Here is a 63,643-nt window from a genome sequence, read left to right as displayed (position 1 = left end):
GTCATAGTTTGAGTAATATTTACAACAGATACTTTTACTCTATTTGCACTACATTTTGGGGCAAGTAATGTTACTTTTGAGTATGATTTTTCAGTACTCTTTCCACCACTAAGTGCAAAACGATTAACCATTCAGAGACTGATTTTTTTCAGGTTACTAATTACCAAGCGGCAACCTCCCGCTCTCCCTCAGGAAGCCAATACGGAAGTAAACTGCAATTCATCCGATATTCCGCTAGTCCTGGCCGCTCATGGCTTCAAAATAGAGCAAATTTCAATTGAGCCCACTGTTAGAATGGCCAACTTTACAGCAGAAAAAAAGGTGTTTACAGCCTGGTACAAAGAACGATTTTGGTTAATACAGCTAATATTACCCTTCATGACAACTGTGAGGGGGGCGAATTCTTTAATAACTCATCCATTTCTTTTATATTAAGTTATATTAAGTTTGCATAATTAAGGGCGTGGCCACTTGAGTGACAGCTAGGTCTCATTGGTCGCCGTCACGTCACCTCAGCTGAATCCTGCAGATTAGCAACTGATCTCGGTATATTTATCATATTTCTGTGTTGTTTTATGTGGCTTTACACAGTCAACTGCCTTTTGAACTTGTTTCCTACAATTATTAGATGGCATGGCATGCTGAGTGCACTTAATTGTGCTCACAAACCATTCACGTGGCCTACGTTTCCCATGTGAGTAAAGTTATATACTTATATACCATCTCTATACATGAATTTGTTTTATTTAGGATCATTTATCGTTTATATTTATATTTAGAGCTGTAATTCACTGCTGAATCTGACGAATTGATTAGCTGTAGGCTCTAGAACAGTCATCTGAAGCGTTGTCATACAGTGTTATGCTGGAATTCATCAATAGTCTTTCATTAACTAACACAGACTATATCTGAAGTGTTTGGAAGTAATTCGCGTTTCCTCCTGTTGAAAAACGTCATAAGAACAATGTTTAGTGGCTCAATGTATTACAGCAGTGTTTTTAAAAGTCTAAACACTTTATTGATATAGTATACAACCAAGCACAAGTGGTCAGAATACAAACGAGTCACAGGTGATAAAGTATTAAGAGTTCTCCCAAAGTAAAGTGTGTCTGAACCAGGTCCAAGCAAACTGCCAGCAGGTGTCTGTAGCTCCGCCCACTCTCCGCCTCTTTGCCCTTGTTTGGTATCCCGCCGTGGGTGTGATGATGCGCGAACAAAATGGCGACGGTTGGCCGCGCCTACTTGTGGCTTCTTTTGCGCTCTTTAGAAACCTATGGGTGACGTCACGGATACTACGTCCATATATTTTACAGTCTAGGCTAATTACTCAAAAGGTGAAAAAAACAAACAAGCACAAAGACATTTTTGGACAATCTTGGTGTTTATTTTAAGTATTGCATTTTAACTCACAGCTAGAATCAGAGTGCATGTTTACAAAGAATGGCCACAAGTTCATCAGGACCTCTGTTTCTTCGCGGTTGGAAAAAAGCTTTGCTTTTAACAGACCCATTTCCCCGAGTCTCATCACAAAAACACAGATGCTTTTCTTCAGGATCCGTTCAGCATTTTTCCTTTTCCTCCGGAGCGATATTCAAATCAGAGAGCTGATCCCAGACCAGCGCACCATTTTTCTCTGGGAAGCCTCGCTGATTTTAGGCCCGAAACTGTAGGGTGGCCTCAAAACGACAGTCCATTTCTCTTCAAAACAATCTTAAATAAAACAAAACAAAAAGCACTGGCGTCTTAGAATTGGCCCTGGCTTTAAATAGTGCAGATTCTTTAACCAATAAAACAAGATGAATAAAAAGGAGAGACAATAAAAGAAGAAAGCAACATGACGACGATAGAGGTTCTCGTCTGTGGTTTGGCCAGATGTTGATAAAGCACCGCTTTTTTTTTATAGTTCGGTTCTGACGAACGTGCAAAAACTTCTCCTCCGCAGCACAAGCAAAACAGTTTGTTCTAAACACAATGGATTAACAACAGTCAATACTAAAACTCTTTTAACAGGGGTGAGTACAGCTAACTCCACACATATGGGGCCGTTCAGCAGCCAAAAAAGCATTTGGTTGATGCTGGATCGCGACACCCAGCAGATGCAGGCAGAACGATTGCAAATGAGAATTGGCTTTAATGCGCAGACAAAAAAAAGCAGCTCTGCGTTTGGGAAAGATTAGCTATTAAAAGTCACAGACGGAGTAAGTTTTACGCTTTAGAACTGAACTGAGGGGAATCGATGAACAGGGGAGGGGGAATGCCATCATCAACAGTCTGACGAATGAAATAAGTTAACCCTTTTCAGAGCAAGGGGAGAAAATAAATACGACTTGAGGAAAGTCAGTCAAGTCTGAATGCTTCTCATCACACAAAATAAAGAAAGAAATTAACATACAGTACAGCGGGAAGCTGGAGATTGAACTCCACATCCACAGCACACGATACTAGTAGTGGAATGCCTTTCAGCCTTGAAACAAAAACAAATAAACAAAAAATATCGAATAAATAAAAGAGTGCCACTCAGAGATTTAACAGAAGCCCACGCTAGCTCCATTTCATGTGTGTCGTCATTTCGTTTGAAAGAAAGTCGTAAAAATTCCTCAGAATTGAAACTACTTGGGGTTTCATCCAGCATATTGAACAAATAACACTGTCCATGCCACCGCAAAAGACTCTCACAGGAGGAAGATAGTCAATCTTTGCAAAAATATAATTTAAAATGCACAAAACACAAGACGTACAGCAACAGAGGCAATTTCTACCCATGGGTAACTACCTTTTTTTAGTTTTTCGTCCACCAACTTTTAACTTTAATTTATTAAACTATCGTATTTATGTACAAAACGAAACTAAACGAGCACGTTGGCGTTGCTCTTTTGGACGGACACAAGCCTTGTGTGTCTCAGGAGGAGGAGTGCTAATGTGTTGATCTGACTACAAGAGTTTATTGCTTATTTCTGCCAGGAGAGACATCTAGCTAAACACGGGAGGGTGGATAATTTCTCTGGCGTGGTGCCAGTTCTACTGAGGGCTCTATGCGGTCGAGTGCAAGATCGCTGGGTTTTTAGCTGCTGTGTGGACAGTACTTCCACTGTTTAAATGCACCAAAAATATCCCACAGCCATGGGATTGTTGTTTGTTTTCCGCCGTCTTTGATGGACGCAGCAGATGTTCTTCTGCATTATTGGTTTTGTCACGTAGCACCAATGACAGTCCTCATCGCCGATGTGCAGCGACGTTAGAACCATTAAACCAGATGAAAAGGTAAGTTTGGGGCTTTCCTGTGTGTTATGCATGTCAGATGATCCACGATTTGGTTGGGATTAGTTCACTAGTGACCAGTTCACGACCCGTTCATGTAGAGAATTAACATTCAGGGGTTTCGATTAAAAATTAACATCTATGTTTATACATCTACGCTTTCCGTTCGGAAAAAAGGGGGATTTAGATACTGACAATAATCAGAAAAGAATCTCTTATTCAAGAATAAAACCATCTAATATGCCAATTCATTAAATCACAATCACAGATTGTTTCCATCTCAGTCGATCATATTCTTTCAGATACATTCACAAATTAAAAACAACAAATCAGGCATTCTATAGGGTGGGCGGTGTTCTGGTCACCTGACTTAAATAAGAGTCTCTGATTGGTCAAGGAGGGCAGGACTCATTTCCAGGGCTGGGATAGTATGTGTGTGTGTGTGTAAAGAAGAGCTCATCTTATGAGCTGAAGGCCAGTTTGATGCTGCAGGAGGAGTAGCCCTCGTCGCTGGCAGTGCTCTGTAGACTGCTGTGGTCATCCAGATCGCTGGTGCTGGCTGTGCTCACGCTGTCCAGCTCTCCATGAGAAAACTCTGTGCTCTCCACGTCCACCTCCATCTCTTCTGTAACACCAGAGAGAAAAACCAAGTCAGAGTCAGAGATTTTCAATGCATCGCCTATAAAGATAATGTCACATGAATGGGTAGATGATAAACAGAAGTAAAATCAGATAGAATGATAGATCTACAGAACTATAGACAGAATGATGGAACTGTAGACAGAACAACGGAATTAGAACTGTAGATAGAATGAAGATACTGTAGATAGAACTACAGAACTATAGATAGAATGACTAAACTGTAGAAAAAATGACGGTACTGTAGACAGAACCATAGACCTATAGATAGAACGACAGAACTGTAAATAGAACAACAGAACGAAAACTTTAGATAGAACTATGATACTGTAGATAGAACTACAGAACTATAGATAGAACAACAGAACTGTAAATAGAACAACAGAACGAAAACTGTAGATAGAACTATGATACTGTAGATAGAACGACAGAACTGTAGATAGAGTGACGGAACTAGAACTGTAGATAGAACGACGATACTGTAGGTGGAACTATAAATAGAATGACAGAACTGTAGATGAAATGACCAAACTAAAATTGTAGATAGAATGATAGAATGATGATACAGTTGGTAGAAATACAGAACTATATATATATATATATATATATATATATATATATATATATATATATATATATATATATAGAATGGCAGAAATGTAGATATAACAACAGAACTATAGATAGAACAAAAAAAAACTGTAGATAGAACAACGAATCTATAGGTAGAACAGCCACAGAACTATAGATAGAACGATGAAACTGTAAATAGAACAACGATGTTGTAGATAAAACTACAGAACTATAAATAGAATGACGGAACTGTAGATATAACGATGTTACTGTAGATAGAACTACAGAACTATAGATAGAACGACAGAACTGTAGATAGAACGACAGAACTATATATAGAATGACGGAACTATAGATAGAACGATGGAACTATAGATAGAACTAAGGATCTATTGATAGAACGACTAAACTATAGATAGAACGACAGAAATAAAGATAGAACGACTGAAGTATAGATAAAACGACAGAACTATGGATAGAACGACAAAACTATGGATGGAATGACAGAACTATATATAGAATGACAGAACTATGGATAGAACGGCAGGATTATGGATAGAACGACAGAACTATAGATAAAACGACAGAACTAAGGAAAGTACGACAGAACTATGGATAGAACGACAGAACTATGAAAAGAACGACAGAACTACGGATAGAACGACAGAACTTTGGATAAAATGACAGAACTATGGAAAGAACGACAGAACTATGGATAGAACGACAGAACTATAGAAAGAACGGCAGAACTATAAATAAAACGACAGAACTATGGATTGAACAGCAGAAATATAGATAAAACGACAGAACTATGGATACAACGATAGAACTATAGGTAGAACAAAAAAAACTGTAGATAGAAAAACTTATCAATAGGTAGAACGGCAACAAAACTATTGATAGGATGATGATGGAACTATAGCTAGAACTACAGAACTATGAACGATGAAACTGTAGATAGGACAACGGATCTATAGGTAGAACCATGACAGAACTATAGATATAATGATGATGGAACTATAGATAGAAAGATGAATCTATATATAGAACGGCAACAGAACTATAGATAGAATGATGACAGAATGACGTAACAATAGACAGAACGACAGAGCTATAGATAGAACGATGAAACTGTAAATAGAACAACGATGTTGTAGGTAAAACTACAGAACTATAAATAGAATGACGGAACTTAGAACTGTAGATATAACGATGTTACTGTAGATAGAACTACAGAACTATAGATAGAACGACAGAACTGTAGATAGAACGACAGAACTATATATAGAATGACGGAACTATAGATAGAACGACGGAACTATAGATAGAACTAAGGATCTATTGATAGAACGACTGAACTATAGATAGAACGACAGAAATAAAGATAGAACGACTGAACTATAGATAAAACGACAGAACTATGGATAGAACGACAAAACTATGGATGGAATGACAGAACTATATATAGAATGACAGAACTATGGATAGAACGGCAGGATTATGGATAGAACGACAGAACTATAGATAGAATGACAGAACTAAGGAAAGTACGACAGAACTATGGATAGAACGACAGAACTATGAAAAGAACGACAGAACTACGGATAGAACGACAGAACTTTGGATAAAATGACAGAACTATGGAAAGAACGACAGAACTATGGATAGAACGACAGAACTATAGAAAGAACGGCAGAACTATAGATAAAACGACAGAACTATGGATAGAACGACAGAACTATAGGTAGAACAAAAAAAACTGTAGATAGAAAAACGTATCTATAGGTAGAACGGCAACAGAACTATAGATAGGATGATGATAGCTAGAACTACAGAACTATGAACGATGAAACTGTAGATAGGACAACGGATCTACAGGTAGAACCATGACAGAACTATAGATATAATGATGATGGAACTATAGATAGAAAGATGAATCTATATATAGAACGGCAACAGAACTATAGATAGAATGATGACAGAATGACGTAACAATAGACAGAACGACAGAGCTATAGATAGAACGACAGAACTCTAAATAGAACAACAGAACTATAGAAAGAACGACAGAACTATAGATAGAACGACAGAAATAAAGATAGAACGACTGAAGTATAGATAAAACGACAGAACTATGGATAGAACGACAAAACTATGGATGGAATGACAGAACTATATATAGAATGACAGAACTATGGATAGAACGGCAGGATTATGGATAGAACGACAGAACTATAGATAAAACAACAGAACTAAGGAAAGTACGACAGAACTATGGATAGAACGACAGAACTATGAAAAGAACGACAGAACTACGGATAGAACGACAGAACTTTGGATAAAATGACAGAACTATGGAAAGACCGACAGAACTATGGATAGAACGACAGAACTATAGAAAGAACGGCAGAACTATAGATAAAACGACAGAACTATGGATTGAACAGCAGAAATATAGATAAAACGACAGAACTATGGATACAACGACAGAACTATAGGTAGAACAAAAAAAACTGTAGATAGAAAAACGTATCAATAGGTAGAACAGCAACAGAACTATAGATAGGATGATGATGGAACTATAGCTAGAACTACAGAACTATGAACGATGAAACTGTAGATAGGACAACGGATCTATAGGTAGAACCATGACAGAACTATAGATATAATGATGATGGAACTATAGATAGAAAGATGAATCTATATATAGAACGGCAACAGAACTATAGATAGAATGATGACAGAATGACGTAACAATAGACAGAACGACAGAGCTATAGATAGAACGATGAAACTGTAAATAGAACAACGATGTTGTAGGTAAAACTACAGAACTATAAATAGAATGACGGAACTGTAGAACTGTAGATATAACGATGTTACTGTAGATAGAACTACAGAACTATAGATAGAACGACAGAACTATATATAGAATGACGGAACTATAGATAGAACGACGGAACTATAGATAGAACTAAGGATCTATTGATAGAACGATTGAACTATAGATAGAACAACAGAAATAAAGATAGAACGACTGAAGTATAGATAAAACGACAGAACTATGGATAGAACGTCAAAACTATGGATGGAATGACAGAACTATATATAGAATGACAGAACTATGGATAGAACGGCGGGATTATGGATAGAACGACAGAACCATAGATAGAATGACAGAACTAAGAAAAGTACGACAGAACAATGGATAGAACGACAGAACTATGGATAGAACGACAGAACTTTGGATAAAATGACAGAACTATGGAAAGAACGACAGAACTATGGATAGAACGACAGAACTATAGAAAGAACGGCAGAACTATAGATAAAACGACAGAACTATGGATAGAACGACAGAACTATAGGTAGAACAAAAAAAACTGTAGATAGAAAAACGTATCTATAGGTGGAACGGCAACAGAACTATAGATAGGATGATGATGGAACTATAGCTAGAACTACAGAACTATGAACGATGAAACTGTAGATAGGACAACGGATCTATAGGTAGAGCCATGACAGAACCATAGATATAATGATGATGGAACTATAGATAGAAAGATAAATCTATATATAGAACGGCAACAGAACTATAGATAGAATGATGACAGAATGACGTAACAATAGACAGAACGACAGAGCTATAGACAGAACGACAGAGCTATAGATAGAACGACAGAACTCTAAATAGAACAACAGAACTATAGAAAGAACGACAGAACTATAGATAGAACGACAGAAATAAAGATAGAACGACTGAAGTATAGATAAAACGACAGAACTATGGATAGAACGACAAAACTATGGATGGAATGACAGAACTATATATAGAATGACAGAACTATGGATAGAACGGCAGGATTATGGATAGAACGACAGAACTATAGATAAAACAACAGAACTAAGGAAAGTACGACAGAACTATGGATAGAACGACAGAACTATGAAAAGAACGACAGAACTACGGATAGAACGACAGAACTACGGATAAAATGACCGAACTATGGATAAAACGACAGAACTATGGATAGAACGACAGAACTATAGGTAGAACAAAAAAAACTGTAGATAGAAAAACGTATATATAGGTAGAACGGCAACAGAACTATAGATAGGATGATGATGGAACTATAGCTAGAACTACAGAACTATGAACGATGAAACTGTAGATAGGACAACGGATCTATAGGTAGAACCATGACAGAACTATAGATATAATGATGATGGAACTATAGATAGAAAGATGAATCTATATATAGAACGGCAACAGAACTATAGATAGAATCATGACAGAATGATGTAACAATAGACAGAACGACAGAGCTATAGATAGAACGACAGAACTATAAATAGAACAACAGAACTATAGAAAGAACAACAGAACTATACATAGGACGACGGATCTATAGATAGAATGAGAGAACTATAGATAGAATGATAAAATGATAGATAGAATGATACATTTAGATAGATACAATGGATAGACTAAATTAAAGAACAATGGATAGACTAAAAACAGATAAATGAATAGATTGACAGATAAATCTACAGACAGCAGCTGAATGCCTTACCCTGGTCTGAGTCGGAGCGGTCGGATCTCTCAGAGCATGGGGTCGAGCCCACGCTATCAGTGCGTATCCTCTCGGCCTCCAGCGAGCCCCCGCCGTCCCGCAGCAGGTCCAGTCGCCTTCTCAGGTGCCGTTGCTCTCGCTCCAAACTCTCCAGCTGATACCGAGACTTGCGGTCCGCTTCCTCCAGTTTCTGTGGGAAGACAGAGAACAGTGACTCACGGATAATTACGGAAAATCACTAACGGCACAAAACAAAAGACTTCACGCTCTAATCAGTGGTTATCACTGCTAACAACACATAAGCAGAGACACATGCAGCACTTCAAGATTATTTATTTGTTTATTTATTTATTTATTTTCCCGCTTTTACCACTTCAGGATTGAAATGTGCACCTACCAATAAAGGAGGTGTGTGTTTTGTCAAGCTTGTGTGACTGATAGATTTGTTTACTACAGTTTTGAGCACAGTTGGGATCAATAATCCATCCGCACGTGACCCTTGTGACCTTATAATACATTAAGCTTGAACAATACTGCATGACCCCCAGCTAAAACCACCAACGCGCACACACACACACGCACACACACATACATAACTGGTCGGGACAGCTCAACCTGTTATTTAGGGGAAAACCAGTGGCTCTCTAAACCGAAAATAAAGGGTTATCATGACTACATATTTTCAACAATGCAAAGTATCTGTGTGTGGGGCTTGTCGTGTGCTTAACAAAAAAGGCTTTTGAGGGATAGAAACTTATTCGTTACATTAAGGGATGTGGCTCCATTTACAGGAATGTGTGTGTGTTTTGTTAAGGTGTGAATCTTTGACATGCTGCGAGCATATTTGGAATTGTGGGTGAGGATACATTTTCAGATCAGATTTAAATACGAGCCATTATAAACAATATAAGGCAGCACAGTGGCTCAGAGGTTAGCACTGTCGCTTAACAGCAAGAAGGTCAATGGTTTAAGTCCCGGATATTGTTGGCATTTCTGTGTGGCGTTTGCATGTTCTCCCCGTGTTTGCGTGGATTTCCTCCGGGTGCTCCGTTTTCCCTAAAGTATAAAGACATGCATTATAGGTAAATAAACTAAATTGGCCATAGTGTATATGTGTGAATGTAAGAGTGTATGGGTGTTTCCCAGTACAAGGTTGCAGCTGGAATGGCATTCGCTGTGTTAAACATATTCCAGAATAGTTGGCAGTTCATTCCACTGTGGTGACCCCTGATGAATAAAAGGACTAAGCCAAATAAAAATGAACGAATGAATGAATTTATTTATTAGTATACTATTATTATTAACAGATATAAGCTTGTTTGTTTTGAAAATAATGCTGTTGTTGATAATGAATCATATAAACTAAGCAAAGGTTACTAATAACATGGAATAACAGAGGGTAAACGTGTCGCATAAATGTGGTTAGCCAAATTCGAAGTCATTTTTCCCATATGAGCACCACTGCTCAACACACTAGGCCACAGCACTGCTTCATTCAGGAGCTCAGTTCAGTGCATTTACCTTTATGTGTGCTTTGGCCTTGTTGAGCAGCCCCAGTGTGGTGTGACGGCTGCATTCTGGTCCCAGCGGGATGAGCGTCTTCAATCGCTCCAGACACAAACGAAGGTGGGCTCGCCTGAAACATGACAAGAGACAAACGTCAACTTTGCACACATGTATGCAGACGCCTACAAAATACTCAATGAACTTGTTGTGCCTGCGTGGTTTGGTCAACAGCTTTCTAGACAACACCTCATACTCTACCTTCAACACAAACCACGCAAACACGCCCACATATTTACATACAAATACCAGTGAGAGCTCGGAGACTGTTTTCAAGGAAATCAAAGTGCTTGAGGGTTTCGTTTTTCTGGCACAGAGGTTACCTGCAGAGTTTGTTCTGTACTCACAACAGCTTAGTGAACTAAAAGTGAAACTATAAAACAGCATTATGAAATAAAGGGAATTTAAAACAGCTGTAAAGGAAATTTTACAAAAGACAGTGCGGTATCACTTTAGTTTAAGTAACAATTCACACTATTAACTGCTTATTTCTAGGCCCACACGGAATATCTGCACACAAAGATCTGCAGATTTCTAGCTCATCATTGCTTGGGTAAATGTGTGTAAATTTCAACATTATCGTTAAAAGTATTCATATGATTTATTTACAATACAGTTTGTAAAAAAAATATTTGTATATCTTATTAGATGTCTTTTGTTAGAAATATTATATATTAGACTTGGTTTGTTTACCAAATAAGTGGATCTAAATGGATTTGCATTGTAAACATTAAGTAAAAGTTCAAAAGATATTCTTTTTTATTTCATATAGGTATAACAAAAGTTTTTAGTCATGATACGCTGAAAATTATTTCGCACAAATCCGTAGATTTTTTTTTTTTACTTAATATTTAAAAAAAAAAACTGCACAGAAATAGCAGATAAAAAAATGTCTGAGCCTACATATTACCTATTATTAGGGTATGATCCTCTATATTCATACAGAAAGTATGATCTTCTATATTCTATATTCATACAAAGTATGATCTTCTATATACCTAATCCTACTCGATACCTAAACCTCTTTGCATTAACTTAGCATGTAAATGACTCTCGCTTGATGCTTTTTCCACATCTGGTGTGAACGCAGCACAAGAGAACTAACTTATATTAGCACTTGAACTAAAAATTTTGCTTTAGAAGCTAAATGAAATATAAGTAAAAACCTCATTAATATGAGCGCATTGATCTTAGTCAAACCATTGTTAACCTTTATAAGTGTTTGCAGCACAAAATGCTAACAGATACAACTCATGATCTTAAAATTGTACTAGTAAATGTTGTAAAATATTAATATTAGCCCCTTTCACACAGTGCTGGCGGTAAATATCTGGAAAATTGGCAGAACGAATTTACCAGTATTTTCAAAAAGTGCCCATTCACACATAATTCCTTTCTGGAAAATAGCTGGTAATTGTTATTATTTTGTACTGTTTGTTTACTAATGTCAACAAATTAAACTTGGAAAGTTACTGGAAAGTCGGACCAAATAAACTAAATAAAATGATAAAATGGAAACCTAAAAAATAAAGTTTGGTTTAGGGTCAGTGCATGTATTAACACTTACTATTAATACAATTGCAAATATGTATGTGTAAAAATAAATAAAATAAAACATCACCATAGGTATTAACATGTCAAAATCACAAACCTAACAAAAACATAAAAACAAAATGAAACTCAAAATATTAGTGAAAACAATATTATAATATTATTGAACCCAAAATAACTCTAAATGTCCAGCGCCAGCTTTAACATACAAGCAGACGCTCTGTCTGCATTTTATGAGTCCCACACAGGCATGAGCGTGCCTGTATAGGGCTGATAGATATCAGCGAGTGTCTCTAATTGTGTTATTGAGGCTTTTCAACTCTAATTCCGTTTGCATTCCTCCTTATCGGCAATGAAGATGGCTGCTCTCTTTCTTTCACACACACAGAGTCTGTCTGGCCTGCGACAATGGCGGTAGATTTATCACAAGCTTTATCGCTATGTCTGAGCACCACCGAGAGGGCACTGTTATCAGGACACCCCTCTCAAACTGTCTGCCGTCAGTGTGTGTGTGTGTGTGTGTGTGTGTGTGTGTGTATGTGTAGACGTTGATTGATCAGCCTGCTGCATTAATGGCTGTAGGGGCAGACTGCTGTTTTAGACTTACTTGTAGCTCATACAAATGACTGCGTCAAGGTCTGTAGTTCATCTACACTGAATTTTACATCAGAGTGTCTACGGTATGTAATGCAAATATCTTTAAAACTCTTCTCACGCTATCCCCAATATCAACCGTCTGCAGACATGAAGGGAGTCACGTCGTACTCTGGAGCGGCGCTTGCTGGGAAGGCTGTATGTACAGTATATGTGCGTGTGTTTGCTTTAGTCTGCGTGTGGCATGATAAATAGCTTTGTATCAGTCACCAGAGACCGTGCCAAACAACAATCACTAAGCCCGCCGTCTCGCAGACGAAGTGAAAAACAGCATCTTTCAAAGAGCAATTATGATGTCACGCATAGGACCCATTGCAAAACAAAAAGAAAAACACACACAAGGTGTGTTGCTAATGCGTTTCAGTTTCTACAAATAACTTGTGGTGTGAATGACAATCAGTGCGCAGAAGGTTATGTAATACAGTGAACTTTATCATAGTTACTCTGTTCCAGAACCTTGTGCTTCCTTACATCACACACACTTCAAAATAAGAGTTCTGGCATTAATGTTCTATGAAGAATCTTTACCACCCATGGAAAGTTTGCATTCTATTAAAGCAGGGGTTCTCTAACTTGGTCCTCAAGGTCCAGTATCCTATATCCTTAGCTCTAACTTGCCTCAACACACTCAGATGTGTCTGACTGGGGTTGGAGGTAAAATCTGAAGAACACCGGACCTCCAGGACAGAGATTGAGAACAACTGTACTAAAATTTATTTTAGATTTAATAAATAATAATAATAATTCCGTACATTTATATAGCGCCTTTTTTGGACAGTCAAAGTGCTTTACACATTTTTAGGGGGAATCTGCTCATCCACTATTAGTGTGCAGCTTTCACCTGGATAACACAACAGCAGCCATATTGCGATAGACCACACAACTGCTGATTGGTGGAGAGGAGACAGAGCGATGAAGCTAATTATGATATGGGGATGGAGGCCAGTGAAAGGGACCAGTGGGCAAAATTGGCTAGGATGCCGGGGTTAAACCCCTACTCGTTTTCGAAGGACATCCTCGGATTTTAAACAACCAAAGAGAGTCTTGTATGTTAACATCTCATCCGAAAGACAGCGCTCACTAAGCAGTATAGAGTCCCCATCAATATACTGGGGCATTAGGACCCACACAGACCGCAGGTTAAGCACGCCCTGCTGGCCTCACTAACACCACTTCTGGCAGCAACCTACCTTTCCCATGTGGTCTCCCATCTAGGTACTGACCAGGCGCAGCCCTGCTTAGTTTCAGTGGGCGACCAGAGAAGCTAGCTGCCAGCCACTTACTTTAGAAACGGTTTACTAATTTCCTCTTAAACAGAAGATATTTTTTGCAGTTATGCAAAAGGCATATTTGGCTCCCCAAAAGAACCTGGTTTTAAACTGCTCAGAAACACCCATGTTTAATAATAACCACAATAAGTATTTGGAATGTAAATATTCCATTGGAGATCTGTATGATGAAAAAAGGAACCTTTATTTTTAGAAGTAGGGCTGCACGATACAGGAAAAAAAAATTGAACACTGTAATTTTCCTGCAATATATATTGCAATATTAATACAATTTCAGCAGATGACTTAAATAGCTCTACTAGGAATGAAATCATTAACTTTTATTGGAATAATAGTGTAGAGGAGTGAAACAGAAATTTCAAGTATAAATAAATTATATAGGCGATGCAGTAGGTAGTGCTGTCGCCTCGCAGCAAGAAGGGTGCTGGTTCGAGCCTTGGCTGGGTCAGTTGGCGTTTCTGTGTGGAGTTTGCATGTTCTCCCTGCATTCGCATGGATTTCCTCCGGGTGCTCCGGTTTCCCCCACAGTCCAAAGACATGCGGTACAGGTGAATTGGGTAGGCTAAATTGTCCATAGTGTTTGAGTGTGAATAAGTGTGTGTGGATGTTTCCCAGGGATAGATTGCGGCTGGAAGGGCATCCGCTGTGTAAAAACGTGCTGAATAAGTTGGCGATTCATTCCGCTGTGGCGACCCCAGATTAATAAAGGGACTAAGCCGACAAGAAAATGAATGAATAAATTAGAGCAAAGATAAAAGTGAAAGTAGTCAGATATTCAGGTACAGTAATACTATACAATTTATTATCATTATATTTTGACCCCGATTATGATAGATTTCAATATCAGCAATATATCACAAGAAAACCAACAAAAATATATCATGATATTTGTAAATGAATGGGGAAAAATGCCACAGAAATGTATAAGATGTATTTTATTAACAGCCCATATATTTAGAACTGCAGCATTAATATGTGTTCCAACACTACGAGTAAAATGGTAGTGAATTGGTAGAAAAGTGGTAAATGGTAGCAGTGCAAGGCTGATGAATTAGCTCAGATCTTTTTGTCCTTTTAAATAAATATCAATACTTGGCTACTTGAATAATTTATTGCGGGTGGAATGATCACAATAAGCCAGCATTAACATTATGTTCTAGCCCTATTATTGAATAATCAAATGTGATGTAAAATAACTGTATCTATTCTTTATTGCTGATGAACTATGATAATCTCAAATCCACATTGCAGATATCTATGCTGTAAATTGTGCAGCCCTGTTTGAGTGAAGGTTCTTTGAAGGTTCTTCTGTGGCATCACTGTAAAACCCCTCTTTATCCACTTTGGAGCCAGAAGCTAGTTCCAAACCACAGGGCTCTGAATCAAAAAAGTAGCTCTTAAGTAGCACCAAAACATTGCTGATCTAAAAGAAAGAACCATTAGTGTCAGGGGCTGAAGACGGTCTTACTGTGACCATCGAGACAAAGAAACCATATTTGAAATAGCAGCGGAACGCAATGCTGAACATGTTAGCGCTGTTAATACCCGTCTATTCAAATTATGGCTGCGTGAATAAGTTATTCTTCTTTGTATTTAGCATCTATACAATCTATAGTGTGCTTCATGAACATATTGAATTTGCTGTCTTTGCATATCGATGTAAGTTTACAGAGTGTTTGGCACTTCCGCATTTGCATTGCTGGGAAAGATAAGACCTGTAGGGACATCAGACTTGGGTCTACAGTGGTTTTTGACCAGTGTTATTCAACCACTTTCCTGGAGGACCAACAACACTGCATGTTTTGGATGTCTCCTTTGTCGGTCACAACCATTATAGATCTTTCAGTCTTGGCTATTGAGCTCATGATCCGAATCAGGTGTGTTTGGTTAAAGAGACTTGGAAAATGTGTAGAGCTGGTGGTCCTCCAGGAACTTGGTTGAGAAACACTGTTTTGGATGATGGAAAAGCAAAGAAGTTCTTAGAGGGCTAGCCAGATGAACCAGCTCTATGATAGAGAAGAAGGGGTAGATGTGGGATGATAACCGGTTTCAAGCTTTACAGCGGTTTGGAAAATTCAAGGTTTTAAATCTGCAAAAATGTTCTGTTAGACCGTTCCTAAGGTATGTGTACACTTTTGTTTTATTATGACTATTTAATTTAGTTTTTTTAGGGCAACAGTTTCTCCAGCAAAAGGATCCTTCAAGTCTAAAGCTACTTGTTAGCCCATGATTCAGCAAACATCTGAAAAACAAGTTGCTTATACACTTACATCCAGCATGCTATAGGCGTGAACAAAGCAGTGGCTTGATTAACATACAAAGAAAAGAAAGATTTCCAAAGATGCCTTCTCAGGTTGTAAAGAAATGTGTTTTTGATACTAATGAAGATTAGAAGTCAATGATTTATTTGAATTATTTAGCCTGACATGTTTAAAATTTAAAAAGGCAAAAATAAATATTTTAAATATTTCTTAAATAAAATATATTGTGTTTAATGGAGAAACAAAAGTTGTTGTTTTTTAAGTAATTTAAAAAGACTTATTTTATATATTTTTATCTAAGGTTATCATACCGTCAGAATCTTGTACTGACTCATAAATTCCAAACACTTACAAATAACTGTGTTAGATTTAAGCATGCTTCTGACCTAAAGGTTACTGTAATATAGATTAAAAACAAACCGCCTTACAACACAGCCTCTGTAGACAGTTCATTTGGTTTATGGAAGAGAGAAAATGAATGACCCCCTGATAATCGTGGGTGTGCACAATCTGTGCTTTAAAGCTGCAAGCTGAGTGTATCCTTCTGGTCAAAATCTGGCTCTGGTAGATGTGCTGTTTTACACTCCTCTGCATTAGTCATACAGAGAACGCTCTACAACTAGGTTTAATAATATCTCGCATCAAAAGTGCATCTTGCGTTTGAGCATGTTCAGACATGCCCCTTCTTACAACCGAAGCAAGAAATTTTATTGTGGCAAAACATCTTCGCATACCCTTTAAGTGACTCAGAAGAAAACAAAACATAAACACTCATTGTCAAGGTTGTCATGAACATGTTGACTCACATTGAATTATCACACAAACAATTGTAATATATAAATAGTTTTATAGATGGATTGATGCAATGAAGACTAAACATGATAGATGAAATCTTGTCTGTTCATTCCTCTGATGTGGTGAGGGCTTATTAAGGGTTAACAACACATGCTTGTCCCAGATTCTGCTTGGTTTATTGGTAAATAATGAATGGAGGCATCATTTCATGGGCCTGACGTGGAAGTAACTAATGTCAAGGTCAAAGGGGGGCTAACCTATTCTCAGACTGTAATCAGCATTAAAATTGCAGATTGGGTATAAACCTGGGATTTGCTAACTACACATATTTGCACCAAGAATTCTCACGTTTTCCCCATGCAGAATCAGCACCTCAGCCCTGCATTGGTAAGAAATGCACATAAGCTTGTTTTACATTGTTTTTGGATCTTGTTTATATCTTTTAAATATTTAAGCGAGCGCGCAGACTGCATCTCCCTTCAACCGAGGATATATTTATAGCAGCATGTGCATGTAATATAGATGAAACCTGGAGCCATATGATGCCAGGGAGATAACATGCAGCGATTCATGCACACTAGAAAGGCAGGGGATTTTTTGTCCAGCGGATTCCCCCTTTTGTATGTTTTCCTCCATTGCCTCACATGATGCCTTTGAAGCATCAGGTCATGTGGCTGGGTTATTGCACACCAGTGCACAGATTACAGAATGAGAACAGGCTCTGGGTTCTCAAGCTCTAATTTGGATCGGATCAATACAGTGGGACTGACAGCTTCATCTAGGTTACCAGCTTGCTTAAGCCTTGTTTTATTTAAAGGCTGGCCCTGTGATTCTATTATGAAGTCACAACGAGCGAGCGTGCAAACATGTCCCTATCATATCAGTAACAGTGCCGAGTTCACGAATAGCTCTCAGATTAAACGAGCAGTATCCTCCCCCATCACATAAACACACACAGATGGGAGGCCATTATTGGTGCTAGTCCTCTGCTCTCATGTAATCTGCCTGAAAACTGGACGAAACGCATCGTGAAGCTGACATTAAAGGGATGTACCGTCCTAAAAGCAACATACACTCGCTGGGAATTAAAGCAACCACCAAATGTGGGCAGGGAGAACGAGAGAGGGAGAAGGAAGAGATGGTCACAGATGTAAAGTTAGAAGGTGGGGGTTGTCAGTGTGGAGAGAATGAAAGGGAGTCGAATAAAAGACGTAGGAGGAAGAGAGATTGTGGTGAATATACAGTACAGATAGACACTGTGACGGCACACTATGTAAACATGCTCTCAAACAAAGGAGCCTCTGAGCCATTCATGAGGTGAACCAATGACAGCTTACTGTACAACACGAGGAGGGGGGTTAATCAACTAGAGAGTGGGTTGCCTAAATGGCTAGTCGACTGACTAGTGTTATTCAACATATGCGTAAGGGTGCTTTCACACTTGGTCTAAATGTCTGGTCCGAACCCAAGTAAGATTGTCCCCCCTCAGCTGGTTGGTCTTTTTTCCTTCTGAACCTTGGTACGCTTGCATCATCAAGCTGCGGTTTTTGTGTGTACAAATGTTGCAAGATGACAGCCGCGAAAACAAAGTGCCAAAATGGAGATGTCCGCATATCACGATCATTCTGTTTTGACAGAATCTTTTGTTACTAAGGGTGTCACGATCCTCCAAATCCTCGATTCGATTACATTTTCGATTCTAAAGGCACGATTCGATTTTCGATTATGAATAATTAATTAATTAATGACCAATTAATTATTTGTAGCCTACCTTTTAAACTACCTGACCTGCATGGTCTTTGTTTTACCCATAAACAAATCATTTAGTAAATGAATAAAGGCAAGATACACATATAATTACCACCTGTCAATCACTTTTTCTGCGGGACTCGTGAATAGGCAGTGATCTGTGTGGTTATAATGGCGTCGGTAAAAAAGATGCAGAACCAACAGGAACCAGCCAACAGTATCTGAGGTGTTCGCTAAAATGACTAAGTAGAAGTGAGTGAAAGATTGAAGCAGTCCTCTGACTGCCTGGACCTGCTGTCTCAAGCTCATATGGCTGTGTGGGCGTCTGTGTCTGTGTGGTCACGTGATGTGCATTTTCAGAGGTAGAGAGGAAGGAGGGCTGCTCAGAAACGCTACACGCCACTGTGGATGTCAAATCGTTGTCGTTCTAAAATGCCATTTAAAAACAAAGACAGTGTAAACAGGGCCTGAGTGTCTACTTTTTCGCGAGCGGATTTGCAACGGGGGCGGGCGGAGGATCGCGATGCCGGTGTTGTCTATTGGACGAACCGTACGTAATACGTACATAGCAGAGCTTTCAATACTGTGTTTTTTTTTTGTCGACAACACGAACGTTGTCAACATAACTCACTGGAAATCCAAAATGCTTACACACCGGCGACTTCATTGAAAGAGGAGAGGGTTTAAGCTCTGTCGACGGGTCTCCTGCTTCTGCAGTTTAACAAGCACTTCAACGAGCCTGTTTTTTTTCCGCTTGGCAAGCCAAGCTGACATGACATGGGGGCGTGGAGGCATCGACAATTCTATTTTTTGATTCGATAATCGAAATTGAGCATAGATTTCAATCGATTTCAATTAAAAATCGAAATCGTGACACCCCTATTTGTTACCAAAACCGAAATACAGAAAGCCATTTGCATCTATCTGCCGCAAAAACATTAACGTTCAAAACATTAAAGGACGTCTTCAGAAGTCGTTTTCGGAGGAAACAAGCAGACATTATCACTGTTTGCACTGGGTCAGTCCAGCTTGTCACCAAAGTAGGTGATACACAAACATACACACATGAATATACGTTATGAAAGCTAAAGTTTGTTGTACAGTTGGCGGTTCAATTCCACTATTTGGTACGATTGCATTCACATGAGAAAGTGAACCTTACTAGAGTTAGGTACAAGGTACGGTTCACAGGTGTATGCTCGAGTTCAGAGGACAGCGTTCAAGCTAGCTAAACATACTGTTCTTTTACGTCAAATGAACCCGGGTGTGGACCAAAGGTGCCAGTGTGAAAGCACCCTAAGATGTGACACAATGACCAAAAAAACAGCTTTGAATGTCACCTCTTGTTCAATAGATCCAAGACAAAACCTGCTATTTAAAGAGCAAAGCTAAAATCAAAATACAAAAACAAAAAAATGTTGATAGACTAGTCACACCTCCAAACATCTAGTTGGGCAACTAGTCGAGTAGACCCAACAAGAACGAGGATATACCTCGGTGGCATCCCTGGACAAACGCCTGTACATAAACACTCAACTACTACAGAGTGATGGCTCCAGTCCACTGGGAAATAAAAAAGCACGTACATACTCAGACAGTAACAGCTGTGGTACAGCAAGGCCCGCTCTTGCCCATCAGTAACACATGGATTAGTTCACACGTGCTGAGCTGTAATCTGCTCCAAACAGGCCAGACCAGCAGACCCCACTCACATGCCCACAGAGTTTCTGTGTGTGGTCACGTGATTGCTGCCCCCATCCCTAAAGCTCCCGCAGATGGCCATGTGCATGGAAAACACTAATTCTCTATTGTGAGGCTCTCTATGAGCATTTCAGTTGGTTGTGGACATGTTTGTGGTTGTAATCTAATAAATGTGAGGTGATCCCAAAAACAAATGGAACAAAACCAGAAACGTCACCAGATGTTTGGATCACATTGGTCTCTCGCTCTCAGAAAATCTAGTCAATCCACTTTACTTCCCCGGAAGGGCACCTAATCCTAGCACATAAAAAAAAACACACACAGCGGTGGTAGAAGGGCAAACAGCCACAGGACTTCCGTAATCAGATCAAAGGCCATGACACACAAAGCAAAGGGCCATTGGTGCAGATCAATCTGGTTGGTTATGATTGGACGACCTTCTGGAGCTCTTCCGATTGGATGACTGGATAGCTTTGTCCAGCTTGTAATGATAATTCCCTAGGCCAATATATGGCAATCTGTGGTAGGCCCCAGGACCGTAATCACAGAATGCATTTGCAAGGATGCTGTCACAATGTTTCAATTAGTGGCTGCCCAATAAAGGGTTTTTCCAGTGGTCAACTGTTAAGCAATTACACAATGAGAAAACAAACCACAAAAACTTTACTCTCGGGTTTTAAGGGTGTTGCTGATGACATCCAACTGATTATGCCACTTCGGAATGTCACCTGCTTCCTTGATTTTAGCCTGTAAATCAAGAATTTGCTAGCAATCGCCTAAAAATGTTGGGTGTGGTTGTACAGCAAGGTTCAAAGTGCCATCAGGGATGTGGGACTGTTTCGTTTTTGTAACCTTACCCACCAGTAACCATGCACGTTGCATTTAAAGGGAGATTGTGTCTCTAAAGGCAATGAAACATGGTGTTCTTTTACAGAACACAGTAAATGTGGGGCAAGGCAGAACACTAGTGTCCTCTGAATCTCAAATGTTCATTGCTGTACTCTTCTGACAAAACCCGAAGCCTGCCACAGGGTGTGTGTCCTTCCTTTCTGACTCACCCAAAACACCCTGAGCTTTGTTAAACTTCCATAGCATGACTGTGCATTTACGCATGCGTTGCAAACATGCCCTGGCACGTGTACAGGTCTGCATTGCTTAATTGAGCAAAGATCACGCTTCCTAAGCTGCTTTTGCTCACCAAGAAAAGCTTATAAGGCATCAGGTCAGAGAGAACTGCCAGTTCTGGCTTCCCTTTCAGGGGTTTCCGGAATTCCCAGGGGAAGCGGAATGTTCTGATTCCAGCTTCCTCTGAACCGCCTCTCAACACTAGGACAACAAGTAAGGTCATCCACAGGAAAGTTCTTGAAGAGAATGGTTATGGATGAGGTCCTAATTTCAACACGTACAATATACCTTTAGTAGCTTACAATCGAGGATAAAAGAAGGACTTCAAATTATCAGAACAGCATTATATAAATGCTATGACAAGCCTAGCTTAGTTTTAAAATGTTTGTAAGCTAGCCGTAGGATAGTTTTAGTTAGTTACTAGTTTTCTTTCTCCAAGCATACAGAGTGGAGAGAGTGTGTCCTACAGGTGGTTTGTCAACCCACTCACCTGTGTGTAGCACACTCAAAATTGCACCATTTTTCCCCAAGATGTATGGGGTACTTATGACAAGTAGTCTGGTGTAAATGGACGGGAAAACATTGTGCATTCTACAAGTGGTTTCCCAAAGCACACTAAAACCTGCAAGCTTACCAGAAACATGGAGTGTTAATATCAAAGTGGTCAGGTGCATACGGACAGGATAGATCATTATACCTTGTGATTCTCTTTGTGGGTGGAAATATATCACAGCCAATCAGCGCAAGCTCTCCTGCGCTCTGAAAAGTTCTTTTCTTAGGGCCGTTGGTCTATTTTCAGTAAGCCTGCTTGGCAGCTTTATTCTTGAGCCTTTGCATATTCACTGTCAGACACACTACGGCCCACACAACCACTACAACGTGCTTAACACAGAACCAAACACCCTCACATGCATGTACCTACCAATTAACAACCACATAACACCCATAATTGAAAACGAACTCAGTGATTTGAGCGCAATTCGACATCCTCCTTTGCTCAATACATCACGAGGAAGTGAAGGAAGTTGAGGCTCACCACATTTGTTCTACGACTTCATAAGATCAAACGGCGGATTGCCTGTATGAACACACGTGTGTTATCGGTGTATGTGTCGTGGCTTAAAGAGGCGAATGTGGTCACAGGGCTTTCATCTTCTTCCTCTTCCTTTCCGATGTGCAACAATACTTAACTATTTAACATGTTCATCAAGCAGAGTGTATGTGATGCATCAGCAGGGAGAGAAAACTTGAGCAGGAAACAGTCACTTTGTTTGCTACTAGTTGGGCGGTTCGTGATGCTAGACTATTTTAAAGTGCTGTGGTTTATCACATCAGATAAATGGGAGGGATGCATCTGAGTGTTATATTCATAAAAAAGAAATAATGGGTGTACAGTCTTTGAGAAATAATAGTAATGTGGAGTCAGGGGTAATGTGCTGGGTGTGGCTGCTGACTCAGTGTTTGTCATATGTTGTGTAATATTTGTTTGTGCTGACACTAAGGCTGTCCGACTAGGCCTGTCGCCTTTATCTGCATCAGACCCATGCAAACCAACATTGGCACACTGACAACCCTATGCACAGACATTATCTGAGAAAAGCAGACCGTCTGGGAGGAGACACTTGCAGGGCCTACAAACTATTTGAACTGAAACTGCGCAGCTTAGTTCACTAATGAATCTGCAGGAAGACTTGCAGGCAAACAAACTTGAAACTCAGTGAGTAGGTTGTGCTTAAGAAAACTTAATGTAGCTTCAGGTATTCAGATCATGATCACAAAGGAGTTCCTTCTCGTCTAGACAACATCTATTTTAAGTCTTTGAAGTGGAGCCTTCAGTATTTGCATGCACAGAGTCTAAGCAGCAGGCCCGCACCGTCGGTGTCTAACGCCAATCAGATAAGTGTTTGTGAGACCAGAACATACAGTCCGACATCCGTATTCACTCACACACTATGCTCACTCTGCACGTAGGTGGCATTTTCAAAGAAAAACACCACCCATGGGTTTGGGCCATTTCAAAGAAGTCACACTTCTATCCTTTTATTATTGTACCCTTTTGTGAATTAATTTTCATATTATGCAATTTGCATTGTGAAATAAGGGACATTCAAGTAGATCTGGTTTCTGTCGTCTCCCTGCACTCTGGGCAGTAATCTGAAACTGAGGCTGCAGTAGTTGCGTGGGGCCGAGTGGTGGGTGAGGGTATGCCCTTAGATTAGCAGAATTGGGTCACCTCTTACTTTAACTTTTAGGTACCTATTGGTCAAGGACAAGGAGAGGATACTGTAGGAGTTTTCTTCAGCTTCCTTTTATAAAATGTAAACATTTTTTTATCTAAACTTACATACTAGGTCTGCACAATATATTGTTTTAGCATCAATAACACTGTGTAGTCATTTGCAACATCTAGGCATGGGCCAGTATAAGTTTTAGACAGTATGATAACCTTGAATAAAAACACCATGGTTTCATGATATTGTGATTACTGCTCTAAAATATGTTCTCTTTAAATGTCAGAGTAAAAAACATTTTTTTACCTTATTGAACACAATACATTTCATTTTGGGAAACTTTTATAATGTTTTGAAGCAGTAAACATGTCAGGTTAAATAATGAAAATAAATCATTGACCTTTGCTCTCTTCGCTGGATTCAAAACACAAATTTATTAACAAGACATTAAAAAATCATTTACATATATATATTAGAAACAGTATAACAGAAAATGTTAGTTGTTTTAGAACCCTGACTTTTCCAAACCATGGTAAACCTTGAAAACGGTTTTCAGCATATCGCAGGATGGCCAATGTTGAGTTTATATGTTAGTATTATATTTTAGCAAGAGCAATTATTCCAAAAACGTGAGATTTGTGGATTTTAACCATAATAGAGTGAAGGCCTGTGACTGTGCATACAGGCAAACGAAATTGTAACAATTGTAATAAATATTTTCTTTAGTTACCCATTTATATAATAAAGACTAAGTGTTATCTTACATATGATTGTTACATTTTTGTACCTAAATACTGTTTGACTCGCCAAAAAAACAAAGCACTGCAGCATTCACTTTTTTCTTTGCTCTACTGTATTCATCTATACCAGGGGTGTCCACACTCGGTCCTGGAGAGCCAGTGTCTTGCATAGCTTAGCTCCAACTTCCTTCAACAACACACCTGTCTGGAAGTTTCTAGAATACCCAAGTGATTAATTAGCTGGTTCAGGTGTGTTTAATTGGGGTTGGAACTGAAATATGCAGAAAACCTACCCCCCAGGACCGAGTTTGGACACCCCTGATCTATACTTTTAAATTGTTTTTTATAGTTTATACACAATTCACAGCCAGAATAATTCATGATCAGTCTAAAGAAATGAACACTTTCCAAATATAGATATTCAAGCTATCTAGAGAAATAGTATTTATATTGCAATATATATTTTATTGTGGCAAAACAAAATTATTGCAATGTCATATTTTTTCCATTAGGGCTCCATTTCCAATATCGTGGAGCCCTATTACATACATTTTTGAGGTAGCTTTAACAGTTGAGATGAGAAAAATAATACATTAGAGAATTGTGATGTTTCACCTCCTGACCTTATACATTCTCACAATCAAAAATCAATGATTTACTTTAAATTCCTGCACTAATATTTTTGAGAAAATTCCACTACCTTATAATCTTGCTGTAGACTAAAAGTCTTAAGTCTACAAATCTACCATACACTATTCCCTAGCATACATTTTTCATTAATGTCACTGGCATGCCTATGCTCTAAAATAAAGCAAAACAGGAAATTGAGCACAAACCACAAAGCTCCAACAAGCAAATTAGTTTGCAACTAAAAGACACTGTTTTGAACGACTAAAAGAATGTCAAAGAATCTAAAGAAATTAGGCTGGTCAAAATAAGCACAAATAGCAACAGATGCCAAAAATAAATGAACAAAATAAAATGTCTGTTGGTGCTTTCCAGCATTTAGTGTAGTGTGATTTACAAACTTCAATTGTACTTACCGATTTTTTTCTAGCTCATTGTGCGTGGACCTATAAACAAAACAGAAGTCAAGAATTAGCAAAAATTTACTTATTTGCAAGTCAGTGAGGAATAATGTGCACTAAAAGATTTTTCATAACCTTAACATGAACACAAGCTCATTCAACATGAGCTTAGCTCCTGAAATATACATCAGCACTCATCATAAGATCACGTGCACAAAAAAATAGCCCAGCCGCTCATCAAGAACAAGGCTATGCATCATTAAATGTTCCAATGGATTTACTAATTTATCCTTATTGGGGGGTTGAACCAGCTCACCATCGCAACCAATCCAGTTGCTCCAGAGGGAGTTATAAAGGCTCCTCTAAATGACCCACATGTCACTGCAAGTCTTTGTTTGCAGCGAAAAGACAGAGAAATTAAGTGTGCAGAGCAGAAAAGGCGAGCACAATGACCAGCCTATATGCGAGCACGTGAGAGAGCTCTCCTCTCCGTACAATGAGTGAGTGCCAGTGGACGCTTTCTCTCTCGGCCTCTCTGAGAGCACGAGTCAGTGTTATGTTAATAATGTAAAGTGAATCAGCCGTCCCCCTAAGAGGCTCTTTGTATAGCAACACGCTGAAAGCTTTTCCAAAGCTCCAAATGGACGGCCGAACCGGTGCACGGCAATGCCATTGCAGGGGCTGCAGCAAAGGCCTGCGTCTCCGTGCATCATGTGACCACTTCCTTTATTGGCGACTATTAATACCAAGAGCATGTTTTCAGGCATCCTGTAGCTGACCTTATGGTATTGCCGCTTGTGCTCAGGAGGATGCTTGTGAGCTCAGGAGGGAGAAAAACAGGTGAAATAAACAAAAGAAAAAAACGGTAAGGCTGTTTTCACAGCTCTTAATGCTGTGACAGGATGTTTGTGTGTGTCAAGAGACATGCACACTGTAAAATAAGGCTCAGTGATTACACAATGTTTTATCCCAATAGTCCCAAGTGTTATGTTCATACATTTTTTTACAGTTGCATTCTGTAAATATCGTGCAACTCAGAAATGTGGGTTGCACATTGCAGACAAAACAAAACCCACAGTTGTTTTTGCAACATATGGAAAACCATTTTCCACAGAATCTTTCCGTCTCTGATTAAACCAAAGCGGCTTGTATGAACCCTCCTCAGGTCAATCTTCTGGATCCCCTACACGCAAGCATGTCAGATCATCAGATAGTGTTTCCTTTACATTTCCTCCATCAGTGCAGGTATTGTGAACGGCAACACAAACCCAAAATCAGTCACCGAGTTCACTGATACTTAGAAATGCAGTGAAACGAAGCAGACGGAAACAAACACAACCTCAAACACACTAACACGCAAGTTGTCTCTCAAAATATTGGGAGTTGCTTCCATATATGGCATTTTAAGGGCATCTCGAAGTGTGCAGCATTTTGAGCACCACAATGAGGTTTTGTTCATCTCAAAACCTCTATTTGGATATCACACTTGGTCCAAGATTGCATTTTTAGTCTTTGTAAAACCTGTATTTCAATAGCTTTTTTGAGTGCATAAAACATTAGTAAGCCACCTACCGAAACAGTTTTGAGCAAAACAAAACCAAAGCGAAGATGAGGAGCAATTCCATGCAAATGTCAACTTTGCCATAAAAAAAGTAAGTGTTCGCAAAAATTGCAAAACCGTTTTTGCATTTTTCGTGCAAGCAAGTATTTTACAGTGCTTTAAATATACTAAAAAATGTCTCTTTAAACAATGTTTTTAAAAAATGTTTTTAAACAATTATTTTTGATTTACCAAGTGCCAATTTCGATTTACCAAGTGCCAATTTCACATCTATTACATCCATAACGAACTTTTCCCTTATAAATGCGAAAATGTCGAATAAAGTCAATCATTTTTGCTCTTACAGTTAGACAAATTTTATCCTTTTGATTAGCATTATTTATTTTGGATTGTGCAGTTTAATTTACAGACTTTCTACAAAGTATATTGTATACGGAATACTCGCATAATTTTCCGGTTTCATCCATACACATGTTTATATCCCTCATTTAAAATCTAAAAAATGTTTACAGATTCATATTTTTCGGCTCCCATAACTCTATGGTGAGTTGTTTTGGAAAATATAAATATGTTATTATAATGTAAACATACTTTCTATATCTAATTTAGGTTTTGAGATTTTACGGCAAAGTCATATTTATAATGCTGGAATTGCTCTAGGATTTGTGATCATCTCAAAACATATACCCTATAGGTCGCATTTTAAAACAAATCTAAAAACGCATTTTGGGCTTCTACAATTTGTATATAGAGCAATAATGTGCATTTCAAAGCCTAGAAACACTTTACCTCAGAATTTTCAGTATGAGAAAACAGCCTACCTAAGATTGCTTGTTAGTCATAAATATTGCAAACTGTCTGCCTAGATAAAAACCTGGAATAGGTAGACAGCTCAAATGCTAGTAACTGTCTACCGAGACAACATTAGTTAGCATCATAGCAGCGTGCACCATTTTCCTGATTCACAAAACAACTATTATTTTAATATGCACATTAAAATGCTTATTACTGCATTTTCGATTTGTTTCTTTCATTAAATCGACTTTTAGTCGACCTTGGGTCAATGATAATTCAGCAAAACATGCATTAAAGGAGGAATACCGTGTAAAGATAATTTAATAAATTCGCCTCAGGCTGTTCACCTTGGCAGCCTGAAAACAACAGTTGCTGTAAATAAGAGCCGTGTGTTCAAGGGCTCTGGATAAAAATCCAAATACTCTGCAAGTCATTAAAACGAAAGCACATTAAATATATCCCACTGAGTTTTTTGCGGATGTATAAAACCTCTAGAGTGGCCAAAATAAAGCGAAAACACCGTCACTGCAGACTTTCGGTTCAAACAAAACCGAAAGCCAATGGCGCCCGACTGCGAAAACAGGACGTGAGTTTTCGCACGGTCCCTAACCTCAGCGCTGCAGCAGTCCCGTTTGACAATCAGCTGATGAGAGCTCCCCTCCCCCAGAACAAAACAAACTAAATAAAACAGCTTCATTTGCATGCTGCGGCGTCTATTTAACAGCACATGTACGACAGGCACATATATAAATATATACATAAGTAAAGTTTATATATCATAACAAAGCTAAAACGTAAACAAACAGAAAATGCAGCAGCAATAATTCAAGTCCCGACAGATGTCATAGCAGTCTGCTCTTGTCACACGTCTCTCTTTCTCTGGATTTTCTCCAGCACTTTTTTTCTTCCTCTTATGGAAGTGAAGAGTCAAATCACGTGCTTACCTGTAGTGGTTGTTGTTGCACTTTTTATTTCGGAATTTCCTTTGTCTCTGGTAGCTGGAGTGCTGAATAGACGGAAAGGTCGAGGCATATCCGTGTTCACACTCTGAAAAACACAGCGGAGAAACCTGTCACAGCTCCGATCACATATTAGAAACGGATCAAGTCCTTTTAAACACCTCTACATACAATAAAACGTGCTGAATTGTGGATGGTAATGCAGTTGTCATACAAGTGAATATAGCTAAACGTCGTGTACCTCGTTCTCTCCTTTCTATATAGTCGGCTGCTTCCAATAACGTCTGGATATTCAGCACAGAAGTCATCCTTTGAATAAATCTACTGCTGTATTTGATGTTTCTCTCTGATTTGTGATCACGATGACAGCTGTCGCGTTACAAAACGTAGCATTGAATATTCCAGTTGTTTTGGTGCTTTTGTTTCTATTTGCTGAACCCGTCGACTCGAGGTATTTCCTACACTGTTACTGTTACCACGCTAGTTACAGGAAATGAAGCACAAATAAAACATCCGATGTCTGAATATCAAAGTAGTAAAAGTGCTTTAAGAAAACAGGCGGATATAAAGTGTATAAAATGAATAGAAACAGGTACAAAAGAGTCCCGAGAGCCCAGCCTGCGAAGTCCCTGGTGCTTGCGCTCTTTTCTCCTCCCCAGTTTGTTTACCTACTGTTTTAACAGCTGAGCGGATAGAGACTTCGCGCGGAGGGTTGTGGGAAATGTAGTTCTTCATCCAACAGGCCCTTTAACTCGAACTGGGCTACTGCCAACATGTTTTTAAAATGTGTATATATCATTTTGAAAATTAATATTTTGATCCAATTCTCAGTGAATATAGGCAATGTATTGTGGTGCATTTAAACAAAACAGATTTATTAGACAAATATATTTTTGAAAATAATATTTTAGTCACCAAACATTTAGAAATTGAAACATAATACAATTAAATTCAAGCTAAATATCGCCAAAATCATTACAACCTACAAAATTTCAACAAAATAGTAATATTTTTTTTGCATCAGTTGATTTTTTTCCTCTTTTTTAAATATGTATTTAAATTTTTCTATAACATATACATTTGGCTGTACTAGTTTTTGGACGGTTAAGGCAAGTTGCTCTAGGTTTGGCTTCAGTACTGACTAGTCTAATGTCTAGAGACTTGTGAGAGGTGTACTTATATGTGCTGAGCCCTTTATATAATTGTTATATTTATGTTATATTAAGTAATGTACTATAAAATATATTTTAAACAGTATGCATTTAACTCTAAAAATGTAAATTCTCTGTATATAGGTAAATATTATACTTTATATTTGGTTATTGATTATTAATAATACTGGATACATTTATATACACATTAACTAAAGTACTCAGTGAATATCTGGCATCTCTAGCAAGTGAGACTAAAACATGCCAGAAAAAAACATGCTAATTTTACATGCTGTCATAAGTATTACTATTATATTGTTATAAAACGTGGTATTTTATTTAAATCATAATCCTGCAATCTACTTTATACAAAACAATGTTGTAATGAGTTTAAAAAATGTCATGTCTTTTACTTAATTATAAACTTAACGTATCAGAATCAGAAAGAGCTTTATTGCCAGCAGGGGTCTAGCAAGCACGGGGACAGGGACTTTTCAGTCTCTCATACTTTTAGAGTCGGACCATTTAGAAACAGGTGAGTAAGATAAACGTAAACTTTTAAATCTCATTTAGCTGCCCCCCTCACTTTTAAAATGTCCGCTATGCCCCTGATTGCGAGGTATGATCACAAATACAAAGGTACACATCACACATACAACAGTGCAACACAATCAGAGACAAAACAAAAAACAGATAATGAATATATTTTAAAAACAGAAGTAAAAAGTGAATACAAATATAGAAATTGAATAGTGTATGTATGGGTATAAACCTACATATAACATATGCAGGTGTTATGTGCAAATTGGCATGTAAAGTATGTTGTAAATAAATACATGTGTATAAAAAGTAGTGATGTTTGTTTCACAATACTATCGTAACATTTTCACCTGTTCATCTGTGTAATATGTGTGTAATAAAAGTTTATTGTTGCTCTTTTTTTATTTGAATAATATTTTCAGATTTGGCTACAACGCACTTCAACTCCCACAACCCCTCACTGCCAGCGCTGTTTAAGCCAGGCCCAGCAACATATGACATCACAGCCCAACAGCTCTGCGATTGGACAGGAGCCCTGGTAAGCCTCCACCAACGCAACTGGCACTGAGCAATCAGAGCAGTGAAAACTGCGCCATGTGGATGTCATGTGAACACACCCCCCTAGGAAACAGGAAGGCAATTTTGGAGAACTCTTTTGAAGTAGATTATGCTGTCTGCATGAACAATTTTTAGATCCACACGATATGATTATGCGTTTATTTAAATACGAAGCGAATAATACAGCGAATATATCTGACAGAAAAAAACATGAATATAATCTGCTGATCCCTAATATTAATATGCACTTTATATTATTAGTATTATCATTTTAATATTTATTATATTCAGAGGAGGCAAAATGTATATCGTGTAAATTTTCCAAAACAAATGTTCACACAAAACAACTTCATATATTAACAAATGAGTTTATTAGTACCATAAGCGCTTTATTGTACTCAGTCTTCATGTTTTGGTGCGTGATGAAAAGTTAAAGGGGAAAAAGCTGCGAGGTGACGTCATCCTGTGCGTTGTGCCAGCAAATGTTGCTTATTTAATTATTTATTTTCTTGTTTATGTTCCTCGAGAGAAAGAGGTGGCAAACGAGCTGGCATGCTCCACTGGCGAACAATGCCAGACTCTGAAATGCCCCATACGACAGTACATGCCAGCTTGGGACAGTCCGCCAGCGAATTGGGACGTTAAGTGCGCTGCAGAGGGAATTATTCATCTGTTTTTGACACACGAAGTGGAAAACAGCCACGCAGATTTGACATTAAATCAGTTTTTTGCAGTTATAAAACAGATCTGAAATAAATCCAATGAGTATGCACTGGATGATTGTGTGCGGCTATCTATATTAAATAAAAATATATAAAATATTAAATAAATTCAATTTAGCTATAATAAACTTCTTCATTTAAAAGCATTGAGGCTGTGAATCTCAAATTGAGGCACATTGCACATGCTCCTTGTCTACTTGGCTGATTGTTCGTTGAACTCAATCCTTTGTTGTCTGAGTCTATTGACAATGAAACAGTTTCTCTGCATTACGCAAATGAGTCAGAACAATCCCTCACAAGTGCACTATAATTTCACTTACTTCCATCCTTCCTCTCGGCGCTCTCAATGTAACTGGCAGCCTCCAGTAAAACTTGTACGTTTTTCAGGAAAGTGTTTATCATGGAAGAGTCTGTGGAGTTGAAGACGTCATTGAAAGGACAAGTAGACATCTCAAAATCTTGCTGATCTAAAGAGGTCTCGGACTCCAGGAACAAGTCTTCGGCCTTCACTTCTGTCTGCTGCCTCTCGCTCCTCACCATTTCGTCCCCGTGCAGTGAATATGGTTGGAAATGAAACTGTTGTGTGAGTTATTGTGCTGTGCTGCGCTCAGTGGATCTACTGAATAAATGAGGGGAATGTAATGGATGAGGAGATAAAAACACTTCGGCGTCCCCGGGTCCTAGTGTCCGCCCTCCGCGCACTCCTGTCACGTCTACAATGCTCCCCCAGAGGGTGACGTCATTAAACCCCCGGCCCGCGCGCACCCCAATACGATATAACAGCGAACAACAAAAACAAAGCTGAAATAGAAACCATCGATGTCTTTACATGAAGTAATGCAGGAACTTACTTGTAAACAACTTATTATACATGTTGTGAATTGGCCTACTAGGCTACTTGCCTAAATATTTAAACAGTTTAATTAATAAAAACTTTCACACAACAAACGACAAGCAACAGCCGGAAGTCATTCATTTCAAATGGAGAGCAGTCCACAGTCCGGGAGCTGCGTTGAGTTCCGATCATCTCCGTATGTGGAAAATTCCGATCCGAATTGAGTCGCAGATCCGTTGAAAAATTTGAACTCCTGCGACTAGACCGTATGCGACCTGCCGACCGGATATGATGTATTCCAGTGTTGTCCAAGCAGATCCGTGTATGCGAGATGAGAAAAGGAGTTTATTTGGTTATTTTTTGAATTATAAAAAGTCTATATTAAAAAAACTTTTCTGTTCATAAATGTAAGTTAGAAAGTAATAAAAATAAATATTTTTAATGTTCTCTCCACATTCCCTTCATATTTTAGCGGTCTATGAGTTTCTAGTATTCATTCATCCATTAAACTATCTAAACGCACAGAGAATAAAGGCTCTTGCTTTTGCCCTCCTTTATTTCGGACACCGTGAGAATCAGTTTCTCCCCCGCGGTGCACGACAACACTGAAAATACTGTGCGGCTGCCACAAGGGGGCGTATTCCAACAGTCGTGTCCAAATGTCGTGTGCAGTGGAAAGGCGGCTTTACAGGACAGTTCTTGAGCATGACAGTAGTTATGTTTCCATCCAAAAATGCGAATTAACATTATGCGCAAAACTGTATTATCGAATAAACGACAGACGAATAAAGCTGAGTTTCCATCCAACGAGTCAAAGCAAACAAAATTATCACTTCCTGGTTAACTGTCAGCAATTATTAACAGTAAAAACTGAATTTGCTGCAGTAGGAGAAGCTGCATGAATCTTTTCTTTATTTAATAAATGACTTGCACTTCAGAAGGCAATCCATGCAGTGAACGCGCGGTGGTGTTTGAAGGCGTGAAGCACAGACACTCTTGATTCTGGTGGTCATTAATAAAATAATAACAATAATACTTGAATGCTAAGGCATTTTAGAATGACCATAACAACATTTCAGATGTTTTACAATGTGCTCAGTCTGCTGGTTTGTCCATTTATACACATTTTCATCATCACATGATCTCTTATCACAAAATTACATGACCTTTATAATGCGCATACTGAAATTCGTGCGGTAACAGTGTTTCCATCGTAGTTAATGCGCATCTTTTCTTATTGAATAAAAAGTTTATCCTACTCAGTTATTTTCAAAATTAATGCCATTTCCATCAGCCATTTTTTTATACGCATATGCAAAATGCGCATACAAATAGGTGGATGAGTTCACTGTACTCAAATGGCCTCCACAGTCACCAGAGCTCAATCCAATAGAGCACATTTACTTGCTAAACATGTTTTAAGACTTTTTTTGGTTTATTAACTTTGCTTTAAGCTTTACAAAGTTTAAATAGTGTGATCAGTGTGCTAGTTTATGTCATTTAAAAGCCGATCACAATACACTTATTTGAAAGAATTAATTTTTATATTATGTGATGATTTTGGCAAGTACGACGCAATCTTGGATTAACATCTATTGATCCTGGAACATCATTTTTGTTTGAAAATTAAAACATACTAACTAGGGCCAGACATAATCTGTGAACATTTTTTTCTACTTCTGCAGAGAATTTTGTAAAAAATCTGCAGACTCAAGCAAAATTATTTTGGGAGTATCGCAAGTAAAAACTTAAATTTATGAAATGAAAAAATAATAGCTGTTTAAACTTTTATTTAATGTTTACAAAGCAAATCCATCTTGATCTACTTATTTGGTAAACAAAGCAAGTCTCTCTACTAAAAGTTAGAAAATATTACTTTACACACTATATACATTTTAATATTAGTCAATATTATTACTGAAATTAATTTAAAAACTGAATAAATAAAAGTTTATACACATTTACACAAGTAAATAAATAGACTCAATGATGGGCCAAAAATCTGTGTAAATCTGACGTATTCTGAGTTTACATCTCACAATTTTGAATTTTTCCTTTAGAACTGTAACAATTTTATGCTAATTGTAATTTATTTATGTTTTCTTTGATTTTCCATCATTTCTGGCATTCAGTTGCAAGGTTAATAGGACACCTCTGAATTCCAAGTTTACATTTTGTTATTCTGAGTGTATCTTGCCATTCCAAGTTCACATCTTGCAAATCAAGCTTGTATTACGCAATTCTGAGTTTACGTTTCGTTATTCCAAATATTCATCTAGCAATTTCGAGTTTCAATCTCACAATTTTCAAATTTCACAAGTTTCAAAGTAATTCTGGATTTACACATCTCAATTATAAATCTAAAGCTCCACAAGTATGATTTTTATGCTTGGTTTTGTACTTTCTCACAATTCCAAGTTTATATACTTTTTTACATTAATTTCCCTTTTTTATTTGACAGAATTGCAAGTTTATAAAACACCTCTTAGGCCAATTCGTAATGTTTTCATTTACAAGCTAATTTTTATGAATTTCTACGATATCATTCCTACATTTTAGTAGGATTTACTCATCCACCAATGAAAGTTGGGTTTAGGGGTGGGGTTTGGTGCCACGCCTGCTTTAAAAAATCTTACATTTTCATACGATTTGTATGAATTTGTATGAATTAGCAAGTAAACTGAAGAAAAAAAAAGCATGAAATAGTTACATTTCCAGGCGGTATGGTGGCTCAGTGGTTAGCACTGTCACCACACAGTAAGAAGGCCCCTGGTTCGAGTCCCTGCTGGACCAGTAAGCATTTCTGTGTGGAGTTTGCATGTTCTCCTCGTGTTTGCGTGGGTTTCCTCCGGGTGCTCCAGTTTCCCCCACAGTCTAAAGGCATATAGGTGAATTGGATGTACTAAATTGGCCATAATCTATGTTTGTGTGTGTGTGTGTGAATGTGAGTGTGTGTGGGTGTTTCCCAGTACTGGGTTGCGGCTAGAAGGGCATCCGCTGTGCAAAACACATGCTGGAATAGTTGGCGGTTCATTCTGCTGTGGCAACCCCTGATAATCAGGAACTAAGCCGAACGAAAATGAATGAATGAGTTACATTTCCTTGTGAGATCAGGTTGTTTTATAATTCTGAATTGCAAACTACTGAGCACAATCGCAGGAAAGAAAGTTAGAATAGTGTGAAAAAGGGGGCCACCATTACCTTTTCATAAGATATATTTTCCATTCCCAGGCATGAACAAGCCTCCACGCTCTTTTCTACGGTTATGCGTGATTCTGGCTAAGCGAAACCTTGAAAGGCTCAAATCCCGACACCTCCACTCAGGGCTGACAGCAGCACTGAAACATCATTATCAAGAGTGGAGTGTGTTTCAAAGACTCGCAGGCTCCATTCTGCGCGCAGGGAGGGTGGAGTGGGTTGAGTTCACTGTCCGTTCCCTGCGGTCTTTGACTTTTTTAGCATTGCAGCTTTTTTACCAGCACCAGCGCAAGGGGATCGCAGGGCTCAGCTCTCGCCAGCACTTCAAAGCCAGAGCACAGGGCTTCGGCCGTTTGATGTGAAGTTCACAGGAAACTTGAAAGTGGAAAGCACAAGAAAGCCGGCGTCTGAAAAGAGAGAAATTGGTAACGTGGCCTTCAACCTGATGTGGATGCGTGCTAGACGCACACCTGACGACGATGCAAAGCATCGTTTTGCTTTGCATTTTTGCAAAGCAATTTGCATTGTGGGAGGGTTTTTCTCGTTGAACTGGTACATCAGTGAGGTTATTATGTCCTTGATGTGGAGGAGTTGGGAGTTTCACCTTGGGTGAAAAGGTATAATACAAAAAAATACTAGATGGTTTCAACTCAATTTTGGGTAAAATTGTAAACAAACTAAACCACTGGGTTAATATTTTAAACAAAACTTTGGTTACATTTTATTTTAATGTACAATTTTAAGAGTTTTAGATGAATAAACTACTAAATTGCTGCTTATTAATAGTCATTAAGGTAGCTGTTGGGTTTAGTATTAGGTAAGTTTATTAATGTAGAATAGAAACGTGCTTGTGCTGATAAACAGTTTATATCTTAATAACAGGTTGTATATTAAGCCAGTAGTAAATGGTGTGAATTGTTATTTAAACTAAAGTGTTACCTAAATTTTTAACCCATTAGTTGGGTTTGTTCACATTTTACCCAAATTTTTAGCTTCAAACAACCCATTAATATTTAGAGTGTAGTCTAGGGCCCGGTTTCCACTAACATGAGGTCAAACATGACTATTTGTGTTTAGGTTTTGTCAAGATTATTCCGTTTCATTAAACTCTTCATCCACACATTAAAAATACTGTAATAAATTCTAGTAATTTATAACATAAAAAAAGTGTTTTTTTTTAATTCTATAGTAAAGATCATGAATTAATCTTGTGCTAATTTAATGCAACATATAATAATATAATTTTTTTTGCTATATTGTGTTTTTATAATGTAATTTAGTTTTGTATAGCTATATTACACTACAATACACCATGATTAACTTTAGTAGAAACTAAAGTATACAGTACAGTTAAGTTGACTATATTTAATACTACAATATGCCATAACATTCATTAACAGACTGCAAATACTATATTATATACAGTAAAACACATTGCTGTATGTTTCAAAAATACCAAAGTTTTTACTATAAATTACAGTTTTTTTTTTTCATCATTTGATGAATAATATAGAATAGAATGAACCCATGCTACAGAACTTATGAGCAAGAGGGAAAGAAATTTCTTGGTGAATTTTGACCCAAACCGATCACACATGGTAAGTAGGCAGTGAGTTGGTCAGTTATGGTTGTCTGAATACATTCAATGGCATTAAACTGTACAATTTAAAAGCAATCCGAATAAATGTGTTATCAACTACCTTTAGATGTGGTGAAAACTGGACAAACTCAAAAGAGTTTAGACTCTGTTTACAATCTCAGAAATAAAGGTAAGCAAGTTGTCACTGGGGTGGTACCTTTTCAAAAGGTACAAATTTGTACCTAAAAGGTCCATATTAACACCTCATAGGTATGTACCAAAAAAGAACAAAAGTGTTCCTCTCAAAATTTGTAGGTTCTAATATATACTTTGAGGTACCAATATGGACTCTTTAAGTACAAATGTGTACCTTTTAAAAAGGTACCACCCCAGTGACAGCTCGCGTACCTTTATTTCTGAGTGTACATATTTACTTGATGATCCACTAGGCCAGTGGTCACCAAACTTGTTCCTGGAGGGCCGGTGCCCTACAGATTTTAGCTCCAACTCTAATCAAACACACCTGAACAAGCTAATCAAGGTCTTAGGTATACTTGAAACATCCAGGCAGGTGTGTTGAGGCAGGTTGGAGCTAAACCCCGCAGGGACACCGGCCCTCCAGCACTAAGATTGGTGACCCCTGCACTAGGCTAAATGCACAGCTAATATTTTTCAGCAAACAGTAAAGTTCAGAAAGGAATCTATTTTTAAATTTAATAAGGTTCCTTTATCAGCATCGACATCGTAATGTAATCAAAATCAGTTAAATAAACTTTAGCATTCATTTAGTGGTTCAAGCATAAACGAGATAAAACTGTGTAACTGCTAACATCATATGCAGGCTAGCACAGAAACTCCATTGAAAACACTGGGGTAAAGTAAATTTTCATATTTTAAAAACATGGAAGGCAAAAATGGAATTTAACGCAGTGCTTCTTGTGCGGTCTGAGACCCACTTTATATCATATATCTATCAGGCAGTGAAGATTTTTAAAGAAAACAGATCTTAAACATGATGGGTTTGTATTGGAAAGACAGTTCACTGGAAGTCATTAGACTGGCTGTCTGGAAATTAAAAATCTGTGTGCATATACTCATTTGTGGTTATCTGAATACATTTAATGGCACACACATAGAAAACAACCTGATTAAATGTGTTATAGACTACCTCTAGAAGTGGTCAAAACTGGACAAACTGAATACTTTGGACCCTGTTTACATCTGTACTTGATGATCCACTTTTTATTGGATTAACAAAAAATGCTTGGTGTAAACAAGGCCTAGGGCAGCGCAACGTGCAAGAGATGCCCTTCCTAAAATACAAAGCAATTATATATTTTCATGTACAAACAATCCTAATCACCCGGTGGCACCTTATCTTATTTTATAAACATGATTTATGGTGTCAAATTCCAAATATAAAATAAAATTAATGATTATTATGAATCTAATACGAATAATTCCTAAATTGGATACTAGAAATAATTCAACATAATAAAAAAAACAACAACAAATGTTTGCCCTGTAATCTTGAGGTCATAATTTGAGTCATCTCATGTTTTTTTTTTGAGTCATCTCAGTACTGCATTTAATTATTTCAAATAGAATTAAATATACAGTATAAATGTTGATGAGGCTCTGGATTAAATGTAATAATTCTAAAAATAATGTTCAGTAGTAGTTGATGTCGTTGGTATAGTGGTAGCAGAAGTAGTAAAAGTGTCGTTGTAGCAGTAGTAATCGTTGTTGGTGTAGTAGTACCAGTAGTAGATGTAGTTGATGTAGATGTTGTAGTAGCAGTGATTGCGGTAGTAGTAGTAGTAGTAGTAGTAGTAGTAGTACGTTGTATTAGTTGTAGCAGACGCTGTAGTATCAGTAGTGGTAGTCATTGTTGTGGTAGTATCAGCAGTAGTAGACATTATAGTAGTAATAGTTGAGGTTGTGATTGTAGTAGCAGCAATAGTAGTTAATAATTATATAGTAATATAAGTGACTTTCTGCAGTAGTAGTAGGGTAGTACTTGTGATTTATTATCATTGTCATTTATTATTACAGTTGTCCTTTCTTTCTTTTTACTGTCATTATTTATATTATACATTACTAAGCATAGTTGTTACTCCCTAACTCTGACTGGTTTCTTTTGTATCTGTTTTACTTATATCTGCGAGACTAGATTCATTTATTGGCTAACATTGTTCCTAATGTATGTAATCTGACCTTCCACCAAGTTACCTTTACATGGACACACACACACACACACACACACACACACACACACACACACACACACACACACACACACACACACACACACACACACCTAACAGTACCTGACTATATATATATTTTTTTTTATTGTTGTTTTTTATTTTTTTGTTGATGTTTTTTGTATTTGTATGATCCCAATTTATGTACCTTTTTGCATATTCTAATAAAAAAAATAAAAAAAATAATGTTCAGTTTCTGATCAATCAGACTGATTGTTTTGTATCCTAAGCCGTTGATGTATCATCAGGAACCATGGTTATCACATTTTATTTTGCCTATATCGTCACCTTAGAATTGTAAGGTTCTATTTTACATTTTTTCAAAATTGAGTTATTCACATATTCTTATCAAAAGAAAACTTATTTACCTTATGTGATGTTTTTCATAAGTTGTTTACATTTTAAAACTTTTCATTTGAAAAAAACTAATGAACAAACAAACAAACAAACAAACTCTAGCTTGGCTCTATAAGGTTCTTTCTGTGAGCCAATCAGCATTTCGAATGCACACACGAGGATCAGTTAAGATCAGCTTTCTTTGTCATTTTGCTAGACTACTCCGTTGGGAAATACCTAAATAGTCGACTAAATAATGGCGCACCACACAAAATTGAAAAGAAACCTAAAACTGAGAAGATGTGTGTGACAATTTAGAGCCACTTTTTGACATTAAGATAACATGTTAAATTTGACATTGTTGGAAAATAAACAGTTATTAAAAATGTAATATGTTAAATGTGAAATATCTTTATTTGTGCATAAATTTTCAGTGTTTATTAAACTTATTTGCTCATTGTCTGTCAAGTCTTTAAATTTGATATTAAGCCTTAAAGGGTAAATAATTTAATTTATGGGACATATCATTCAATAAATATAATTCAATAGTTCATATAAAGTATAATACTTTTATAAACATTACCATAATAATTTAGCCTTGTATGCTTAATTTGAACATGAAAAAAAATAAATCGCAAAACATGTGGGCAAACTTTGCCTATTTCACAGAGCTAAAAGCAAGACAATTGCATCCATCGTGGCCGGTTGTTGCTAGATTAGATATGGTTGCAGCAGGAAGTTAACGTGAATTATTTATATAATTTATTACATTTTCCATTTATTGCATTTTATTAACGTCTACCCCCACCCCAACCCTAAACCCAACCGTCACAGTAATGTAAGAACAGTAGTTGTACTAAATATTATTTATGCTATCTATTATATTACCTAATAAATTGTATTTTTTAATGCCTACACCTATCCCAACCCTAAACCCATCCGTCACAGTACTGTAAAAATATTAATTACAGTTATACAGTGTCATAAAAAATGCTGCTATATATTTATGTGCGTATCGCACTTCCGGCCGGCTGCGTATCCGATCTAGACTTTACCATCATGGCTAGTGTGGCTAGACGCTAGAACCTGACTTTACGCATGGGCAACGTCATAAATTGTATGGCAAGTGTGAACACATGAATCAGAAATGGATCACAATTAAAAGAACGTGTAAACGGACAGGAAAAAAATCAGATATGGAATTCTACATCAAGACCTGACAGTGTAAACGTGACCTAATATGCAACGGCTGTGAAGCGCATGTGTATATGAAACCTAAATCAACAGCATAACAGCTGACATTTAGGCTGAAGTGTCACTTTTTTTGTCATCTTTTTTTTTTATTTTGTAATAATTTTTTTTTTTAAATAAATGAATGTTCATTTAAAACAGTCTACGATTAGCGTATTATTTTACTATCAGAGATGCGCAGATTAGCTCACTGAATCTGCTGTGATAACGAATGATACACGCTGACCTATCATTATGCTTATAACAAAGATTTAGAATTTGTAAAGTGACAATCAGGTGCACTGCAGATATACATATGTGTGGAAACATCCACACAAACACACTCATACACTAAGGACAGTTTAACCTACCCCATTCGCCTGTACCGCATGTCCTTGGACTGTGGGGGAAACCGGAGCACCTGGAGGAAACCCACGCGAAGGCAGGGAGAACATGCAAACTCCACACAGAAACGCCAACTGAGCAGAGGTTCGGACCAGCGACCTTCTTGCTGTGAGGTGTCAGCACTACCTACTACGCCACTGCCTCTCCGCTATATATATATAATCCTCACATTCATACTGTATAGAGCGAACTATAGAACGGGCGAGTAGTACATTTAAATTCAAATTCAGTAACTATTGAGTAGTAGGCAGTTTTGGACGCAGCTATAGTCTAGAAATTCCTAAAATGGCTGCCTGCTAGAGATGCGCGGATAAGCTGAAATTTCACCAGAATCAACAGCTAAATACTAATCCACCCACCACCAGCCCCATGATATAATTTTTCAAATATATATATATATAAATATATATATATATAGCTGTTAATTCTGTCGAAATTTCAGCTGATCCGCTTATCTCAGAATCTCTCCGGATGTAGTAGGTCATGCGAGTATAGCCCCTTTCACACATACAGACCTTTCCGGAAAATTACCGGCAATTTTCCGGAAAGGTTTTATGTGTGAACAGGTCCTTTTTGAAAATACCGGTAAATTCTTTCTGGCTATTTTCCGGAAAGAGAAGTTGTAACATTACCGGTAATTTGCCGGAATGCTGCGCTGTGTGAATGCAGAAGGAAGATTGCCGGAAAGAGCGCGTGCACGTCTAGAACGTGCTGACGTGAGACGTCTGATTTAGCCAATCGGAACAGTCAGACGCGTTCACGTGTGCGCGGTATATGAGAATAAAAGCCTTTAAATATTTTCCCAGACACATTTAGCTGCTAGAAGTTAGTCAGATAACGTTTATATGTTCTTCTTAATGCCAACCGTGTAAATAATTATCAATAAGATGCTTATGATAAGCCGCTGTTTCTTTACCTTCAAGCTTTGCGTGTGCCTGTGAAACAGCCTGTAAGCGCCAGCACACGCACATATTATGAACATCTCGACATGCGAAAGTGATCCTCCACATGTTTTCATCAAAGTTGTTCACAATACTGATCATCCACAGAGTTTGTGATGTAGTCAAATGTTTACAAATACAAGCGTAGCCGTTCAAGGCTCATTTGTGGTGAATGATGTCAGAATTTACCTGTATTTTGGAATGAATGTGTGAACGGTCTTTTTTGGAAAAATTCCGTAACATCCTCGCCTGTGTGAACAGCGTTTTTTTTAATTTACCGGTAAAGTCGTTCCGGAAATTTTCCGGATATTTACCGGTATCACTGTGTGAAAGGGGCTAGTATCTCGCATACTGATTTTCGAATTCTATGAATTCGGACATACTGTTCGGCTGGTATACTGAATTTAGCGTATTATATAGTATGGGAGTATACGATTTCGGATGCAACTTGTGGTTGTTTTTCAATTCCAAGAACAAAGAGATCGGGCTCGCATTCTTGTGAAGACTGGTCATGCCTCGGTAAACTCAGGAGACCGCAAGAACAGAGAAAAATGAGATGCTGTGTTCTTCCCTGGGTCTTCCTTATGGTCACATGACCTTTACGCGTTTTTTTATGGAAACCTATTTAAACATTACATTCATTCATACATTCATGCATTCATACAACGAGTTATTGTTTTTTCCCCTGTCAATATATGTACTATGCATAAAGACCTCATAAATCTAGGCCATGTTGCACAATACATTCATTCATTCATTTTTTTTTCAGCTTAGTCCCTTTATTCATTCGGGGTCGCCACAGTGGAATGAACCACCAACTTATCCAGCACATTTTTACGCAGCAGATGCTCTTCCAGATGCAACTCATCTCTGGAAAACATCCACACACACACACTAAGGGCAATTTAACCTACCCAATTCGCCTGTACAGCATGTCTTTGGACTGTGGGGGAAACCAGAGCACCCGGAGGAAACCCACACGAACGCAGGGAGAACAGGCAAACTCCACACAGAAACGCTAACTGAGTCGAAGCTCGAACCAGTGACCGAGCGACCTTCTTGCTGTGAGGCGACAGCACTACCTACTGCGCCACAGCTTTGCCTGCACAATACAAATAAAACTAATTTTAATATGGGTTTCAGCAAATAAACACCCACAGTAATGTTTACTGTCTTTCACCGTTTCATTTAGGGAAACTCCTGGGACAAATAAGTTATATTTCTGAACTTTAATAATAACTCTACATAAAATGCAATGCTTCCCACCTCCTTTTTTCAACCCCAATTATTTCTGGGACTTCTAGAGCGAGTTTTCCGCTCAAATCTGCATCGATGCGTTCTCAATATCAAGAACACATCCAGGAAGTTTCACGCGTCCTTGGTTTTTGCGGTTTTGAGTTTTGGGACTGAACTTTGGCAGTCGATGATGACCTTACATGAGAACAAGTTTACAAGATCGCAGAAGAAAGCATTTTGAGAAACAGCCTATAGTTTTAGATAAATTTTGGTAAAGTCTTGGGGTGGAAAAATTAACAGCCAATTAAAAATCTGGGTTGAACCATTTCATTAAAAAAACCACCCCTTTTAAACAGCAGGGTATTTTTTAACTGGATTTGAGAACCCCCCCTTTCGGGCAGAGACATTCCTTGTGTTTGGTTAAGTCTAAAAAAGGTTGTGACCTTTGCTTGAGTACTACTTAATCCCCTTCACTGCTTTGTTTTAAACGAGTATGATGCTATTAATGGCAGTTTACAACCTCCAGTGGTTCTTTGGCACTCTAAAATCAGTCACGTTTAAGAAGTCTTTTGAGACCTTAATTAAAGGGGAGCCGTGAGTGGACCAGCGCTGTTGTTGTTAAATCCGACACGACCATCCGGCACTGCAGGCTATCTGGGGTCAGACTATTCCTCGTTACCGCTGTCGTTTTCGCCACTGTGTCCCGGAGCCATGACAGCAGGCACCAGTCAATCCTCCAGACTGCGTCCACCTGCTTAAATATTTAACACACTCATTCACACGACCCGCAGCTCAGACTCCCACAACCGAATTAAAAATGTATCCTCTTGCTGGGTTGAAAACAATAAGGCACCATCGCTGAAGCTCGAATTTGAAGATGCTTTAAATTCCTCATGGACATATTAGGAGCCTTCGGTTCTTGGAGGAAATAAGATATGTAATTGCCATAATTGAGTGCGGATGAAAAAGTAGCTAATATAGCGAAAATGGAAGTGGTGCGATCGCAGTCTCCACCCACGGGCGTACATACTGACGGTGTCTCTACACCTACATGCTCGCTCGGTGACATTCAAAATAAATGCCAGCAATCTGTGGCACTCGAGGGAGAGCTTCACTTTAGGGGGTGAGCGTTTGATAATTAGCTTCGTGCCGTTGCCTCTGTCAAAATCACTGGTGTGAGACAAAAAAGAGATTCAAAATGAGTCAATTTGACTGTGTTTTCCCTTTAGTAGTGATGTTGTAAATTGCCTTTTCTTTGCATTATCATACGTTCAGTGGATGGTTTTGTCTAAAGCAACTTACAAGTAAGGATAAATGAAGCACTTCAAATCATCAGAGAGCAGCAGTATATAAATGCTCTAAGTACTTTTTTGAGCATATAGTGTATCTGCATGTAGTTTGTCAAGCCCACTCACATGTGTGGAGCACACTCAGAATTGCACAGTTTTTTTTCAAGAAGTTTGCCATGCTTATAAGATGGTGTCTGGTGCATATGGAGAGAAAAAGTGTCTTTACATGTGGTTTGTCAATCCCGCTTACATGTATAGACCACACTCAGAATTGCACAATTTTTCAAGAGGTTCAGGGTGTTTACAAGAAGATGTCCAGGCCATTTAGAGAGGAAAATAGTGTCTTTACAGGTGGTTTGTCAAGCCCACTCACCTGAGTGAAGCACACTCAGAATTGAACAATTTTAGGCAGTTTAGGGTGTTTATAAGAAGGTATCCGGTGCGTATAGAAAGGAAAATGTATCTTTACAGGTGGTTTGTCAACCCTACTCATGTATGCAGCACATCCAGAATTGCAGTTTTTTTTTTTCAAGAAGTTTGGAGTGCTTAAAAGAAGGTGACTGGTGCATATGGAGATAAAACTATTGTCTTTACAGGTGGTTAGTCAATCCAACTAACCTGTATGGATCACACTCCGAATTGCAAGAGGTTTGGGGTGCTTTAAAGAATGTGTCTGATGCATACAGATGCATACATTGTTAGGCCCAGTCTTTTGTTGAGCACACTCAGTTTTGCAGTTTTTTGACAAGGTTTTGGAGTGGTTGTAAGAAAGGGGTCTGGTGCATACGGAGAGGAAAATAGTGTCATTACAGGTGGTGTGTCAATCCCCATCACATCTGTGGAGCATACTCAGAATTGCAATTTTTTAAGAGGTTCAGGGTGCTTATAAGAAGGTGTCTGATGCACATGGAGAGGAAAATAGTGTCTTTACAGGTGGTTTGTCAAGCCCACTCACCTGTTTTCACAGAAATAAAGATTGTTTATATAAAAAGGTTTTGACATTGCATATTTATTTAAGTTAAGCAGGTTAGCAAGTCTTTAACTCTATGGGTTTAAAAACAATATGCTATAAAAAATTCCTCACGCCATATCAGACTTTGTAAATGAATACAATTTTGTTGATTAAATCTAATTGAATTTAGATTTCGTAAACCAAACTAAAAGAAAATCTCATTCACTAGAGGTTCAAAATGTTATTTTTTTTATAACCACCTTGGCAACATTCTGCCAATTTTACTTTATTTTTGCAAAACATAAAACCTAAAAGGATTATTCCCAAAATGTATTATTTCCTTATTTTGTGTTCTTATAACCAAACAGTAACTAAAAACTAATGTTAAGCAAACATTTGCGTTTGCTGGGTCAGACCTTCTTCTATCCATCTATATAAATTACATTGGCAAACATTTTGTAACATATTACATGCACATGAACTTAGAAGACATCTAAATCCTTAGGGTTTGAAATGGAGTTGCCCACCCTTTGCAGTTATAACAGCTTAAAAAAGCTCATTTGTAAAGGTCAGGCACTGACGTTGGACAAGAAGGCTTGGGTCACAATCTGTGCTTTAATTCATCCCAAAGGTGCTTTATAGGGTTGAGTCAGGACTCGGTCCAGGCCAGTCAAATTCCTCCATACCAAAGTCACTAGTCCTTTATGGATACAAGTATGCTATCTATATGTTAAAAACTACTCGGAACGCTTCAGCAAACAACAAGTAATCAATGCACAGACTCCATTTAAACTGAGTTTTGTTGCTAATTTAAGTGTATATGTGCTATTTTTGCAACTTAATTGGTAAGAAAAAAAAATAAACAATTATATTTATCTTGCAAGAAGTGATAATGCCATTTTAATATCCGTTTTAAAGCATTTTCTTTTCATTCATTTGCAAACTGAACTGTGATTGGTTGTAATTGATTGAGATGGCAAGCTTAGCATTACTTGCTGATTCTGATATAGTGTCATCATAACTTAATTTAGCTAAAACTTACTGTATTGTTTTTTTTGACAATAATGTGATAGCTTCTATAAATCTAGAATACATTTCTTTAGCATAGAAGCTAATTAAGATTAGATATAACATTTAGATAAGCCTTAAATCAGAATGTGTTAAGTAATAGCTTGCCGAAATGCAACAGAATATGTGGTTACTTTTGAAATTCCTATACCATACGCAGTGCTCAGTGTGACACAGTGCAGTTTAAAACCTGTGTGTCTTCTCACATTTAGTGCAACATTTCACTGCAATGTGTGAATTAGTGATGCTAACCCTCCCTGTTTTTCTCATTGGGGTTTTGTATGTGCTTGTTGGTGTGTGTTTACACTGTAAAGCTGACCCCTGAGTATAAAAACAGCACTACAAATATTCTCTGGGCTGCTCTGTTGTTCTGTCCTTAATGATGGTGATCACTGTAAACTGTGAGTGACTCCCTAGAGGCATTTATTTAGCAAACTAGCACCAGCTAGCACTGTTTAACTGGCCTTCTTTGTCTGAAGTGTAATCAGCTGTGTGTGGCCTGTGTTCATTGAGTGTTACTGGATTTTTGTCCGATCATGTTTAAAACCTCACCCAACATTGTAAACAGGAAGGCTGCTAATTTACAGAAATTAGCTGCTAGCAAGTATTACCATTAAACAGAAATTGCCTGCTAGCATACCATTCAACAAAAAATAGTCTCCAGCACAATTGTCAAACAGAAATGTTCTAGACTAACTGTTTAACAGGAACTAGCTAAATGTTTAACAGAAATTAGCTTCTAGTAAATCATTTAACTGAAATTAGCTGCTATATTACCAGTTAACAAAAACTGTCTGCTAGCCTCATATAACCATTTAACAAAATTAGCTTCTAGTAAAACTGTTTAACAGACATTAGCAGCTAGCATAAGAACAGCCACTCACAGAAATGAGCAGTTTTAACGTTTAAAAGAAATTAGCTGTAGCATAAATATTACCGTTCAACAGAAATTAACTGCTAGCATAACTAGAACTATTTAACAGAAGTTAGCCTCTAGAAACCGTTTAACATAAATTAGCTGCTAGCATAAGTATAACCTTTTAATAATTTACCCATTTGAGGGTGTTACATCGATTATTTATATTCTTATATTGGAATTATTTTAGTAATCTTATACATTTTTAATAAATGTAATTTTGGATGTTTTAAGACATGATGGTGTGTCAATGTCAAAACAAATTAGATAATACCAAAAAACATTAGAACTGAGAGAAACTCATTGCTAATACTTGCTAATGTTTAGAGTTGATGTCACTTCCTTGAGGATGAGGTCATTAAGGAACTGGCTTTGTTGGGTAAAGACATCACAGAAGACACAGCGTCACAGGAAAAACCTGTACAAATATGACCAATTCAAACAATCTTCTGAAAAAAACATGTTTTGTCTCTGATTAACTAAGAATAAAGTTAAAAGAAATACTCAAATTTATAATAATTAACCGCTTACATGCTAATTACGAACTCTATTAAAGGACACCTTTGATGAAAATCAACTTTTGTAAGCTGTTTAAACAGATCTGTATGCAGGTAAAGTGTGTCATATTGGAGTGAGAGAAACGGAATAAGTCTCTTTTTTTTATTTCCTGACATTAAAATAAGACACAAATCTCAGTGATTTTGAGGCCCAACGCAACGTGACGTAGGAGTGGGGTTTTCCCTGCCCACAAAATTGATTGACAGGTGCCATGTCTCCATAATACCATGTATACACATGTCCACACATATATATATATATAGTCTTATAGTTTTGTAAAATTAAAATGTTTTTAAAACGGAGCATATTTGTGATAAAGACACTAAAATCACTTCGTAATTCTTAATTGATATAATCATCAGAGATGCATGTTGACAGTAAATGTGCATATGCATATATGTACTGCAAGTGGCATTTGTGTGAGACATTTTGTCTTTGTGTTTTGTCTTTATCCGTGTCTGTTTCTATCACTGACTGGTGTTTATCTGACGTAACACATGATGGGAAGCACGAAGCAGACATGAACGGAACGGTGGGCGAGGAGAAGCAGCTTTTGAATTTAAAGCCACAGGCTCAAAAAGAGCTACACTGTACTCAGACCGCAAAATGATTCTCCAGATTCTGGAGGCTATAATAAATTATCTGATGGATATTGTAAGCTGAAACTTTACAGACAACAAAGGCTTATCTTATGTCTTGTAAATGGGGTAAAATAGGTGCCCTTTAAAATATACTAAAAATACTGAAGGATCAGATTGCTAGTTTGGCCACATGCTAACTACAAACTCAAATGTGACTTGAATAAGTCCAAATGTCAATTTCATATTTGGGCATTTCGCGTTTTAATGCCTAAATAAAATTTAAGAAAAATCTCAAAGTTGTTAAGAAACTGTCAGTGTTCGGTTAATGTAGTAGAGCTCATCTAAGCTTTTTTTTTTTTTAATTATCACTATATTAACATTGTTTTAAAAGAAAGTAACCAATTATTTTCTTTTTTTTTTTTTTTAAAAAAGAAAAGAAAAAATAGCACCCTTGCATTTTTGACACTATTAGTAAGACGTTGTATTCTTATATTATGGAAACAAAGATATCCCCCAAATTTTGACAACTGGTTGTGAGATGCAATGAGCTTCATCCATTTAGAAAAAAAAACAGAGTTTTTTTTCTGAAACATGGGACCCTTGAAGAATTTTCTTTTCTCAGCATGTCAGTATCTCTACAGACTGTCAGACTGTTAAATCTTAGTGCATTTCAATTTCAAAGCAAATGTAATTAAGTGCATTGTATTAATACCAGAGGATTAATGTTTGTAATATTGCGTTATTGAGGTATATGTGTATTCTGTACAGGTTTTTAAATTTTTATATTTATTGACACTTTAATTTTATATAACTTTTTTATTTATTTATTTAAAAAATATTATTATTATTTCCTTATTATTCTTAATAATAATAATAAGATAAATAATAATAAGATTAATTACATTAATCTTAGATAAAATGTAATTTCATCGCGTTTACAGGGTAGAAGTGGGAATATTCATTCATTTTCTTTTTGGCTTATAGTCCCTTTTTTATTCAGGGGTCGCCACCGTGGAATGAACCGCTAACTTATCCTGCACCTGTTTTACGCAGAGGATGCCCTTCTAGCTGCAACCCAACACTGGGAAACACCCAATCACTCTTACATTCACACACATACACTACAGCCAATTTAGTTTTATTCAATTCACCATATACCCCATGTCTTTTGGACTGGGGGAAACCATAGCACCCCGTGGAAACCCTTGAAAAAACACAGGGAGAACATGGGGTGGGAATATTATTTGTTTAAATTTCTCTAAAATTACTTTGTTATATCTGAAAAAGTTTAATAAATAGATTAAAAAAATTAAGAAATAAAGAAAGTTCACTGAAAAACTCTCAAAAAATTATGTTTGCTGATGGTTAAAACTACTTATTTAAAATCAGCTGAAACAACACAATTCTTGAGTTTTTTGGGAGGCTACTTAATTGTTTCATGTTCAATCCACTTAAATTTGTAAAAACTAACATGTTAACTTAATCCCTTCATGTATTCTCAACACAAATCGATTGTGTGGAATCATGTTCTTAATAAATTGCCAGTTTTAGTGATAGATGTCAGTGGAGCATCTGTTTAGGAATAACCTCCACTCAACACCAAGTAAACCAACTAATCTAATTCCCAGGAAAATATGAATAATTCATCTGCTACATATTAAATGAAAGTGCGCTGAACAGAATGGCCCGACTAATATTTCTGAACCCTCAGGTGCTGCAGCGGGTTTGTTTGGGTCAGACGGCGATCAGATGTCACACGGGGGCCTTTGTTTGGCCAGATGCCTGTGAGACATGGAAAAGGACTTCCTGGATGTTATCAAAGTTGCACTATTCTCACCCTTCCCTTCACAAACAGTATCAAAACAACACGTTTACCGAACCCCTCCCTAGAGCTCAGCAATCAACATACATATTTCATTTATGATAGCTACAAACCCTCCTGACACGAACATGCTAACTATAAACTCATTACAAAGCATATTTTTGTATTACGTGCCATTGTTATCTTACTAGAAACCTATGCAATACAATAAAAAAGCACAATAATGCACAGCATGTTTGTGTGTTACATCTTTAAAGACATATTTACGCATCAAATTGTTAGCTTCGCAACAGTCTGACTGCAAACTTGTAAGTTACACTTTATAAAAGTAAAAATATAGCATGATTTTGTGGTATTTGGGTTAACTAACACGTAGATATTTTGGTCTGCAACTGTTAGCTTTGCAACATGCTAACCATGATAATGCTAATTGCTAATAAACCACCTACATGGTATTTTTAAAATCTTGCGTTATTTAAATTAGCTATTAACGAATGACATTTTTAGCTTCACAACATGGCAATTACAAACGAGTGACATTTCGATAACTGCAAAGATGCACATAATGTTTGTGTGCCACGTTTTTATGCAAATTGAAGTATGAAATTATTTGTTTTGCAACATGCTAGCTACAGTGCTAATGATGCTTTAACAATTGTGAAAATACACAGCATATCTGTGTAATGCAATTTTGAAATTTTACTAAATCACAAAAATACATAGCTTATTTATGTTATGTTTTTATCCCAAGTATTCAATTTGTACATTCGCAACATGCTAACTAATTTTTATTTTTTTTTTTAAGATTCAATTTCGGCCTTTTTGCCTTTATTAGATAGGACAGTATTGAGACAGGAAGTGAAGTTGGAGAGAGAGAGGGGGGGGTAGGGAAATATCCTCGAGCCGGGATTCAAACTTGGGATGCCCTGACGTGCTACTGCACCATATGTCGGCGCTCTAACCAGTAGGCTATTGTGCCGACCTAACAACAATTTTAAATGTTCTACTTTAGTTTACTACAATCTCATATGTGACACTTTAAGCACAACAATTTGCAGTATATTTGGGTGTTATGTTTTAATATAAAGTTGTATACAATTGTATACATATAAAGTATACAATTTTAAGAATAAAATTGCAAGCTTTGCTACATGCTATCTAGAAACTCCCAGTAACAGCAAAAATAAATACCATGTTTGTATGATGTTTTTTTTTTACTCTTTAGCTATCAAATTGATAGATTGACAACAGGCTAATCACATAAATATGCAATTAGTGTGTTGCAAAAATATCAATTCGATAGCTAAAGAGCTAAAAGATGTATTTGTATGCTACATGTTTTTACGCCACGCTAAATATAGATTTGAACGTGATACTTTAGTCACAGAAATACATTCTGGACAAGTTTACTACAAACCTGTATATGTCGTACATAATTTTTTTGCATAAAAATTATTCAGAATATCTGTGTGCTAAATTTTTACGTTTAAAGTTTATTTTTTTCCATTTTCAACATGCTAACTGTAGACTCTTACAATGCTCTAAGAAATGCAAAAATACATATTGTGTGCTATGTTTTTTTTAACACAATTTATTGATTTGTTAATTCTGCAACACGCTAAATACATATTTATATGTGATACTTTAATAATTACAATGACAGTATATTAGTAAGCTAAATTCTTTGTTTGCAACATGCTAACTACAGATTTGTATGTGCTACTTTGGTCACTTAAAAAGTGCAAAAATACATATTTATATGTGATGCATTAATAATTACAAAAATATTAATAATTTAATTTATGTTAATAATAATTTTGTATGCTTTGTTTTTTCAACAAGTATCCAATTTAAGTATCACAACAAGTATCGCAACCCTATCCATCAAGTATTGCAACATGCTAACTACAGATTTGTATGTGCTACTTTAATCACAAAATGTGAGAAAATACATATTTGTTTGAAATGTTTTTTAAATCACCAATTTGTTGGTGGCACTGACTATAAATTTATATGTGATACTTTAATAATCACAAAAATACAGTACATACCATATTTGTAGGATGTTTTTTTACGCCATATATTACATTTTTAGTTTTGCAATAACTTAACCACATGATTTGTATATAATACTTTAGTCACAAAAATTCAAAGTGTGAAAATACATATGTGCGAAATGTTTCAAAAACAAACTATTGATTTGTTAATTTTGCAATAAATTAAATACATATTTATAAATTATTAATAATCACAAAAATACAAAGCATATTAATATCAAACTTGAAACTATCAATTTGATAGCTAAAGAGTTAAATAAAGAGCTAAAGAATACATATGTATGCTACATGGTTTTATGCCAAGTATCCAGTTTTTAGCTTTGCAACATGCTAACTACATTTTTTTTAATGGGTACTTTAGTTACAGAAATACAAGGTGTGACATTTGTGTGACAAAACATCGATTTATTAATTTTACCACATGCGAAATACATATTTATATGTGATACTTTAATAATAAAAAATTTAGCATATTGGTATGCATTGTTTTTTTTTTCGCCAAACATCCAATTTTAAGCTTAGCAACATGCTAAGTACAGATTTGTATGTGCTGCTTTAGTTACAAATATATACATTCTGGACAAGTTTACAACATACTTATATGACATACTTAAAATTAAAAAAATATTTTTGTGCTACATTTTGTAAAATTGTTTGTTTTGCATCATGCTAACTATAGACTCTTTCATAATGCTTCAAGATGTGCAAAAATGCATATTTGTGTGATACGTTTTTTGAACATTTAAATTATCAAATTTCTAGTTTTGCGATGCGCCAAATACATATTGAAATGTGATACTTTAAGAATCACATAAATACATAGTATTTTGGTATGCTACGTTTTTATGCCAAACATGCAATTTTTTGCTTCGTAACATGCTAAGTATAGATTTGTATGTGATACTTTAGTCACAGAAGTACATTATGGATACGTTTACTAAATACTTAAGCATAAAAATACACAGCATATTTGTGTGCTGCATTTTAGATATGAAGTATAACTTTTTTAATATACAATTGTTCATTTTGCAACATGCTAACTATAGACTCTTTGCTTTAAAAAGTGCAAAAATGCATATTGTGTGATATGCTTTTTAACACAAACTATCAGTTTGTTAATTTTCACAACAAGCTAAATACATATTTATATGTGATACTTTTATAATTACAAGAATACAGCATATTGGTACACTAAGTTTTTAAACCAAATATCCCATTTTTAGTTTAGCAACATGCTAAATACATGTTTTGAATATGACACTTTAGTGGTTACAAAGTGCAAAAATACATGTTTGTGTGATATGTTTTTTAACACTTCAACTATCAATTTGTTAATTTCGCGAAACGTTAAGTACATATTTGCATGTTATACTTTAATAATCACAAAAATACATAGCATATTTGTTTTGTTTTTATTCCAAGTATTACATTTTTAGCTTCGCAACATGCTAACCACATACTTGCATGTGCTACTTTAGTTATAAAAATACTCATTTGTCATAGTTAAGCATAAAAATACACAATATTTGTGTGCTACATTTTTATGTATAATGTATACAATTTTTGTACACAGTTGTTTGTTTTGTAACATGTCATGTGAGTTTCTAACATATAAACTCTTTCATATACTTTAAGAAGTGCGAAATACATATTTTTATATGCTTTTTAACACTTAAATGATTGATTTCTTAATTTTGCAACACACTAAATACATATTTAAATGTAATACTTTAATAAATACAAAAATACATAGCAATTTTGTATGCTACGTTTTGACCTATATTTTACAGTCTATGGTTTTGACGCCAGTGTCGAATTTTTAGCATCACAACATGCTATCTACAAACTTGTATGTGCTACTTTAGTCACAAAAATATTTTTACTACAAACTCATTTGCCGTAGTTAGCCAAAAATACACACAATATTTGTGTGCTACGTTTTTACGTATAATGTATACGATTTTAAGTATACAGTTATTCGTTTTACAATGTCATGTGTGTTTACAACATATAAAGTCTTTCACAATCTTTTAAGAAGAACGAAATACATATTTCTATATGCTTTTTAACACAAACTATTGATTTCTTAATTTTGCAACACACTAAATAAATATTTATATGCGATACATTAATAATTACAAAAATTCAGAGCAATTTTGTATGCTATGTTTTGACGCCAAGTGTCAAATTTTTTGCTTCGCAACATGCTAACTACAAACTTGGAAGAACAATTTTAAGTATGCAATTCCTCGTTATGCTACATGCTATGTAACTATACACTCTTTCATAATGCTTTAACAAGTGTGAAAATACATAGCATTGTTTCGTAATATGTTTTACGCCAAATACCCAGTTTTTGGCTTCGCAAGATGCTAACTACAGATTTGTATGTGCTACTTTAGTATTAAAGTAGTTTAGTTCAGCATTCTGGAACAAGTTTACAATACAAACTCACAATAAGCACAAAAATACCCAGCTTTTTTGTCTAACATATTAGCACTTATTGACATATCCAAATTGCTAGCTTCAGAACATGCTTACAACTCGTAAATAATACTTAATAAGCACAAACATACTAAACGTATTCTCCACAAACACATCGCTCATACATGCAAACCCTCCCTTACATGACTACACACTCTCTAGGCAGCACGTAATTGCCCTTTGGCTTTTGTAGCTCATTGTCTTCCTGTGTTCCCAAGGAGGGACAGCTGGTGACAATGGAAGAGGGAGAGGAAGATAAAGAGAGGGGGTGGATGATATAGACGGGTACGAACTCTCCTCCAGTCAGCGCGATCTGTCCCAGTCCGCTGCGGTTTGTCGTCTTAACAGATAACCAGTTATTATTTGTGTGCCACTCAACCACAGACACCTGTCTCTAGTGAGACATCTGTCCCTCCAGTCTTTTGGGTAAACCAGTCGTAGCTTTGGGCTTATTTAGACGCTGTCGTAGCTGTTAGCACGAGGCCTCTTTTGGAAAATTACAAGGAAGGAAAGGAGATGATTAAAGAGAGAGAAAGAGAGACACAGGTCTACGGACCTAATGAGCACCCGAGGCCAGGATGTTGTGAATGTTGACTGTGTCCATCAGCTCCTCTAACAGTGGGACAAACACTATTTATGTACAGACTTTTAATCAGTGAGAGGTCAAGACTTGTTTGAATGATATATCTAGTGTGTGAGTATACGAACATTGGGTTTTAACACAGGAAATCACACCTGCACAGTTGACAGCTATGTTGCAAAATACTATGAGTGACCTCAGAACACAGCAATTTAAGGAGTCTTACAAGATTCCTAATTTAAAGGGTTAGTTCACGCATAAATAAAAACTGTTAATAATTACTCTCATGTCGGACCAAACCCGTCCACGAACTTTGTTCATCTTAAGAACACAAATGAAGATATTTTAGGTCAAATCTGAGAGGCGCACCAAGCATTACACGTGAAAGTGCGCAATATACTGACACTGAAGACAGGAAACTGTTGAATAAAGTAGTTATTTTTGTTTTATGTGCGCACAAAAGTATTTGCGTAGCTTTAGCATTGTCTGTTTGAAGCACTGGAGGCATGCAGACTGTTTTGAGGATTTGTTTTTTGGTAATTTTCTGGAGTCTAAATGAGTCGAGAAAATTGTTGACTATGGAGGATGAGGGAGCTCTCTGATTTCATCTTAAATATCTTTATTTGTGTCCTTAAGATGATTGAAGGTCATGCGGGTGAGTAATAAATAACACAATTCGCATTTTTGGGTGATTCTCACTAGATTTGTTCCAAAGGATCAGCAGAGTTTGATGTTAACATGTTGCTAAATTAATAATGAGATACTTTAATACATAAAATAATTTACGTTTTTTAAAAATAAGTTGGTGGTTCATTCTGCTGTGGCAACCCCTGTTGAATAAAGAGACTAAGCCGAAAGAAAAATGAATGAATGTTTCTATTATCTTAGCAACATGCTAATGACAAAATCTTATGCAAATCTTCAAAAAGCTTAAATACTCAAGGAATATTTGCATATGATATGTTTGTACCCATTTCACTGTTAACATGCAAACTACATACTGTACTTTAATGAGCCAAGTGTAACATACTTAATATAACATATTTGTTAACCTGTCTTGTTAGCTTAGCAACATGCTAAGAGCAAACTCTTCTGAAATAGGCTGAGAGTAATTTTAGTGCAGAGCACAGAGATGCAGATCAGTCATTACTAAACAATGTAGTCTCAGCACATATAGGGAGCAGACAGTGATGAAGACTTTTGGAACAGAGTTAAAGGTGGAGAGGCAGAAGATTTTTTTTTTTTTTTTTTATAGAGAAGTAGAAGATGTAACTCTTGTCACCTCACAGCTGCCTCTCTCACGCTTTCGGCTACCACAGAGTGGTTTTCTGTTCCCATGAGTTCGCTGGCTGTTTTTCTGTTTGTTATTGCTGCATTTCAACACCCTCGCAGTGTGATGTCACTCCATGTGTTGCAATTGTCTGCTGATTTTATCCATTTTGGGTGTTTAAATGTGATCTTCAGGTCTGACTCAGTTGCCGTGCCATGTGACAGCGTTTAGTGGTGAATGATTTAGCTTGCGTGTGGTCAACAATTGGAAGTTTTTGTGGAAGTCAATGACAAAAATATGCATACTCACGCACACTGCTATCAGAATCTGGGGCAGCATTTTTTACTGTGTTACTGGTGTTTTGCTGATGTAGACATCTATACTATTGTTCATAGTTTGGGGTTTTTGAGTATTACACTTTGGTGCATGACTTGCCCCACACTGTTTGTGCAATAAGCATGAATAATACATCAGTTTGTGACGAGAAGGTAGTAACTGAGATGTCCAGAGTGTTCGTGTGTATGCATTACTTATATATAAGTACACAATGTAGGCCTATTTATAAGTGCAAAATGTAGGTGCATAGGGAAAAAGTCATACTTTGGAAACAACTAAGCATTGCTTTACTGGATAGCATCATATTAAATTGCATAGGCTATCATTATTTTGCCTAGTATGATGCGATCCCGGATTAACATGTTGATCCTGGAACATCATTTGTGTTCAAAAAGGTAATCAATACCTATTCTCTACCCATAAACCTAACCATAACTGTAAATTATTTCTAAAATCAGAGGGAAATCAATGTAGAAGTGCACAAACCTAAAGTGCCTAACCAAGCCTAGACCTAACATAAACGTTAAACGTATCCTCAACTCTGATTGGCTGATTGGAATGTTGTTCCAGGATCAACAGAGATGTTAATCCATATTCAAATCAGGCTGGTGTACAAAAATCACCCACAGCAATTATAATCTAAGAAGTGTGCTTAGACCACAATTAAACATGTGCAAAACAGTCGGAAAATCCTAGATATCACTTAAACACTGCAGAAACCATACAGCAACCTGCTAAAACAATTATAGTAACTACTACCCAATTCTAGTAACTGCATTTCAACTTGGGAAAAAGCACCCAGAACCTGGTACCTACCACATGAAACACCCAAGCCGATGTATAGCAACATGCTAATACCAATTAAAAACCCAGCTACTGCATATGCAAAAAACAGCCAACATACCTGAGCAATTGCATGTCAATTGGCAAACATCAGCCAGAAAATCCCACCAATCACTCAAAACACCCAGTTAATTTGCAAAGCAACAAGCTAAAACCACTCAGAAGATCCTGGTAACCACTCAAAATACTCAATCTTATAGCAACATGCTAACACCAGTCAGAACACCTAAGCAACTTCATGTCAGTAAGCCAAACCACCATGACTATCATAGCAACTACTCTGAACACCCAATTAATTTACATAGCAACATGCTAAACACTAAAACATCATAGCAACTCCATAATAACAAGCTTAAACCACCCATAATATCCTAGAAACTGCATAGCAACATACTTAAACTGCCCAGAACATCCTAGCAACCACTCACAACACCCAATTAATTTACATACTGTAGTCCCTGCTGAAAAATCCAGCTTAAACCAGCCTAGGCTGGTTGGCTGGTTTTAGCTGGTCGACCAGGCTGGTTTTAGAGGGGTTTTGGCCACTTCCAGGCTGGTTTCCAGCCATTTCCAGCCTGGTCTTAGCTGGTCAGGCTGGAAAATGACCAGCCAATTCCAGCTAAAACCAGCTTGACCAGCCTGGTTTAAGCTGGATATAGCTGGTTTTGGCTGGTCTGCCAGCTTGGCTAGGCTGGTCAAGCTGGTTTTGGCTGGTCATCTCCCAGCCTGACCAGCTAAGACCAGGCTGGAAATGGCTGGAAACCAGCCTGGAAGTGGCCAAAACCCCTCTAAAACCAGCCTGGTCGACCAGCTAAAACCAGCCAACCAGCTTAGGCTGGTTTAAGCTGGATTTTTCAGCAGGGGTGCTATGTTAAAACACCAAAACATTGTAACAACTGCATAGTAACAAGCTTAAACCACCCAGAACAGCCTGGTAACCAGGTAACATGCTAACACCAGTCAGAACACCTAAGCAACATCAGTGAGCCAAGCCACCAAGACTGACATAACAACACTGACACTTTGTAGCAACTGCAGGATAGCAACATGCTTAAACTATTCAAAACATCCTGATAACCACCAATACCAACCACAAACAAACAGGTGCAACAGTAAGAATATCCTAGATGTCAATCCAAACACTGCAGAAACAGTACAGCAACCTGCTAAAACAATTATAGTACCTAGTAACCCATTCTAATTGCATTTCAACTTGAGGAAAAAACAACCAGAACATCCTAGCAACCACATAAAACACCCAAGCATCAAATAGCAACATGCTTACAGCAGTCAGAACACCTAAGCAACATCAGTGAGCCAATCCACCAAGAATATTATAGCAACTACTCAAAACACCCAATTAATTTACACAGCAACATGCTAAAACACAAAAACTTCATAGCAACTGCATAGTAGCATACTTAAACCACCCACAACACCCTAGAAACTGCATAGCAACATGCTTAAACCACTCAGAACACCCTAGAAACTGCATAGCAACATGCTTAAACCACCCAGAACACCCTAGGAACTGCATAGCAACAAGCTTAAACCACACAAAATCCTAGAAACTGCATAGCAACATGCTTAAACAACACAGAACATCCTAGCAACTACTCAAAACACCAGATCAAATAGCAACATGTTAACAGCAGTCAAAACACCTAAGCCACTTCATATCAGTGAGCCAAGCCACCAAGAATATCATAGCAACTACTCAAAACACCCAATTAATTTACATGGCAACATGCTAAAACACTAAACCATTGTACCAATTGCATATATGCTTAAACCACTCAGAACATCCTAGAAACTGCAAAGCAACATGCTTAAACTACCAAGAACACCCTGGTAACCACTCAAAACACTCAATCAAATAGCAACATGCCAACACCAGTCAGAACACCTAAGCAACGTCAGTGAAAGAAACCACCAAGAACATAGCAACTACTCAAAACACCCAAATTTACATGCTAACACACTAAAACATCATAGCAACTCGATAATAACAGGCTTAAACCACCCAGAACATCCTAGAAACTGTATAGCAACATGCGTAAACCACCCAGAACATCCCGGTAACCACTCAAAACGCTCAATCAAAAAGCAACAAGCTAACACCAGTCAGAACACCTAAGCAACATCAGTCAGCCAAGGCACCAAGAATATCATAGCAACCACTCAAAACACCCAAGTAATTGCATGGCAACATGAAAACCACTTTAAACATGCTAGCAACCCCCCACCTACAATAACATATACACAACAAAACCCCCATAATACCCAAGTAATTGCATATCAGAGTGTAAAAAACACACAGAAATCCCTAGTAACCACTCCAAAACCACCCAGAACATCCAATATTACACCTAACAACCACAAAGAAATATCCTCTTACATACATATTGCTAAAATAAATGTATTTTTTCGCAGTATTTGGATTTTAGAGGTTTGTGGGTTAAAAAAAAAAACATAAATTGTGCCATACATTAAAGAGTTTAGACTTAAGATGGAACCAAAGAACAGGAACCAGAGAAGGTTCATAAAACCATAAAACATAAGTACCACCCAGAGGGAAACATCATTCAAATGATGAGGTGACACAGAATTAGCCCCAAACCCTGGCCTTTGAAAGGCCTACATCAATGTTCCCAGGTCCTAAATTTGCTCTGACACATGAAGTAAATCCCACTCCTTTAGTATGATGGCTGTTGGTTGTGATTTTAAGAGAGACCCTCAGTTTGAAAGAAATGGCCATTATTCTCATTCGCACGGATCAGAGGCCAGCACTGCCCCAGAGCAACAAGAACCTCATCATTTGGTGCCCTGACCCCGCCTACAGCTCATCTCCCTGACGTTTTAAACACCCTAATTTAATGCCTCCCACTCACAAGGACATTTCTATCCCCCCAACCCCTAGTCACAGACGCCCAAAGCTTTCACTCTCATATCATGCTAGTAGTGGCCATAGGGACAAAACTCTAAAGTTTTCAATAGGTGGTTTGACTTTGACCAAGCTGCCCGCACAACAGTCAAATTCTTGCACAGTCACTTACATGGACGTGGCTTCAGACAACACACACATATTCCTTCACCCGTCTGATTAATGCCGCCAGCCCTGGGGTTTAATCCCAAAATCAATCTCCACTCCAGGGCTTCCGCTTGCTTCACCATGGCATTGACAGACAATATGGTCTAGAAGAGAGCGAGAGCGAGAGAGATCATCCGTCTGTAAAGTAGGTCTTCCATTCAAACCAGCTCACCCTTATTCTTCCCATTCATGGCATTGGGGACGGCTGTTTAGGCCAGACAATGCCTGGTGGTTTGCTGGGATCTGAAAGCCCCGTGCAAACCCTGACAGAGGTCTGCCGTCTGGGCCAGATTGAAGAGAGACACTGGGGTACCTCTTGCTGAGGAACATCTGGACGTCATGCGCATCTATTCAGCCACTTAACGGCAGAATAGAGATTTCACGAGTATTGTGGGGATCTCTTTGGTAAGAGGACATGAACTTAAAAGCTTAAAAATTTACATGTTTTTGTATGTCTGCGTTTGAAGGTTAATGCAAATTTAAGACGACGCCATGTAAACTTTAGATTAACTAGAGATAAGGTTCTTTAGGGACACAAGGTTTAGGTTCAATAGTTAATCCAACCTAGTAAAAACAATATTCACAAGTCTTAAATTTGATCTCATTTGTATCTCAATTATTTCCTTAGTGGTTCTAATTAAAAGACACAGTGTCTCACTGGACATCAAGCAGCAAATTTGGGTTGTACGCACAATCTTGGCATCAACAATTAGAACCGTTTTTGTCTACCATTTTAAAAGTGGGCTAAAATTTATAAGCATGACAATATGATTATTTGCATAAGCTTTGTTTTCCCTGTTGTTCTCAACCCTTTTTGGGTCACAACCTGCTAGTTCTGCCATAGTCAGCAACAAGATTAAAAGAAGCACAAACGGAGAATTGGCCTCATGCTTCTCAGAATTTAATCTCTGAACAATGTCTTAAACATTTCTACTAAACGTTCCTACCAAGTTACCAAAATCCACAACCACATTTTTGATCAAATGCTATACCAGGTACATTTAAAACTCCAACACATTGTCAGTAAATCTTGTTTGTCCAGCTTTATTTCCCCTGAGAAATTACTGGAGTAACATCGGAGACAAAGGGCTCTATTTTGATGGGGCGCAAACGCTTTCAGAGCGTGTCAGGACGCGTTTTTGCTAATTTAAGGACGGGAAATCTGCCTTGCGCCGCGGCGCATGGTCTAAAAGGGTTGAGTTTATTTTCTTAATGAGTTATAGGTGTGTTTTGAGAATAAACCAATTAGAGTCTCATCTCCCATTCCCTTTAAGAGTCAACTGCATCGCGCCAAGACTCTTTACAGGACGCAAAGTAAGTCTAAGTGGAAAAAATGAGCATTTCACAAGCAAACAGTTAACAGTTAACAGTTTTTTTTTTTTAAAGAAAACTGTTAAACAGAGCATCTACTGCGTGAGAATGAGAGATAAATGATCTACTTTCACATTCGCTCTTGGATAGGGAAACCTTTACGCACAGACATCAATTAGTCTATAAATAAATACTTTTGTTTGTTAAGTGGAAATATTCGTTTCAAAACTATTTCTAAATTCAGTTCTAATTTCTAGCAAACAAATAAATGAACAATAATAACAAAATGTGCTCAAAAACCTGAGTTATTTCCTAAAACACATGCAGTGCCCCATATGGTCTTAAACCTGACAGGTGGACAAATTTAAGCTTGTTTTTAATAAAACAAATATAAATATGGATATAATAAATAATACTGCTAATAATAATAACATTATACAA

The 63,643-nt window shown here is 37.2% G+C and overlaps 1 protein-coding gene across 2 annotated transcripts; it reads right to left on the bottom strand.

The window, feature by feature from the left end:
- Nucleotides 1-3,530: 3,530 nt before the first annotated feature.
- mxi1 (max interactor 1, dimerization protein) lies at nucleotides 3,531-32,628 on the bottom strand. Of its 2 annotated transcripts, none has more exon segments than NM_131237.2 (6): nucleotides 3,531-3,883; nucleotides 9,045-9,234; nucleotides 10,566-10,680; nucleotides 25,747-25,776; nucleotides 29,032-29,134; nucleotides 32,338-32,628. In NM_131237.2, coding segments are annotated over 6 exon segments (822 nt in total). In that variant the 5' UTR covers nucleotides 32,558-32,628; the 3' UTR covers nucleotides 3,531-3,719.
- Nucleotides 32,629-63,643: the final 31,015 nt, after the last annotated feature.

This window comes from Danio rerio, chromosome 22, assembly GCF_049306965.1.
Source record: "Danio rerio strain Tuebingen ecotype United States chromosome 22, GRCz12tu, whole genome shotgun sequence".
NCBI classification, from domain to species: Eukaryota; Metazoa; Chordata; class Actinopteri; order Cypriniformes; family Danionidae; genus Danio; species Danio rerio.
This window is presented reverse-complemented; position numbering and strand designations above follow the sequence as displayed.